At 35.7% G+C, this 72,089-nt stretch overlaps 1 protein-coding gene across 1 annotated transcript; it reads right to left on the minus strand.

The window, feature by feature from the left end:
• Positions 1–15,978: 15,978 nt before the first annotated feature.
• On the minus strand, positions 15,979–57,616 carry ZPLD1 (zona pellucida like domain containing 1). Its single transcript, XM_047755818.1, has 10 exons — positions 57,508–57,616; positions 41,809–42,029; positions 38,496–38,677; positions 36,074–36,146; positions 31,955–32,052; positions 29,218–29,298; positions 25,065–25,236; positions 23,753–23,861; positions 16,654–16,683; positions 15,979–16,232 (listed from the first exon to the last, which is right to left on the minus strand). Exons 1-10 carry the CDS (start codon positions 57,611–57,613, stop codon positions 16,057–16,059), a joined length of 1,248 nt encoding a protein of 415 aa, XP_047611774.1. The 5' UTR covers positions 57,614–57,616; the 3' UTR covers positions 15,979–16,056.
• Between the last annotated feature and the right edge of the window lie 14,473 nt (positions 57,617–72,089).

Genomic DNA, 72,089 nt, shown 5'->3' on the forward strand with positions numbered 1-72,089 from the left:
TAAAGAGACAATGATCCACTCTGGTATGTTGTCGTCCACCATGCCTAGGGGTCATGGAAATTATTTGAGGAAGGAAGTGATTTCAAAAGAAATGTTTCTGGAGTTCCCTTCATGGTGCAGTGGAAATGAATCTGACTAGGAACCATGAGGTTGTGGGTTCAATCCCTGGCCTTGCTCAGTGGGTTAAGGATCAGATGTTGCCGTGAGCTGTGGTGTAGGTCGCAGATGCAGCTAGGATCTGGGGTTGCTGTGGCTCTGGCATAGGCCAGCAGCAACAGCTCCAATTAGACCCCTAGCCTGGGAACCTCCATATGATACAGGTGTGGCCCTAAAAAGACAAAAGACAAACAAAATTAAAAAAAAAATAAAAAAATAAAAAGAAATGCTTCAAAAGTTAGCTATGGCAACACTGCTAAGAATAGATTAGAATGTGTAGTGACTAGTGGCAGAGATACTAGGTAACTAATTACTATAGTTCTAGTAAGTTTCAATAAAATGTTAAAAATAACCAATCATTCTTTAGTGTTAGAATTTGTACAAAGTTCTCATTCTCACATACTTTCCATTTAAATACAGCCTGATGAGGGCAGAAAGCCAGGACTAAAAAGAAGGCAGAGATGTGAGCTACTAAAGGACCTAACTACAGCTTGAATATGGACCATAAAAAAACCATCCAAGGACTTCAGTCTGAGTTGAGACCTATCTAGCATCATCACCAGCACCAACATATTGAGGACATTCTAACTGTAGGCCCTGTGCTGAAAATTTATATTAGATGATCTCCTTGATCCTCACAGCTATACATGGCCACCCCATTTCACAGATGAGAAAGCTGAGCCTTAGGAGATACTAAGAATTGAGACCAAGATCACATAGTTGGCAAGTGGCAGAGTCAAGACTTGTCTGAATCCAAAGTTGTCAACCACTTTCACTCATGGTATCTTCCATAATACTGGTTAGTGACAGGCATGGAAGCAAACTCTTTGTTTATATCTGCATGTCTCCCGTAAGATATACAGATCTTATAAAAATTTAATTTGACTTTTTTTAGGTTATTCATTATTTGATTCAAAGATAGAGTTCTTGGAGTTCCCGCTGTGGCGCAGTGGTTAACAAATCTGACTAGGAACCATGAGGTTGCAGGTTCGATCCCTGGCCTTGCTCAGTGTGTTAAGGATCCAGTGTTGCTGTAAGCTGTGGTATAGGTCACAGACGCAGCTCGGATCCTGCGTTGCTGTGGTTGTGGTGTAGGCCAGTGGCTATAGCTCTGATTAGACCCCTAGCCTGGGAAACTCCATATGCCTCAGGAGCGGACCTAGAAAAGGCAAAAAAAAAAAAAAAAAGATAAACAGTTCTTGCTTTTAAACATGAGCCAGGAGCTTGTCAGATTTGATTATAATGGCAACAGATCCCATTTAAAGAAATTGGCCATTTCTTGCCACAATGGATTTTGATTAAAATGGTGCACAAATAATAGGAATATTTTCTGCCAAGATGCTGTAGCATCATAATAGAGTCACCTTCATTTTTAGACATCAGTTACATGGAAAATCCTCAAGTGTCAAGGAAAGAAAATCATTTTCCTTCAAACACCTATTCACATATGGCAATATTTGTATTCCCGAAGTTATTATGTGGAGACATAAAGTCACTTCTAGTATGCCTGACTGTTAGCACTCCTGTATAAACTATTGTGGGCTTCTTCTGGAACCTAACGTAAATCTTTCTGGCCAGTGGGACCACTTAGAAGGGTACTGCTTCAATCCATTAAGCAGGTAGGCCCTTGGTGACACGAAGCAATTAGTGACTCACCCGGAAATGCCTGGTGATGGCTTAAATCAAAAATAAGAGTGACCTTTTCTATTGCTACATCTTCTACAGCGCATTTTATATAAATGTACATGTGTACACTTCAGATGGATTCTCTATGATTTTATGTTATACTGTGCTTGAAATCATAGGCTACCTAGTGAGGATTTCTTTTTCTCTATGTTCTTCATTTAATTACACAATTATATTCTCTATAGAGAGGTTGCTTTTGAAATGACCTATGTGGAAAAAGGTTAAAGGTGCAGAGTCATATTATCAAGTATGTATGCTTCCAAGTTAAAATGACAAATCCACTCAGTCACACATATTAAAGAAAGGATGGCCATCTTTTTTCACAAGTAAATATTCTTTTTTTTCTTTTTTTGGGGGCCGCACCCACAGCATATGGAGGCTCCCAGGCTAGGGGTCTAATCAGAGCTACAGCTGCCGACCTACACCACAGCCACAGCAACGTGGGATCCGAGCTGTGTCTGCAGCCTATACCACAGCTCATGGCAACACCAGATCCTTAACCCACTGAGCAAGGCCAGGGATCAAACCTGCAACCTCATGCTTCCTAGGCAGATTCGTTTCCACTGGGCCAAGACGGGAACTCCACAAAATATTCCAGAGAAAGAAAGCACTGCAGTGTTGTTAAAACTATTTCTTTCCAGAGAAAGAAAGCACTTGGGCGGGGCTGGCAGGCAGGGAGGAGCCTGTTTGAAGAGTATTATCTTTTTGGTTAATCAGGAAACGAATTTGTTACAAAGGGTTGGAACCCACTCTTATAGAATTGAAGGTAATTAAAATCTAATGGTAGAACTGAACCATTTAAATTGCAATTTAAATTGGTCGAATAGGATTGAAATCAGAATACTTGACAACCTTAAAATGGGACTATAAGAGATTCACTGTGTGCATGTGAAATGTTTGCTTACTCTGGATTAAAATGAACATTGCATGGATGAAATGAAATAGTTTCTAAATTTATATGACTTTTCATTAGTATAAAAAGATGGCTGGGAGGATTTGCATCTTATAATACATAATGACAACAACTGGCATAAAATTAAAAGCTTTAAATGACAAACAAAAGATGATTAGGTGTTTGCTGTTTATGAGATCTGATTATTCTAGCATGTATAGCTTATTATATAAAGTCTGAAGATGCAATTTTAAAATATCAAATTACATTTATTGCTAGCTTACTCTAAGTCTTCATGGTTAGGCTTAATAGTTATCCTCTCTCCAAGCACAGAAAACTTAAAGTTGCAATGCATATGTTTCTACATGTAATTATAGAATTTTTGCTAAAATGTTAATATATTAAAGTGGTTGGATACATGAAGTAGAAGAAATGCTGACTGCATTTCTTATAGGAAATTAATAAAGCACAATGATAAGGAATCTAATGGAAGTTGAGAGAGAGATTTGCTAAAGTTAGTAGGTCTCCTGACTTTTTGTTCAACATTTTTTCTAACATACCACTGGTTCCTACTGCCTTGCATGTTACCTAAGGCCCTGGTTACAACTTACTTAGTTCCCAACCACCAGATGTTCAGTGTTGTTGAAGATATGATGCACTGCAGCTGCCTCTGCCAGATATCATCTCATTCCAGATGACCAGGAGGAGGTCTTTAGGCTTCACTGGCCAAATAAAATCCAGATCTCTGAACAAGGCTGTGAATTAAAATACACCTAGATAAAGTACCAACAATAAAAGACAGATATGGATTGAATCTTTCATTTTCTATTTCAAAATCTTTCTTTTGAAACTGGAGTTGTTTTTTAATTCACAATTCTTTTTTGGTTGTAATGCATTTATACATTAAATGCACCTCCATCCTCACACACATACTTGCACTTTTTAAGAGATTTAATTACCTGTGAATTTTGTATCTCAACAAAGCAAGAGCTTCATTCATAGTAAAAGGCTCTACCACCACATTTCATAATCACATAACCTGAAGGGAAATCATCATTCCAAAAGGGAAGCACAAGGAGGAAAAAGTTCCAACCGAAAGAAGAAAACCTAGGTCTCCATCCATTAGCTTTATTGACACTATAGACAAGCAGATGTTCATGAAAGACAGTATCCTTACGTATTTTTCTCATAAAAACAGTACTGAAATGGAGAGCTGTGTTCTTGGCAAGAAACTTGGCATAAAAGGAAGGCTAGCTTAGGCCAACAATGTCGTAAAAACAAGCATAAATTTCTTCCAAGTATTTAATACTAAAATTATGTTCAGACTCCAATAAAATGAGCATAAATATCCTAAATGTACGACTATAGAAGAGGGCACTCTACCCTATAAAGGCTGCATGCTGCACATAAATAAAATTGCACTATACTATAAATTAAAACTACTTAATATGCTAGCTACAATAAAGATTAAACATTTAATATTTTTGCTTGCCTTCTTAGAAATTTTGATATGAATGGCCTGGGTCTCTTAGACTGCTGTCTAGGGAAGTTTGAAATGACTTTTTCTCTTCAAAATATTCCCTGTCTTGAACCAAATGATTCAAGCTGAAAATGTCTGAGACTACCCAGAAGATTATAGTATAAGAGAAACAAGATGAAAGTAAGCATGGTTAGGAACTTGCCTGCACTAGTTCCCCTGGAAGAGGCCAACCATCTAAAATTTGAAATCAAACCTTGGACAGACTTAGACATGATCCATCCTACTAAGAGCATAAGGCTGCTGAAGAAAATACAAATAGGAAACTGGGAGGTGTGTTTGGAAAGAAGGAACAGGAGCCCTAGGCCTCTACCTTGATGCTATGCTATCTGGGGAGGTATTTGTGGTTTGATTATATGTGTGAAGACGAAGCTTTTCATTTCAGTTTTTGGAATCACATTCACTACCTTATTTTATTTACAACAGTCTAATATGGATATATAAAGAATTATTATTAGCCCTATTTTACAGATTAGGAAACTAATTTGGAGAAGTGGTGAGTGTAAATCTGTCTTCAAAAAACTTAAGAGGAAGATCTATCTGTGCTCAATTCCTTTCACATTGTAGATCCTCAAAAAATATTTGCTGAATGAATGAGTGAATAGATGATTTTTTTCCACAAAGGTACTATTTTAGGGTACAAGCAGGATAAAAAAGAAAAGTGAAGTCACAGCAGGGCTAAGGAATGAAGATGATGGTAATAGCTCACATTAATGGCATGCTAACATTAATTAAGTTGTGTCAGTAATTTGAGAAGAACCTTCTACTCATTTATTCCACAGAACAACTAGTGATGGTGAGTATACATGAGGAAAACACAGGCTGGGTTCCAGAGCTAGGACTCAGACTCAGGTATGCTGACCTACAAACTATGCCCTTAATCTCCCACCATCCTATGTAGAAACAAATAAAGTCAGAAATCATAATCATGCCAAAGAGTAGGTGCAATAGTAAGGGGAAATAAGGAAAAGTGGGAGGTCTAATACATACCAAGTGCCAGGCCTTTATGTAGATTATAGCTAGACCTCAAATTAACCTGAAAAGTCAGTATAAGAATCTTCAGTTCTTAGATAAAGAAGCTGAAGTTCAAAGAAACTCAACGACTTCCTCAAAGGCTTACAGCTAACAAGTGACAGAACTTGACATAAATCAGGTCTGTCTGATTTCAAAGCACAGTTTTTCTATTATAGAATATTTCCAGAGACAAAATCTATACAATCTAGGCAATACAAATTCCCCATGTCCTGAAGCACTCTCTTGGTAATATCAAGTCCTTAAGGAATATGGTTCAGAGGAATTGAGGGACATGGATGTCTTTGACAGAATAACAGACTTCCTCAGTCTGGAATAGCCATCCCCTCTTACTAAGCATATAAAACATTAAGCATAGATTATACACAAAGAGAAATGAAGGAGAACATACACTCCTACACAGCCAGGTCAGCTGAATCAGCCCTGATGTTCATAAATGGCGATTAAGTGTAACCATTTAGGTGAAAACACTGTACAGAAGAGAATAGACTGATTCCATAATAGAGGTACATTTCCAGCTCTAGACACTAGGTAGGATGGTTACCTCTTTCCCTTTGAGGGCATGCAAATGATGCTACATGTCTAAGATGATCTCTTTTCAGCATTCTGGAATTGCCTCAATCTTATTGCAGAGCAGTGCTTCTCCAACCAGTATGAGGCAAAATCAACCAGAGGGCTTAATAATTAGAAAGTACGGGGCTCCACCCCTAGAGCTCCTGACTGAATAGATCTAGACTGGAGTCTGAGAAGTTGTATTTCCAACAAGTTACCAGGTAAAAATGACAGGGAGGGTCAGAGAACCATACATAAATATGAGGGTTCTAGAGTTATTGCAAGTTACCAATTTATTTCTCCTTACTCCAGACCAATAATGGCCATACTATGATGTCAACTCTGGGGAATGTGCTTTACAAGCAAAGAGCTCAATCCCCTGACTTCAAGCAAGGACCCCAGGAAGCTCTAAGGGCCAATTTTCAGAGTTTATGCATTTCATAGTCAGTTCCACATTTTCCCTGAGCATAGAAAGCACAGATAAAGATGGTATCTAATATAAAGGTTAAAAACAATAATGCCTACACCTTTGCAATTCATGCCTAGGTCCACAAAACTCAATTTTGTCCTACATGGTTTCAATTCCTCAGGCTAGCCCTGCATAATCAATATAATCTAGAAAGCTTCACCTAATCAATATTGTAGAACTTGTTCATTTTTCTGCCAATATCAGACAGAAATAAGGTTTTGCTCATGTTTTGCAAATGAGTTTTTTAAAAAATTATTTTCATAGCTTCAGTGTGAGCCTTAGACTTCTATAGTTGTCAGAGCTCAGCTAAGGAAAGCTATAACTGACTGTTTCATTTTGACAGTTCCTTTGGTACAATTATTTAATGTGAGCATTATTTAAATGTGAGAGTGGAATGAATATATCTTAGTGTGGTTTTAAAACTTAGCCTCAACATCTTATCTTCCATCTACATTTAAAACAGCACATTATTCTTTGCTTCTTGCCTTCCATTTAGTTAGCACAGTTTAGATACTGAGGGAAGTAATTTAAACTGAAGAGCAAAAGATACACATTGATGTGCTCTTCTTGGCTCTGTTACTCTCTTAATCCCATCTAAAGAAAGAAAAATGTTGATTTTAAACTGAGGCAAAATGTGATTCCTTTGAACTCCACAACTGACAATTTAGGAAAAACCACACAGTCTTCAAGGCATTATTTCCAACCCTCTGGGTGCATAAAAAGTTACATTCACCAGTTGCCATTTTGAGGAAATTAACACAAAGAGTTTGTGAGTTAACATAAGAAAGCTGCTGCAGCCTTGTTCCTCAGACCTGCAGGAATTTGTACCTTCAAATTGTATATACAATGGAGTCATGGCCACATATTCCAGGGGATATTTAGTGGGTCATGGAAGGAATGTGAACAGTAGGTTAAGCAGTTATCACTGTTCTGATGGCATAAGGTGCAAATGCACAGAAAATGACTATTTGTTTACTTCAAAATATGAGGGTGTTCAACTAAAGGGATAATCTGGAGAATTTCCGTATCTGCTTCATATGCCATTTCTCCTGAGAATTGACAGGCAGTGCCATTATACTTACTCTGGAAATTGACTTTATGTACAAATTGCATTCATTACTTGCAGCCTTTCTCGGCTCTAAAGGGCAAGGAGAAAACAGATTATTAGTAAAATAAAAAAAATAATGTTGGCATGCATTTTTTTTTCCCCTCAGGGTGAGAGGAAACATGTCTGGATGTTGTTTTCAAACATCCCAGCCATCAACTCCAGAGAGCTTGGGCAAATATAATTTTCATTGTTGACATAATGAAGATGATGATGCTTTTCAACTATTTCCCAGAGCATAAACTCAGCTTCAGTGTGAACCATAACGAATGCTAGAGATATGGGAAAAACAAATGCACAAGTGAAGAATATGGGTCAGACAGCCCATTCATTGCTGTCAGTAGAATCCAGGGTTCCCTCAGATCTGCTTAGTGTCTGTCATTGTATAATCTGAAGTGCACTGCAATCATTAGCATGTCAAATAATATGTTAGAATCATTTAGGAATAAATAGAGCAGTTGCATTTTCACTGTCTCTCAAAGGTTTGGATTTTTGTTTTCTTCCTCTTCATTAGATAAAGTACAGAAAAGTTTTTTTTTTTCCAGTAGATGAAATAAAGTTGAAAATTGATGCAACTATCTCAATAATATAGACAAAACACTTACCTCAATTTCCAAATTACCGGACCACTAAAATTCCTTTCTGGTTTAAATTTTCTGAAAATTTTCTCAACAAAAAAAAAAAAGAAGAAAAAGAAAGAATACATACCAGAAAGTGGCAGTATAAGAAGACTAATATTTGCTGTATCGAACAGGGAACTATAGAAAATTGACAGAACACTGTAAACCAACTATAATGGAAAGAATAAAAATTATTCTTAAAAAAAGACTATTATCAAGATGAATTACTTTTCCAAACTTACTATAATTAAACTTTCTATCAATTTCCTTCCTCTCTTTTTTTGTGTGATCTCATACTATATACACAGTTCTATATTTTGCTTTTTTTCTTTTCTTATTATAGCATAAGCATTTTCCATCTGGGTAAAAGTTTTTTAATAACTGATTTCAGTATTTACATATTATTATACCCAGAAAAGTACCATAATACAACTAAGAATTCCGTATTTAGGAACATTTAAATGGAATCTAATAAAAATATTATTTATATAAAGTTATACAGTGATAAACATCTTTGTACATGAATCAATGTATCTAATATGTTAAAGCTGTGAGTTAATGATGACATCATTTGAGTAACAGGTTTCTCAGGTCCCCTGGTGATGCTGAGCACATGGACCCACAGTACATTCTCTAAACATCCTTGCTGGTGTTTTGACTAATGTTACTGAGTTTTAGGCAGTGAAATATGAGAAAAAAAATTGCGGGTGATAAACTTTACATCTAAAGCAGCTCAAGAGAGAAGAACAGACAAGACTTAAAGGTAGTAAAAGGAAAGAAATCACAAAGATCAGAGCAGAAATCAATGAACTAGAAACAAAGAAAACCATAAAAAAGATCAATGAAACAAAAAGCTGGTTCTTTGAAAAGATCAACAAAATTGAGAAACCCCTAGCCAGACCTATCAAGCAAAAAAGAGGAAGGACTCAAATCAATAAAATTAGAAAAGAAAAAGGAGAAGTAACATCACAGAAATACAAAGGATCAAAAGAGATTACTATATGCAACTATATGCCAAAAAAATGGAAAACCTACAAGAAATGGACAAATTCTTAGAAAGGTACAATCTTCCAAGACTAAACCAAGATGGAATAGAAAAGATGAATGAAAGAACTGAAATTCAAAATGTGATTAAAAAACTTCCAACAAACAAAAGCCCAGGACCAGATGGCTTCACAGGTGAATTCTATTAAACATTTAGAGAAGAGCTAACACCTATCCTTCTGAAACTATTTCAAAAAATTGCAGAGGAAGAGACATTCCCAAACACATTCTATGAGGACGCAATCACCCTAATACCAAAACCAGACAAAGATACCACAAAAAAAGAAAACTACAGGAAAATTTCACTGATGAACATAGATGCAAAAATTCTAAACAAAATACTAGCAAACTGCAACCAACAATACATTAAAAGGATTGTCAATCATGGTCAAGTGGGATTTATCCCAGGGATGCAAGAGTTCTTCAATACCTGCAAACCCATCAGTGTGATATACCACATTAACAAACTGAAGAATAAAAACCATATGATCCTCTCAACAGACACAGAAAAAGCCTTTGACAAAATCCAACACCCATTTCTGATAAAAACCCTTCAGAAAGTGGGCAAAGCAGGAACCTACCTCAACATAACAAAGGCCATATATGACAAACCCACAGCAAACATCATTCTCAATGGTGAAAAGCTGAAAGAATTCCCACTGAGATCAGGAACAAGACAAGGCTGTCCACTCTCACCACTACTCTTCAACATAGTTCTGGAAGTCCTAGCCACAGCAATCAGAGAAGTAAAAGAGATAAAAGGAATCCAAATTGGAAAGCAGCTGACATGATACTGTACCTAAGAATCCTAAAGACTCTATCAGAAAACTGTTAGAGTTTATCAATGAATTTGGCAAAGTCACAGGATACAAAACATACTAACAATGAAAAATCAGAAAGAGAAAGTAGGGAAGCAATCCTGCTTAACATCACATCCAAAAGAATAAAATACCTAGGAATACAAAAGACCTATACCTACATAAAGAGACAAAAGACCTGTATTCTGAAAACTATAAGACACTGATGAAAGAAATCAAAGATGACACAAATAGATGGAAAGACATATCATGCCCTTGCATTGGAAGAGTCAGTATTATCAAAATGACTATACTACCCAAGGCAATCTACAGATTCAATGCAATCCCTATCAAACTACCAAGGACATTCTTCACAGAACTCGATCAAAATAGTCCAAAGTTTGTTTGGAAGCACAAAAGACCCAGAATAGCCAAAGACATCCTGAAAAAGAAAAATGGAGCTGGAGGAATCAGGCTCCTGGACGTCAGAAGATACAACAAAGCAACAATCATCAAAACCATATGGCACTGGTACAAAGACAGAAATATTGATCAGTGGAACAGCATAGAAAGCCCAGAATTAAACTCGTGCACCTACAGCCAACTCATCTATGACAAAGTATGTAAGAATATACAATGGGAGAAAAGACAGCCTATTCAATAAGTGGTGCTGGGAAAACGCAACAGCCACATGGAAAAGAATGAAATGAGAACACTCCCTAACACCATACACAAAAATCAACTCCAAATGGATTAAAGACCTAGATAGAAGACCAGACACTATCAAACTCTTAGAAGAAAACATAGGCCAAACACTCTCTGACACAAACCACAGCAACATCTTCTCAGATCCACCTCTCAGAGTATTGACAATAAAAACAAAAATAAACAAATGGGACCTAATCAAACTTAAAGGTTTCTGCACAGCAAAGGAAACCCTAAACAAAATGAAAAGACAACCCACAGAATGGGAGAAAATCTTTGCAAGTGAATCGACTGACAAGGGATTCATCTCCAAAATTTATAAACACCTTTTGCAGCTCCATACCAAAAAAACAAACGACCCCATCAAAAAATGGGCAGGAGATCTAAACAGACAGTTCTCCAAAGAAGACATACAAATGACCAAAGATGTTCAACATCACTCATTATTAGAGAAACGCACATCAAAGCCACTATGAGGTACCACCTTACACCAGCCAGAATGGCCAGCATCAAAAAGTCTACAAACAATAAGTGCTGGAGAGGGTGGAGGGTGGAGAAAAAGGAACCCTAGCACACTGTTGGTGGGAATGTAAGTTGGTGCAACCACTGTGGAAAACAGTATGGAGATCCCTCAGAAAACTAAACATAGAACTACTATTTGATCCAGCAATCCCACTCCTGGGCATCTATCTAGAGAAAACCACGACTCGCAAAGACACATGTACTCCAATGTTCATTGCAGCACTATTTTCAATAGCCAAGACATGGAAACAACCTAACTGTCCATTGACAGAGGAGTGGATCAAGAAGAGGTGGTACATATACGCAATGGAATATTACTCAGCCTCTAAAAGGAACGAAATATTGGCATTTTTAGCCACATGGATGGACCTAGAAATTACCATGCTAAGTGAAGTCAGCCATACAATGAGACACCAACATCAAATGCTATCACTTACATGTGGGGTCTGTAAAAAGGACAGACAGAACTTCTTTGCAGAACAGATTCTGACTCACAGACATTGAAAAACTTATGGCCTCTGGAGGAGACAGTTTGGAGGGTGGCGGGATGTGCTTTGGTTATAGGATGGAAATCCTGTGAAATTGGATTGTCATGCTCATTATACAACTACAGATGTGATAAATTCATTTGAGTAATAAAAAAATTGAAGTCATGATATACATACACAATGGAATACTACTCAGTCATAAAAAAGAACAAAATAATGCCATTTGCAGCAACATGTATGGACCTAGAGACGCTCATACTGGGTGAAGTAAGTCAGAAAGAAATGGACAAATACCATATGATATCAGTTATATCTGGAATCTAATATATGGAGCATTTGAACCTTTCCACAGAGGAGAAAATCATGGACATGGAGAACAGACTTGTGATTGACAAGGTGGTGGGGAGGGAGTGGGATGGACTGGGCATTTGGGGTTAATACATGCAAACTATTGCCGTTGGAGTGGATAAGCAATGGATCTTGCTGTACAGCACTAGGAACTATGTCTGGTCACTTCTGATGGAGCATGATTATGTGAGAAAAAATAATATATACATGTATGTGTGGCTGGGTCACCTTGCTGTGTAGTATAAAATTGACAGAACACTGTAAACCAGATATAACAGAAAAAATAAAAATGAAAAAAAAATTTAATAATAGAGGTGTGATACATATGGGTGGTGTGTTTGCAAGTTTCTCAGCTATGATGGGTCATTTCGTGTCAACCTGACTGGGCCACCATTTGTCTAAATATTTGGTCAAACATTATTCTAAGTATGTCTGTGGGGTGTTTCTGGAAGAAATCTAATGTTTTAATAAATAAGTAAAGCAGATTGTCCTCCCTAATGTGAGTGGACCCTATTCAATCCGTTGAAATCTGAATAGAGCAAAAAGCCAAACCCTTCCTAAATAAGAGGGAATTCCTCCTGCCTCACTACTTTTCTAACTGGGACACTGGTTTATTCCCTCCTTTGGACAAAAAATGAAACAGTGGTTATTCTGGGTTCCTGAGCCCTCTGGCTTTCAGACTGGAAATACCTCACCAGCTCTCCTGGGTGTCCAATTTGCCCACTGCAGATCTGGGGACTTGTCAGCCTCCCTAATCACGGAAGCCAATCCCATAAAACAAATCTCTTCTGCGTGTGTGTGTGTGTGTCTGTGTGTGTGTGTGTGTGTGTGTGTGTGTGTATACACATCCTATTAGTTCTTTTTCTCTGGAGAACCCTAATACACCAGCTAATGCTGGTATTTGTTTTGTTTACTACCCAAGCATATTTTTTTCTAAATTATAAATATGGATTGTTTTAGATTAAATATCTCTCTTCTTGTAAATAATTGAGGAAGTTCATTTCCAAAAGCAATTGATCTATGGTCAACTTGCTATTTTTCCTATAAATAGAAAATGAAGGCAAATGTGTGCTAGCTTAATAGCCCCCCCAGTCTTGACAGAAGGCTCTCCATCCTGTTACAGTTCTCTCTTTTTAAGTGTGCTGGGAATCTTCAAACTATGCCTCATTTTATTTGACTTTATTTATTTATTCATTTATTTGTTTATTGCCATATCCACAGCATTCAGAAGTTCCCTGGCCAGAAATAAAACCCAAGCCACAGCAGCAACCTGAGCCACTGCAATGACAATGCCAGATCCTTATCCCACTGAGCCACAAGAGAACTCCAAGGCAGCTTAAGTTCTAATCTTTCTTAATGTTTGTGAAAATAGGAATAGATGGTTGAGAGTAGGATGGAGATATATCTTAAAGCCAAAGCCCAAACAAAAACAAAAAAGTCTCTGTTTTAAAGATATTCATTTACAGTTATTTTATTAAACAATCATCTTTTACATGTCATCAGACCTTACCCCTGAAGTGCAAAAAAACAGTTTGAGGTATTAAAACTGAAGGAACATTTGCACATATTTTGTAAGGTTTTCATACTATCACAACTGGACATTTAGTATAACTGATTACTACATATAACTGCAGGTTTATAAGAACAAAGATATATAGGGCAACCTGGTTTGTCTCATTACAGCTTTGGATATCCAATTTATGATGTAAGAGTAATAAAAAAATAATTAGATTTAAGTTGCTTTCAAAATGATATGTCCATTATTCAGTTTTATAAAATGGTATACAGAATTTCACAAGTCAACAGCTGAAACAGTAGCTATCTCCAAAGCACAAAAATCAAACTGACAAACTGGTTTCAATGATATAATGTCCTATTCATAGGATTTAATTCTCAGATCAATAGCAATTCACTTAAAGTTTTTGAAATTCATTTACCAGAATATGTCAATACTATCCATGTACAGAGAGGATCATATAAATAGCAGGGTCTATATTTTTTTCTGTAGGATTTTTCCTTTAACACAGATATAGTTTGCCAATGCAAATAAAATTCAGAATGGTCACTTCAAAATGTGAAGTAACACAAGGAAGAGGAGGTTGGCTTTTTTTTTTTTTTTTTTTTCCTTAGGGCCACACCTGTAGCATATGGAAGTTCCCAGGCTAGGGGCTGAATTGGAGCTGCAGCTGCTGGCCTATATCACAGCAATGACAGATCTGAGCCACATCCGCTACCTACACCATAGCTCAAGGCAACGCCAGATCCTTAACCCACTGAGCAAGGCCAGGCATCAAATCCCCATCCTAATGAATACTACTCAGGTTTGTTTCCACTGAGCCATGACAGGAACTCCGAGACTGGCTTTCTGCGTGTTAGACCTTGTTACAGTAAAGGTGTTATCCAGAGATTTTTCAGATCTGATTTCCTTCTGATTGTGTGTATACCTTAAAAGAGAAAGCCGAAGCAATTATATAGCTAATTATTGTAATACAAATAGTTTCTTCTGAACTATTCAGCCAAATTGGAGAAAAGGTGTTTTTTGATTTGATGATTGATTTAATTATTAACATCAGAGCACAGGCACTTCATTTGAAACAAATCTAAAATCACAGAGTGATTTGCATGTAGTATAGTAAAATTAAGCCCAGAATACTAGGTCACAAATGTTGAATAGAAATTAGTCTGTATAGCAGTTTTTATAGTTAAAAATAGCACTTCTAGTAGCTACACATGCTAAGTTCTGGTGTTTGTCATTGAATTGCTTTATCTGTTCCATTGTGTGGATAGAGTGAAAAAGGGAAAGTTGATTTTTTGTAAGAATATAGGCTGCTTAAACATTAGCTTTTTAATTTTTTTTCAAAACTGATACAGAATAAATGTTTCTTGCAGTTTACTATTAGAGGAAAATACTGTTTGTCCCATGGCAATCATGAGACCTTCAAGAAAACACCTGAAAAATTAGACCTCCTCCAAACTATATACTTTGTCTGCATCAGAAATCTGAAATAAAAGCAATATTTTTTTATTTTTTTTTCATGGGGACTCCAGCAAAGTTCTGCAAAACACATTTAGCCTGTTCCACCTTTGTTCTGGGAGTGACGGGGGTGGGGTCAGGAACTTAGGTTGCTAAAAAAAAAAAAAAAAAAAAAAAAACTACATAGGAACATTATGCTTGTATGTAGGGATAATGTCTTCCCACAACCACTGTTTGTTTTCTCACATAATGGTTCTTGAATTAAGAATAATCTTTGCAGTTTTTACACTATTGGAAACACAGCTGCAACAGCAGCTGACTGGTTTACCTCAGAGCAGAGTGAACATGTGCTGATGTTCTCACTTGAGTCAGAAGGAGAAAACTAATCACAGCCACTTCTATCAAATGAATAATGATCTGGGGTCACTTAGTACCCTTTGGAGTTTACTGAGTATTTTTACAGTGTGCCACACAAACGGGTGCTCCTCCGGGTTAGGATACATTATACATTTCCCAAGAGTTTACTTGGTTTTTTGGTTTTGCTTTTTGTTGTTGTTGTTGTTAAATGAATGTCATCAGACATGGAAATCAGTCCAAAACACAGAAGGTCATAGAATCAGAAATTAAATCTCAGGTGTCCAAATTGGCCAGTCCAATTAAACCATATCTCCAAGCTACAATTATCTGGAATTAAACTAAAAGCAACTTTCATATCAGGACCACACATGCAAATCTAAGTGCCATCACAATGGGTTTTAATGCTTAGCAGGTAAAATGCAACAAATTAATTTTTTTCTATGGCTACCTTTTATCTCTAAAACCAATCATCAAAAGGAAAATGAAATAAAATGAAATCATAACTGATCCTGTAAGATCTAAGTCCTGAATATTGTTAGCTTATTGTTAGTGTACCCATAGGTGCCATCCAAATCGGGCTGACCACAGATATGTGACAAGAGCAATATTATCAGAATTCTTTCACTATTGTCATGCTGACAAGCTACACTGTGAAATCTATCAAACCTACAAATATAAAATGTTGACTGGCATTCAATGTAGACAGAGCACTGACCACAGTCACACAGCGGAGTCAGTGAAGCTTTCTCCAGAGAGCAGGGACCTGTTACAGTCAGTCAAAGACTGGGTTTTGTACCCCATTCAACACCAAGCTGGTGGGCACCTTCCTGTGCAGAAGGACCAGTGAGCACGTGAGAAGCGAAAAGCTCATGACTCCCAGAATGACCATTCCTGATATCAGTGCACTGGTGACAGCATTTAACTGGAAAGGAGGTTCATTTGGAGAACCTGCAAGTAATAAACACACATAGTAGACAGGTTCAATGTCAGAGTTTATCTCAGCTTGTCCCAGTTTATATCTGCAAAGCATGTTATCAGTATCTTGCAGAGAAGATGATGTACCACTTATTTGACTATAATTTCAACACCCAAAGGATTATATGATTTGGAGGCCTGGCATACTCTGGGCATCACCCCCCCCAAAAAAATCATCCACAAAATGCTATAAAAATTGACCAACAGTTTGCATAGGAGTTCAGAAATCCTCCACAAACTGTTATTTAAAATGTAAAAAAACGTGTAAAACCGGAGCTCATTGCATTTCAATGAATACAGTTTTGTGACTAATCCTGAAAAAATACTTAACATTTTCTAAACATTTAAACATTTAAAGTTTTCTTTCACTTTCAAGACATGTTAATTGTCTTACCAAGCTGTGAATTGTTGGTTGGAGTCTCATCTAGAGTGCGAGAAAGGAAAAGAAAATCAATATTGTAAATATTTACCTATATTTATTATAATTCTATAATACTTTTTACCTACATGTCCTTTCACCTTCATCCACAAGCTTCCTGGGGAGGGCAATAATGAAAGTCCCCCTAAACCATCCGCTTTCCTATTTCCTGTTCCATTCGTCTGAGATTTCATCATTTATCCATTCCCCCAAGCCCACACCCTGCCACTACCCTGGGCACACAAATATAATCACAAAGCATACTGTGCTGCATTCTTTCCTGCCAATTTTGCTTCATCATTCTCTCTCCAATCAGGTTAGTGGGGGCAGTAATTGTTAATAGCTATTACATTTTTCAGAGCCCTATAACCTGCCATTTGTTATTCTGTTATAGAGAAATATTCATTATTTAGTGCCAGTCTATTTTAAGTGATGCCAATTTGCCCATCATAATCTGCAAAAACAACATTTTAAGTTCCAAGAAGATAAATTCACACTTAATAACTAAATGAGAGGAAAACATGACTCTGGAGCTTGAGCTGTAGTTTATTTGCATCTGTTAAGTAAAAGACTGAAGCAGTTGATTTTTCACTTTTCCTTTGCATACATAATAAATTCAATTCACTTGGTTTCCCAATTTTTGTTAGCCATTTTGGCATCACATAGCAAATTCACCCTTGAGCTTATGCAATGAGTGGATTTTATATTTGTGTTTAAGTATGTGGGTGTTTATATGTGTGTGAGGGTTTATTTGAACCATAAAATGCATTTGACTGATTCTGGAGTATAAATATTATTACAATTAATGTGTGTGTACTGCCACACAGTTTACAAAGTGCTGTTTCATATGTTATCACATTTAATTCTCATAATTGCCATATACTTTGTATATTATCACTACCCCCATTTTACAGATGAAGAAACTTTGATAAAGTAGACCTATGCTTATATAAAAGCTCAGTTTCAGAGTCCTTTTTCTAAAATAATATAAACTAGCCATGTATGGGAAACATTTTTTTAATAAAAGAGATGAATATCTCAAGCTACAAAACTCCCAGGATTAGTATTTAAAACAATTGATGTGAGAACCTGGTGAGATATTTATAAGACATCTGATGACATTTCTTTTCAGACATATGAGTTTTGGCAGAAATGATGGTTCTGCTATTTGATCCTGAATTACAATGTCAAAAAAAAAAAGTGCCCATTCATAGAATTCTTTAGAATTCTTTACTATAATACAAAAGGAAAACCATAAATTTTCCTTATAGGACATCCTTGGGAAAATCCTAACCTCCAACCAACATCATTTTATATAGAATGGAAATAACTGAGATGCATCCATTGTGATGAATTCATCAAAAAATTCCCAAAACAAACTGCCCACTGGAACATGGAGGAGGATATATGATGCTCTCAAATGCCTTTCTAAAGTTATTCTTTGTTTAGAAATCACATTTATTCGCTTTTTAAAAAAAAAATCCTATTAAAGAATAGAAAGCTGCCTCCTTATCCCAAATTAAGTAAAAGTTCCATGACTGGGTATACAGACTATTTCCTGCAATATCACGTTAATAAACAAAATCAGAATATCCCCTTCTCTCTTATATTACCACCAACACCTCTGTAAGAACAATATCCTGGCCGTCACCCACAAGGACTTGGCTGTGGACAAAATCTGTATGTGGGGACAAAAATGCCAAAAGCCATACCAGCTGCAAGTGCAGGACTCTAAAAAACAGAGAGCATCCTAGAATTCCTATTGTGGCTCAGAGGTAATGAACCCAACTAGTAGCCTTGAGGATATGGGTTCGATCCCTGGCCTCACTCAGTGGGTTAATGATCCAGGGTTGAAGTGTAGGCTGGTAGCAGCAGCTCTGATTTGACCCCTAGCCTGGGAACCTCCTGCAAGTGAGGCCCTAAAACAAAAACAAACAAACTGAAAGCATCCTATCTTTGGCAGATAACTGAAAGCAGAGCATATAATGTTTGAATGCTCTTTGGTATTATATTTGATAGCGAATAATAGTAAGGAGAATAACTTTATCTGTTATCTGTTTTCTGCTGTTCCTGATATCCTGCAGTTTTAGGATCATCGACATTCAAAGGCAATCAAAGCACTGTCTAGAAAGGGGTAGATTTTCCCATGAGCATTTTGTCACCATTCACTTCTGTTTTTCTCTCACTGAGTTGGTCTTATATACATATATGCTAAAAGACACCTCCTGGAATTTGAACAGACTGGAATTCTAAACTTGGTGAACTCTAAGAAACATAAAGATAGCTGAGGACCCATAGGAGAAAAGTGATAGTAGCAATACTGTCTGAAAGTCAGAAGTGACAGATATATTGCCATTCTCTGCTTTTCTCTAAGTAGCTGAAATAAATGGAAAAAGAGAACATCAATGCAAAGATATTTGCAAAGTGAGTATTTTTCTTTTCTCAGCACAAGCAAACTATTTTTTAAGTCTTTTATTACCTACATAGTGAAATGAGACACATATTTCAAGTTGAGAACCTCAGAACTTTTTACTCTCCACTGTGTTATGGCCATTAATAGTCTATCTCTACTTTTGAACTCTAAGATCACCGAGGACAAACGTTGTGGCCCTTTCTCTATTACACTCCCAGTTCCTAGAAGAGCAGTTATCCCCTGTAAATAAATGTGCTAGAAAGAATAATTAGCTACCCATAGAATTCAGTTATACTAATTGGGAAAAGGTTTGGCTTGAACTTCTCCATAGGAATTTATAAAGAAAAAAAAAATTAGGTAGTACTATTTTCCAGTGATTATGCCTTCAAACTTACAGAATTGTACCCAATGATAAGCATTTACCTAACAAATGGTTTTAACACCTCAGAGCTTAAAATAAGAACACCTAATGAATTTTCAGGATTTTCAATTTTAAGGATATGATTATTTTCCTAAATCAATTAATATAAGTATTAACAATTTTGGCTAAAAATAACCAGAATGGATTTTATTTCACTAGAGTGAAACAAAACAAAACATAAGTTATGAGGTTTAACAGCTTATTAAACTTGACCCAAACCAGATGTCTAGGGGAAGGAGTGGTTCAATGAGTAAACAGGGCAAGAATTCCACGTGTTGGAGAGCTTTAAAGAGAGCAAATCAAGCCTAAAATTGGACTTGTCAATGAAAATCAGTCACAGGAACTGCAGAGATAAATTCAAGCTGAACTAAGGTAAAAATAAAGAGAAACCAAGGGTAGAAGGTAGCCCCAGTCTTCAAGATGGACATTAAATTTATACAGAATTTGCCTGTGTTGTATATTTTAGAGAATAAACCCTTGTCAGTTGCATCATTTGAAACTATTTTCTCCTGATCAGTAGGTCATCTTTTTGGTTTTTTTTTTTTTATGGTTTCCTTTGCTGTGCAAAAGCTTGTCAGTTTGATTAGGTCCCACTAGTTTTTATTTTTGTTTTTATTTCCGTTGCCTTGGGAGACCACCTAAGAAAACATTTGTATGGATGATATCAGAGAATGTTTTGCCTATATTCTCTTCTGAGTTTGATGGTGTCTGTTTTATGATTAAGTTTTTAATCCATTTTGAGATTATTTTTGTGCATGGTGTGAGGATGTGTTCTGGTTTCATTGATTTACATGCAGTTTTCCCAGCATCACTTGCTGAAGAAGCCACATTTTTCCCATTTTATATTCTTGTCTCCTTTGTTGAAGATTAATTGACCATATGTGTCTGGGTTAATTTCTGGGTTCTCTACTCTGTTCCATTGGTCTGTATGTCTATTTTGGTAGCAGTACCACACTATCTTGATTACTGTAGCTTTGTAATATTGTCTGAAACAACTTATATAACTGAGTAGCAAAAAACCTAAAAACCCAATTGAAAAAGGGGCAGAAGACCTGGATTGACATTTCTCTAAAGAAGATATACAAATGACCAATGGGCACATGAAAGAATATTCAACATCACTAATTACTAGAGAAATGCAAATCAAAACTATTATGAAACACAACCTCACACCAGTCAGAATGGTCATCATTAATAAGTCAACAAATAAATGCCAGAGAGGATGTGGAGAAAAGGGTACCTGCCTCCACTGTTGGTGGGAATGTAAACTGGTAAAACCACTATGGAAAACAGTATGGAAGTACCTCAGAAAACTAAATATAGAACTATTATATAACTCAGCAATCCCACTCCTGGCCATATATCTGGACAAAAATTTCATTGAAAAAGATACATGCATCATTATGTTTATTGCAGCACTATTTACAATAGCCAAGACATGGAAACAACCTAAATATCCATTGACATATGAATGGATTAAGAAGATGCCGTACATATACACAATGGAATAATACTCAGCCATAAAAAAAGAACAAAATAATGCCATTTGCAGCAACATGGATGGAACTAGAGACTCCATATTAAGTGAAGTAAGTCATAAAGAGAAAGACAAATACCATATGATATCACTTATATCTGGAATCTAATAAATGGCACAAATTAAGCTATCTACAGAAAATAAATTAACTCATAGACTTGGAGAACAGACTTTTGGTTGCCAAGAGGGAGAGGGAGGGAGTGGGATGGACTGGGATTTGGGGATTAGTAGATGTAAACTATTGCATATGGAGTAGATAAGCAATATCTTGCTCTATAGCACAGGGAACTACATCTAGTCACTTGTGATAGAACATGATGGAGGATAATGCTAGAAAAACAATGTATATACACATATATGTATATATATATATGTATATATATATATATACACACACACACACACACACACACACATATATGTGGAAAGAGACAAAGAGAGAGAGTGCACTGGGTCATTTTGCTGTATAGCAGAAATTGATAGAACATTGTAAATCAACCATTATAGAAAAAATAAAAATCTTAAAAAAATAGAATTTGCCTATGGATGGATTTAGCTTGATTTCTGAGTTGTGTTTATATGGAATTTAATATAAAAAATTTTGCTGGGTATTTCAATGTTATAATGTAAACATTGTTATACATGGTCCTCTAGGCACTGAAGCCACCATGAGACCCAGAAATCAGGACCATCCTGCTGCTATTTATCAAAATTGCAAGAAATCAATCCACAGAGAGTGAGAGAAGAATGATAGGAATCTGAAGATGTAAACATCCTTTGGAGGCTTTGCTAGCGGAAGACCAAGATGATAAAGATACAAAGCAACTGGGAAATAAATAAAGGAAGAAATTCAGGCATGATATCAGAGGCACTGTTATTAAAGACATTAACTCTTTGAGGTTTCAGCATAGATATTTTGGATGACAAGACATGGTGTGGGTTAAACCTCTGGATAGCTGGTTAGCTATGGTAAGATTAGAAGGGTATACGTAGTAATCTTTACTGGGATTTTGGGGGTCTCAGTAATTTGGGTCTGTCTTAAAATTATCTTACACTAGCAAATTACTTCAAATTTGTAATATTTAAATTTAATTTGGTCTAGGTAAGAAGAAAGTTAAGAAGGAGGAACATCATCTACCCAACATGTTTAGAGAGATGACACTTTCAAGGTTCCTTGCTTACAGCAAACTGACTCCAGATATGCTCCATAGAAATGAGAATGCTTTTTACGGTGCCTATCCAAAAACATTCCTAATTACTGGCAACAAAAGCTGAGTTTCCAGGCAGATTAATTCTTTGAGCTACTTCTGACAGCTAGGGATAGATAAAAATTGGCCTTTGACAAACCACAAACTAGTCATTCTCAAACCATTCAAAGCATACCAAACCCTCAGGGAGAATAGACTAATTTTGAAATTTTATGTTCAATAAATTCCTGCATTATTTAAGAAGCCTATTAGGTCTTTTTTTAAATAAATACTATTATGTCTAAACAAAGAATGAGTGAATCATTAATGCAATTGTCTGGATTTTTTAGGCCCCAAACTAGTTTTTGCTTAATTGCCTCTTTTAGGCAAAAGTTTCTTTTCATTATGGGACAGGAGATGTGGGAGAAAAGGTAAAGATAATCAACATAATGATAGCCTATGGCTAATATAAAATAGGGGAAAATTATTAGCATATAATCCAAATCAGAATTCTGCTTTTCTCCTTAGAAAAATTTAAAACTGTAGAGTTAGAATCTGAAAGGCCACTTTTTCAAACCCTTTATTTTAAAAATGAAGAAACATTTTCCCAGAGAAGTGAAATAAAATCCCAAGTCCACAGCTTATTAGAACAAAAGCTGGAACTAGAAGCAGTCTTTCAGACTTCAGTGTGTATTGTTTATAACACAGATGTCTGTTTTATCCAACTGATTCTGAATGTCTCTGGGTTCACCCTCCTAAAGCATCATCCCTTTGGAGAGTGTGTGTGTACAGGTATGACAATGCATGCACAAATATTAGCATACATGAGAATGTATGTGTATAAGCAGTTGTATTCTTTAGATTCATGACCATGAATGAGTGCACTGGTCTGGGTATTCACTTGCTATTCAGGATCCTGCGAGGAAGCAAATGGTATTCAAACTGGCAATTTAAGGAGATTTAATAGGACTATTTATAAAGATGGAGGGAATTCACAAGAGAAATTCAAGTTACCTGGACTCTGGGTTTAAGGGAGGGTTTCCAGAACTCTGAGAGAGTAGTTATAAAAGGAGAGAGCTGTCTGGCTGGAGCTGTGTGAATTTAAGGCCTGTCTTCTGACAGTGCCACCTATTGGCCAAGCCCAACCAGAAACTAACCAGCAAGGCAGCCAGTGCAAGGAGTTCACATAGACCACACTTCAAGCTCAGAGAGGGGCCAGGGAAGGACCGAGTGGACCCAGAAGGGCAAATGTAACATATCTAGCACCATATACTTGTGCGTGTGCGTGTGTGTGTGTGTGTGTGTGTGTTTAGAGGAATGAGGTAAAGACAGTATCGCCCTTTGTATAAAGTTGAATAAACAGGAAACCACCGTGAAATTAAAGTTGTCTAGCAGTTGATCTTGTCTCACAGTTAATTAGTACTCTTTAGGAACCACCTTAAGTTCCCCTTAGAAGCCCAGAAACAAGCCATTTTGGAACCATCTATTATTACACACAAAAGGAGGTGCTCTCTTACCACTCCGAGTAATGATGGGACCCGCCGAGAGGACGGCGTTTCCAGAAGTGCTCTGGGGGCTCCAAGTGGCCCTTCTCCTGGAATCCCGCCTTTCTCTGTGGCCACAAATCTAAGGCAATAATGGAAACAAATGAAATTCCACACCAGCACAAAATTATTTCTTTATGGCCATTTGGAAAGCAGATTCTTTTGGAAGAGATATTACATGTTTAATTTTATTCATTTACTTCTGTGCATTTATTTAATTACTTTGCTTATAACTGCTACAGTGTTTCTTATCCTGGCTTGGGCCGCATTTCTTATTTCCTCCTGTGGTAATTGTGCCTTGCCTCATTAATTTACATAGCTCAGTGGATCTCTTGAAAAAGAGCTGTGTTTATCAAACATTTCTACTTTTATTTTTCTCAAGCTTTTAATAAATCTTTTCCTGAAATGTTGGTCAGCACAGAGCCAAGGAAATGAGGACTCTCCATTTAATCCCATCTGATATAGCTAGTTAGGACTAAAGCAGTCGATTATTGTGAAGAAATGCATGAATTTGAGCATATGCCTAAACATATTAAAGCTATTACAAATCAAATAATGTGACTGCATTTTTCTCAGGTTAATACTGATATGACCCTAAGGGGGTCTGTCAGAAATAGATTTTTTTTTTCTTCAGGAATAAATGGGTTTATATTTTAGTGGCAGCTGTATAGAATTCAGATCCATACCTTTCACAGCTTTCCCAAGTCATCTGGCTCCATCTACATTTCTAGCACCAGTCTTCCCCTCCCCAGGTTTTCCTGTCATTCCGTCATCCTCTACTTTGCTCCATAGCCCTGCTGAAGGACTTGTTATTCCATTTCATGTGTCTGTGACTTTGACCATCCTTTGGTATGGAGTATCTGTCACACTCTTGATTTTCTCCCTTTGGGGTTCATCTGTCTTCAAAGTCACATCTCTTCCACTGAACCTCCTAACCCCTCCTGTTTCATTTCCCTCACAATGGTAAATAATGCCTCTTACTACAACCCATATGCATGTCTGCCTTTGCACCATAACATTTTTGTCTTATTTCTGAAACTTCCCTGACTATCTCCAGTACCTAAAGGATAAATTAAGTGAATTCAGACCTCATGCACGTTTCTCTGTATCCCCAGTATAATGCTTAGCTCAAAGTAGGCATTCAAAAAATCTTTACTAGATTAATGAAAAAATCCTTCCTCACCTGATGCATATCCACTTTCTATGTAGAAATTAGTCCCTAATAGTTGATAATCTTCAGTTTAGATCAAGTCAATAGTAAAAAATAAAATTGCTAAAAACATACTGGCATAAGGAAGGGGCAGTCATCAGCTCTGCAGAGCTTGGTAACACAGTGCAGGAAAACGGTGGACATTTTCTGATTCTTGTGTTTCACAAATCGGAACACTTCAAAGGAAAAGCGGCCCCGCTGGCTTCTGCCGTTTTCAATGATGGTGGTCTGAGGATCTTTATCACAGCTATATTTTAGACAATGCGAAAACGATATTACCGGAAATCACCAACCCACTGTGATTTGTAAATTAATTTCTGCAGTATTAAGAGTATCCTATTACATCAAGAGCTAACGAAATCATGTCATGTTGGATATTTAATAAGAGAACAAGCTAACTCAACAGATATATGAGTGACCTGTATCATGAAATTTAAACAGGTCAGTTTCTGATTATAATTTTACTGTGAATTTTTAAAGGAACTATATACTTCCATACAGTTCAAAAATCCAAACAGTACAAAATACATATAGCAAAAAGTTTCTCTACTTATCTTTCCATGCCCCATTCACATGCAAACCTGCCCAAGGTGATCTTGCATGTTAGTGCCTCCTCAAAGGGCATGTGCAAATAGAAGCAGGAGCAATACGTTCTCAATGCTCCTCCCTTCTTAAACAAATGATAGCACACCACATATGTTGACTTGTACCTTTCCTTTTGTAAATTTAGCTATGCAGCTTAGAGATCTTTCCATACCACTATTTAGAGAGCCCCCTCAGTCTTTGTTCACAGCTGTATACTATTCCATCATGCACATGTGCGAGATTTATTTAACCAGTGTCCCATTTATGTACACTTGCATTATTTCAAATCTTCTGCATTTTACAAAATAATAATGAATAGCTTTATAATACATCATTTTGAACATGTGCAAGGTTATCTAGAAAATATATTTGCAGGATCATTCAATAGATTTTGCCATACTGCCCTCTATAAACATTGTTGCATTTTGTACTGCCCCGGCAATGTATTAAAAAAAACTTATTCCCCTCAGAACCACATGAACAAACTGTATGCATAGAATTTGGGATAGTTCCCTATTTGATTGGAACAATAAACTATCACCATATAGATTTAATTTGTCTTTTAGTGGTGTGAATGAATATGTGCATTTTTTATATATATTAAGTCATTTGTGTTTCTTTTCTGAAAATTGCTTGTGTTCCTTACCCAAATTTTTTATTGTATTGTTAATCTTTTACTTTTGATTCCTATAAATTATTTATTCTTAAGAATAATGGTCTTTTGTTACATAAATCACAAATTGTTTTACTTTGTTGTTTGGCTTTGCACATCTTCACTCTGTGTGTGTGTGCACGCACATGTACAGAAATTTTATTTTATTGTAATTTAATTTTAAATATTTTATTTTATGGCTTCTAGTATATGGGCTAAAGACAATTTTCCTTACTCCAAAGTTCTGAATGTATTTTTATGTTTTCTTCCACCATTTTCAAAGATGTAGTCTTTAAATTTAAATTAATAATCTAAAGTTTATCATAGTATAGTGAGTAAAGTACAGATCCTGTGCTATGTTTTGACTGTCTACTATTCAGCACAATTTTTTTTTTGGCTTTTTGCCATTTTTTTGGGCCACTCCCGCGGCATATGGAGGTTCCCAGGCTAGGGGTCAAACTGGAGCCGTAGCTGCCAGCCTACACCAGAGCCACAGCAACGCGGGATCCAAGCCACATCTGCAACCTACACCACAGCTCATGGCAATGCCGGATCCTTAACGCACTGAGCAAGGTCAGGGATCAAAACCAAAACCTCATGGTTCCTAGTCAGTTTTGTTAACCACTGAGCCGTGACGGGAACTCCTATTCAGCACTATTTTTAAAATCTGTGTTAATTTCACTGATTTGCATGTTATCACAATCTATCATATAGTAAATTCCCATGCTTTGGATCTATTTTTCAACTCACTATTACAAAGTTTGCCTATGTGTCTAATCTCACATTATATTCCTTTAAAAAGTTTACAGCTTCTATTAACTGTAACATATGCTAGAGCCATACCCTTCTCATTTTCTTGATGATGTCCCTCTTTCTTTGGTATATTATGGATTTTTTTTTTCTCTATCCCCTTTTCCCAATTCAGTTAGCTTGTGATTCTCTGTTGTTGTAGGGATGAAATTATCCTGGCCATTTCTGGGATCTTTGAGGCTGAGACCCCTCAGCATTCACTTTTCTTCCCTGCTTCTCCTGCCACCTCTCTCCACATTGCTTCCTGCACCAACACATATTTAGGAATTTCTAGTTTTCTTTTCCTCCTAGCCTCACTGAAAATGGAATTTGGAGGAGTTTTTTTAGTTACTCATTTCAATCTTCCAAGAGGAAAACTGAAAGGAGAACTGAGCTGAATCCATAATCACGCTGCAAGTCTGAGATCATAGTCCAGGTTATTATTATGCAACCATTATAGACATTTTGGGAAATAAGAAAAATATCAAAACCAAATGATCTGCAATCTTACCACATACAAAATAACCACTGGGAAACTTCTTTTTAATAATTTTTATTTTTTTCCATTATAGCTGGTTTCCACTGTTCTTTCAATTTTCTTCTTTTTTGTTTGTTTGTTTGTTTGTTTTTGTCTTTTCTAGGGCTGCACCTGTGGCATGTGGCATTTCCCAGGCTAGGGTCTAATCAGAGCTGTAGCCACCTGCCTACACCAGAGCCACAGCAACTCGGGATCTGAGCCACATCTGCAATCTATCACAACTCACAGCAATGCTGGATCCTTAACCCACTGAGCAAGGTCAGGGATCGAACTCGCAACCTCATGGTTCCTAGTCAAATTCATTAACCACTGAGCCACGATGGGTACTCCTCAATTTTCTACTGTACAGCAAAGTGACCCAGTCACACATACATATATTCATTCTTTTTGATATATTTCCTTACAGTCTTTTCTGATATTATATAAATGAGGTCAACTGTACAAAAAATTGTGTATGCTGATTCTTTCATGTCATATTTTAATACATTTAAATTTTAAGGAAGTACATATTTATAAAGATAGAAATATCAAGAAGACAGAAGGGGAAGAGATAAAATGAACCAATGGTTTTTCTTCTATTTTATAAATAACTTTATAAGATTATAGTTTCTGTGTGAGCTCTCAACTTACTGGTTCTCTGAAATATTCACCTAACCATTTCCTTACTGCTGAAAATGCAGTTCATTCCCATGTTTTACTATTTTAAATAACAGCAGACATGAAAATCATAAATATTTTAGAATATTCTTCCTGATTCACAAACATAGAATCAAAGGCTACAAAGTCTTTTAAGGCTTTTTGATACATACTGACATTGTTTCCAAAAAATGTTGCCCTAATTAACACTTCCAGCAATGGGAGATAAAAGTGTCAGTTTGATCATACCCTCTGAGTATCATCTTAACCTTAATTAGCCAATAAAATTTATTTTGTTGGATTCCCATCATATTACTCCCATCAAGTGTCAATAAGTGGCAGTGATCAGTGCCAAAAGGATTTTATAACATGATGAGTAGCCTCTCATTATACTTGCTTGACTCTCAAGTATGTTATGTCAGATAAAAAGGCTGAAAGGGAACTGGGGTGATTGAATGTTTTTATGATCAATGTTCCTTTCCTTAAATGTAGATTACATTCATTCTATCACTGTCTATTGGGGAATGAAGTTGAAGTATTGACGCTAATAAAAAAGGAGGGGTAGACTGTATTATACTTCCATATTATATACTGATGAATGAAGTAAAGCATTTAGGGGTCTAAACTACCTAAAACATTACCTTAATTTTACTCTTCTTTTGACATACCATGAGAGTCTAGCTTCAGATAAATACTACCCTCTCACTGCCTTTCTCTTATTGCCAGTACCCTAACTATTGCTTTTCCCAAGACAGTGAAATATTCCCACATGTCCTAAAGATGAATAAAACATCTTTGATGGACCAAACTTGAAACTCTAATTCAACAACAGCCTTATCAGCATTTCATGTTGACAACTATTCTCCACTTTTGCACTCCCAACTTTATGAGGACTAAAAGTTCAAAACATAAAACTTGAAATTTAAAGCTATGCAAGTGGCCTATAATTTGTTTATCTGACTTAGATCTTTCTATTTCAATTATTTACAATTGGGTCATTGCTAAAAATACAAGACTCAGACACTTACCTAAGGAAGAGGTCATATCGAATATCATCATTTGGGTTTCCTGAAGGGGTGGTGTAGCAATAATCCATTAAGACATTCCATCTGCAGAAAGAGGTAAGAATAATCTAGTCGGAATCTCTTTTTGGATATTAGTTACTAATCCAAGGTAAGTAAATATTGACAAATATCCTACCCCATGAAATACATTTTTTATTAGTTATTTGTGGAGATTTATTTGTTACAAATGTTCTCCTAAACACAGAGTGTTTAAAAAGTCTGCAACGAACTGCCATCACACATCCAGAATCGCATATATCCAAGAATAGAAATGCCACAAAGAAATAACGAGAAGGCAAAGTAGAACCAAATTTCTAGAGTATACTAATCTCTTCAGGATGCAGAGTTTAAATAATAATAATAATATGAGAAACCTCAAATTAACCATTTACATGTAACAATTTTTTTATTAGGATAGAAATAGATCTTTACTTTTGATTTCTGATCTTTTATCATTCTGGATTTTCTAAGTATCAAATGAAATTTGATTAATTTTTTTCCCAGAAAGGTTTCTGGGGTTGTTTTATATAATTTTGGCCCAGATCCCTATGGTGAGGTTCTTGTTTTTTTAATAAACTTTTATTGAATAGTAACATACACATAGAAAAGTGCACAAATCACAGGTGTTCACAAAATGACTGAATCTGATTAACCCTCTTTCAGATGAAAAAAAAGAACATCAAAGAAATGGAAAGATATTCCATGTTCCTGGATTGGGAAAATCAATACTGTAAAAATGGCCATACTACCCAAAGCAATCTACAGATTCAATGCAATCCCTATCAAATGACCCAGGACATTTTTCACAGAACTACAACAAACAATCCAAACATTTCTATGGAACCACAAAAGACCCAGAATCGCCAAAGCAATCCTGAGAAACAAAAACCAAGCAGGAGGCATCACTCTCCCAGACTTCAAGAAATACTACAAAGCCACAGTCATCCAAACAGTGTGGGACTGGTATCCAAACAGACAGACAGACCAATGGAACAGAATAGAGAACCCAGAAATAAACCCTGACACCTATGGTCAATTCATCTTTGACAAGGGAGGCAAGAACATCAAATGGGAAAAAGAAAGTCTATTCAGCAAGCATTGCTGGAAAACCTGGACAGCTGCATGCAAAGCAATGAAACTAGAACACACCCTCACACCATGCACAAAAATAAACTCCAAATGGCTGAAAGACTTAAAGATAAGACAGGACACCATCAAACTCCTAGAAGAAAGCATAGGCAAAACACTCTCTGACATCAACAGCATGAATATTTTCTCAGGTCAGTCTCCCAAAGCAAATGAAATTAGAGCAAAAATAAACCCATGGGACCTCATCAAACTGAAAAGCTTTTGCACAGCAAAGGAAACCAAAAAGAAAACAAAAACACAACTTACAGAATGGGAGAAAACAGTTTCAAATGATGCAACCGACAATGGCTTAATCTCTAGAATATATAAACAACTTATACAGCCCAACAGCAAAAAAGCCAGTCAATCAATGGAAAAATGGGCAAAAGACCTGAATAGACATTTCTCCAAAGAAGAGACACAGATGGCCAACAAACACATGAAAAAATGCTCAACATCGCTGGTTATAAGAGAAATGCAAATCAAAACTACCATGAGATACCACCTCACACCAGTCAGAATGGCCATCATTCATAAATCCACAAATAACAAGTGCTGGAGGGGCTGTGGAGAAAAGGGAACCCTCCTGCACTGTTGGTGGGAATGTCAACTGGTACAGCCACTATGGAGAACAGTTTGGAGATACCTTAGAAATCTATACATAGAACTTCCATATGACCCCGCAATCCCACTCTTGGGCATCTATCCGGACAAAACTCTACTTAAAAGAGACACGTGCACCCGCATGTTCATTGCAGCGCTATTCACAATAGCCAGGACATGGAAACAACCCAAATGTCCATCGACAGATGATTGGATTCGGAAGAGGTGGTATATATACACAATGGAATACCACTCAGCCATAAAAAAGAATGACATCATGCCATTTGCAGCAACATGGATGGAACTGGAGACTCTCATACTGAGTGAAATGAGCCAGAAAGACAAAGGCAAGTACCATATGATATCACTTATAAATGGAATCTAATATCCAGCACAAATGAACATCTTCTCAGAAAAGAAAATCATGGACTTGGAGAAGAGACTTGTGGCTGCTTAATGGGAGGGGGAGGGAGTGTGAGGGATTGGGAGCTTGGACTTATCAGACACAATTTAGAATAGATATACAAGGAGATCCTGCTGAATAGCATTGAGAACTTTGTCTAGATACTCATGTTGCAACAGAAGAAAGGCTGGGGAAAAAATGTAATTGTAATGTATACATGTAAGGATAACCTGACCCCTTTGCTGTACAGTGGGAAAATAAAAAAATAAATAAATAAATAAGAAAATACAGAACATCCTGGTCTTCCAGATCTCCCCCATGCTCTCTTCCAGCCACAGTCATTACCCTTTCTCCTTTATGGGAGAATTATTATTGTCCAATTAATGACATAAAGTGAGTGTCACTCTTTAATCTTTGTACCTTGTTACTTCTATCTATTAGCATCCCTAAATGGTGTCACAATGACAATAGTTTTTAATTAAAAATGAAATGAACTAACTTTATGATTCCTGAGGCTTTAAATAGCCAAAATGTTTTAGCCAACAAAAGATAAGAGTGTGAAAATACCTGCCATCCAGATTAGTTGCTTGTACAGCTGCAAATACTTTGGTTTTCAAAGGTAATCCTATACTTGGGATAATTAGCTGCTGACTGTAGGTTGAATCCTAATGATGAAAAAAAAATAAGCAATTAATCCACCATTGCCTTCCTAAAAACAAAATATTTACTTAAAATAATAATGTCCTATAAAAAAGAATAGGGGACAAATCAACATAAATTTATAGAAGCAACTCCAAAAAGGACCTTGTTAATCCTCTAGTTGTTGTTAGAACTGTCCCTAAACCATAACCAATTCATTTTCATGCATAAATCTTTTTGTTTCCATAGTTTACCATATATTGTGCTTAATGCTCAGTGTATTTAAATTATATGCAATGGTTACTAGCCAGAACTTAGTATTTAGTTTGTCTAATATTTTATTTTCAATATTCAGTTTATTTAAATTAATATTCCATTTATTTAAATTATACTATTGGCTAATATTCAGCTTATTTAAATTATATCTGCTTCAGTTTAAGCCCTTTGCCCTTAGAGTTGTTAAGTCTTTATACTCTTGATAATCTTTCATTTACCCTAAGTCTCTTATCTGGCAGTTTGAAATTACTTGCATTTTATAGAAATCCAAAATAAAGGCCACTATATATTCTCTGAGTTGCCAAAATGGGTGCCATAGAATTCCTGCACTAACTTAGGTAGTAAGTACTTACAGAAGGGTGTCTTATGACTTCATTTCTACCTTTAACTCTTATTTTAGACCAATTCTGGAGAGCTTACTTATATCGCTTACTTATACCCATTCTATGTAGATTAAAGCAGCATATTAGAAATTGAGAGTGACAGCTTTAATTGGATAGTAAAGAAAGAAAAGATGCAGAATAAAAAAGAAACTTCTAAAACATAAGCTATCAAAACATTTAGCATTGAGACAATTTGTTTCCTCCAAATTTAATAACTCTGAAGATAATGCTATTGTGCAGAAAAAGGGTATTTTTAATGTTCATTATGAAATCTCATCATCATCAAGCAAAGTCAAAATACAGAGCATACTCTCTTTAAGAAGGCCGAGAAGAAAACAACAGATATTGAATTTTTTAAATTAAAATAATAATAGTATGAATGCTTCACTATTGAAAAAGTTATATTCACATGGAACATTTCATTCCTAAATAAAGCCTGATAAATGAGGGATTATATGCTGTACTTTTTTTCTGTATTTCTGTGATAAATGATATTACTTCTACTAACCATTTCTGATAGGTTGTATTTTTAGTTAAATCTTCCTGGCTCCCCTTTCCAACTTCTCCAAGTTATCCACACTTCATTAACTATACAGCTCTTTCATCTTGTACTCGCATCAATAATGTCCAGAAGAATGCTTACATTTTAATAAGCATTATACTACAAAGTCATTTGAAAATGATATGACTCAGCTGTGGTTTAATATTGAATCATCAAATTTTTCTCCTAAAATTCTTCTAAAAGATGAACTTTTGACTTTATTTTGTATAGTTGCCTTATTCCTACTGGTACAACATTGTCCCTAAAATCAATTATATTTATTTAAAATTTTTTCTTCAACTTTTTAAAAAGCATTCATAATTACCATAACTCAAATTCAGATTTACTGTTTCAGTATCTGCTCCAAAGAAACTATTTTTTTAGCTGCAATTCAAATTCACACAGTCATTCTCCCTTTTAATTCCACAAAGCAGGAAACTGATCTATTTATGTTGTGCAAAAATAAGGTCACAGTTCAAGTGGAAAAAACCTACATATATTGAAATCACATAATCAATACCAGGAATTGTTTTTAACAAGAAAAATTGTCCTTCTATATTTACCGAATCATAGAACACATAGAAATAAACAATTGCACTGAATCCAAATTGAGTATACATTTCCTTTCCAAAGAACTAACCATAGGATAAGAGTAGTAGGTATATAATGTTTTCATCATTTCTAGAGTTACAAATAAAGAACTCTGCATGTGAAATACGAACGTATGGCCCCTAACGGTTGTAAAATAATACTTAGTTTGAAATACTACAATAAAATCACATTTGGGCAGCTAAATGTTAGTGTTCCAAGTAGATAATAAATATGGTTTTGGATTAATTAAAACACACCATTTTTTTTTCATTGTAAATTACTAGTTTTTTAATGTACTGCAAGATGACAAAATACTGTAATGGTGCCATGTTAAAAAAAAAACAAAAAACTAGTAAAACCCTTCTGTATGACACAGTAATGATGGATTCATGTCATATGCATTTGTCAAAACCCATGGAATATACAACATGAAGTGTTAACCTAAATGTAAACTATGGACCTTAGTTATTAATATATAAATATTGGCCCATCAATTGTAAAAAGTATGCCGCATGTCCAATAAAACATAGTGAAGATAACAGAGGAAATCATAGGCAGGCACTGGACATCTTTAGGACTCTCCATACTTTTAAATCTAGTTTTCTATAATATTAAAACTGTTCTAAAAAAACCCAAAGTCTACTACTTTACAAAAAATAAAAATCTAGCTTGTCTTGAAGAGGTTAAATTTTATTAAATAACTTGTTAGTAGATAACCTTTAAATTTTAATTTATTAATTTAATCACTAGTAACAGTTTCATTGCAAATTGGTTAAAAATGAAAAGGATTTTAGGATGTTTCATTTACAGTCTGATTTCAAACAATTACCTTTTTACCATAGAATTAAACTCTTAAAGTTATCATTAAATTATAGGCTTTTACTTGGCATTAAGATTCTGGAAATCCTTTGAAGGATTAGGTCTAGTTAGTAACAGGACTATAATACTGTTTCTAATGATAAAGGAAAGGGCTTAACAGCAAAGCTCTCCTCAAATCCACACTTCTAAATTTTGATTCTCTGCTTTTCTAGTGAGAAAACAGTTTAATTTTACAGGAAAGAATGGTATTTCTAAATGTCATACGGGTATCTTTTTCACTTTTTTAAGATCAGGAAGTCTTATCTTTGTTTCACTCAGTTCTAACAAATAATATTAAACCAAACCAGTCACCACAATTCTACATCAGAGAGCTTACACATTTAAATTAACAGATAGAAACTTTCCACTTTAGAATTATTGCCCACAACAATAATAAATATCTGCCCATACTGGAAAGGAATATTGGCACAATTTGCTGAGTATTGTAAAACCAAGCGTCTTGGCAGCTTCTCCTTACACAAAAAAAGTTTAGAAATGACAGAAAGGCAATCTTCATTCCAACACATTTTAATTTGTTGTTTAGAACTCTGTGGTGTCAGACTACAAACTTATAAACATGATTTTTCTAAATGCCTTTGGAAAATGTCCTACTGCAATATTTATAGCTCATTATATTCAAAGTATAAAGCACTGACTTTTAAATCAGTTGCATGAATTATAACTCAGTGCCATGATGACTTGAATAATAATGTAAAAATCAGATTCATAATTTACAAAAATGTTGGTTGATAGATTGAAAAATTGATATTTAAATCAGGCATTTAAAATGTATGAATAAAAATTTTTAATCAACATGAAAATATAATTTAGAGGATTAATGTTAGAGTTATAAATAGAAATTCATGTATTTTTCACATTTTGCTGCCACTGTCGATATTTACATGACAAAAGTTTAGACAATACCATGTAGTCAACCCAAATTATTTCAGATGTGACAGAACTGACAATAGCAAAAACCCATATTAGAAATATTAGCACATTCATCACCAAACATCATTCCTTCATGCAAAATATCATTTGGACTTTTCCTATCTTTGTATCACAAATACATTATTCCCAAAACTTGACCCCTGACTATGGCTACACATACACACATATAAATACATATATACTTATGAATATAGATGAACACGTGGAATAACTCTGCAGATTCACATTTATAAAAAAATTAAATCATGTATCAACTTCTAGAAAATAATGTTTTTAATATACCTTTATTGCTAAGATATATTAAAATAGTAGTAAAGATGAATAAATGTTACCAAAGTATAACAGGGTTAATGTGGCTTTTGGTGGATTTGTATATAAAAGTTACTCACATAAATGGCTCCTAAGAACAGTGAGAAAGAAAATAACAACCTTCACCCATCAACTTACATTATAAAGGAGCAGATTCAAAGTGCTGACAAATGTACCATTGTTCTCCCTCACAGAAATAGCAGCTGAGGACCTAAAACAGATTGAGGAAAAGGAAAGCACAGGTAAGATTTTAAAGCTAAAATTTCAGTTACACCTTAGTGTTAGATTTAAGACATCAAAGCTCTTGAGCAATACTGACATACTTTTAACTAGGAGTGGAGTGTACATACTGTTTAAATCACTGAACAGGTAAATAATCAAAAAGCAAGAGGGACCAAGAAAAGCTGTTCTTTATGATCTTTTTATTTATAAAGGAATCTTTGTTTTCCACTTTTTATTACACATGTGAGACTTTTTGCAGAAAAACATCTGCAAAAAAATGTTGAATTTGATACAAATACATTTTCATCTATTCCATTACAATAGAAGTTTAATGAGATCAGGGATTTTGTTTTACATTGTTCACTGTTGGAACACATTGCATGATGCATAGTACATTTATAATAAATATGTATTTAATAAACAAATAAATGACCATGTGCCTTGAAATTTAGAAATGTGTTTAGTGGGAAGAGGAGGGAAGCAGAATGAAAGACTCTGACCTATTTCCCTCTGCACCTGTAGCCTCCTGACTCAAGGCTTTTCTATTCTTGTTTTTCTACATCAAAATCTGGCTTTTGACCAAGTTGTTTATCATCACTGTGCCATTAAATCATTTAAAAATATTGTTCAACTGAAGCAAAATGTTACCCCCACAGTCCCTCATGACTAGGAAAAAATAATAACTTTACCATAGTGATAGAAAACTCTAGAATTCAAGAGGGAAAGTTTTTACGCAATCACCACATTTAATTAAAAATATTTGACAAATCCATGTGACTCTGTTGTAATGTGGATGTAAACCTGTCTTGGAGTATGTGTTTTGGGAGTCATGAGTATAACATGACCATAAACAAAAGGCAATGGCCTCAGTCCATGTACGAAGTTCTTTGGCTCCATGTGATACCACATTTCCTGGGAATCATCAGCATTTGTTCAGGTAATACTTCAGCAGGAGGCAAGGACGCCTAAGATTCTGGGGCACCAGAGTCCAAGAGAGAAAGCATAAGGCAGGGACTGAAGGCAAATGGGACCCAACAATGTAGTGACCAAATGATCTACACACAGGAAACACGACAGGTTCTTCAGGACTGCATAAGCATCGAGATTTTTGGATTCCTTTTTTTTTTAATCAGTTGCATAAATTTTTTAATTTGATTTATTTTTTTATATTGATTTTTATTTTTGCCATTATAGCTGGTTTACAGTGTTATGTCAATTTTCTGCTGTACAGCAAGGTGACCCAGTCACACATACATGTATATATTCTTTTTTCTCATATTATCCTCCATCATGCTCCATCACAAGTGACTACATATAGTTTCCAGTGCTATACAGCAGGATTTCATTGCTTATCCATTCCAAAGGCAATAGTTTGCATCTATTAATCCCAAATTCCCAGTCCATCCTATTCCCTCCCTGTCCCCCTTGGCAACCACAAGTCTATTCTCCATGTCCATCAACAGATGATTGGATTAAGAAGATGAGGTATATATACACAGTGGAATACTACTCAGCCATAAAGAACAAAATAATGCCATTTGCAGCAGCATGGATGGAACTAGAGACTCTCATGTTAAGTGAAGTAAGTCAGAAAGAGAAAGACAAATACCATATGATATCACACATCTGGAATCTAATATATGGCACAAATGAACCTTTCCACAGAAAAGAATTCTTGGATTCTTAGACAGTTCTGAACTAGGAGAATCCAAGGCAGACACCTGACTAGTATGAGCCTGTTTTAATTTGGGGGGAGCGAAATTAAAACTGAGCTCTTGCTATAGGTAATAACAATAACAATTATAGATGTATTGATAGATAAATGATAGATAAACAACAGATAGATGGATAGATAGATGACAGAAAGACAGATGATAGATAGATAGATAGATAGATAGATAGATAGATAGATAGATAGATAGATAGATACCTAGTATGGTTTCCATTAGATTGAGTTTTGATATTCTCAACAAATTCTGCTACCTTTGTAAGTCCCTTAAGAATAAAAATGACTTATGGAGTTCCCGTCGTGGCGCAGTGGTTAACGAATCCGACTAGGAACCATGAGGTTGCAGGTTCGGTCCCTGCCCTTGCTCAGTGGGTTAAGGATCCGGCGTTGCTGTGAGCTGTGGTGTAGGTTGCAGACGCGGCTCGGATCCCACATTGCTGTGGCTCTGGCGTAGGCCAGTGGCTACAGCTCCGATTAGACCCCTAGCCTGGGAACCTCCATATGCCATGGGAGTGGCCCAAAGAAATAGCAAAATGACAAAAAAAAAAAGAATAAAAATGACTTAAACATAAAAACAACATGAGAAAGCAAGAATAAAATGAGACTTACGAAGCAAGCTGGGTGTTATTAACCAGGTATTCCAATGGATAACTACAACTAAATTTATAAAGAAGCCCAGGTAGATAGCTGATGATCGTTGGTGGGTCTGGAGTATCAATATATCCTGAAATATTTCCTATTTGTACTGAAGTTGCATTTCCATAAGCACTGACTCCAGGAATTGTGGATACCTGTTAGAATGGTTGATCAAGCATAATGATTAAATAGCTACATATAAATCTAGGCAATTCATGTGCAAAATAAAACACTAGACTAGATCATTTCTAGGGTCTATTTCAACTATAATGGCATGGTTTTGAAATTATATACATATAGTGCTACTTATAAGTGATCATATGTGTCTTTAAAACAAAACTTCATATTTATGAAAGATACTTACACATTATATATATTTCATAAATAAGAAAAGAGAGATTATATGTTCAGAGTGCTACAATAGGAATCTGAAAACAGTCCTGGGTAAAGTCCAAACCCCATGGCATGACCTAAAATACCCCTGTTAATCTTGTTTTCCATGTCAGTTTTGTATCTCCAGGCTCCCATTCCTAGTTAATAATGCCCCAGCCCCAAGGCCCTTGCTCTAGCCTTTGCGCATATGCCTCCTGCTTCCTCTCTCCCCCACCTCATCCTACTTCTCCCCTGGATCTCATCCTCCCTGAAAACTTCTCCCAACTCCCCCACAGCTTCTGTCTCCGTCACCAAAGTAATCACAGTGCCTGAGCAGTCTGACTCAGCATGTCCTCATCCATCACTAGAGCTCTCGGAGGGCAGAGGACCTTCTTGGTCTTGTTTGTGTCTGTGCCTTCCACATAGCTTAGTGACATGAGCATTTGGGGGCACCCGAGATAAATTTCAAACAAATGAGTTAAGGTTACAAATTTTCTGAAGGTTATTCTCAGGGTGCTCCTCTGTGGTACATGAAGATCCTCATCCCCAGGGCAATAGTTCATAGATAAGTTGCAGAGGAATCACAAACTCCTAGAATTGATATAATAATATTGTCTATGTGTATATTTTCCTAGGACTGATTAGCATTCAATGGATTCTCCAACCCTACTAAAATTTAAGAACCACCATTTCAGGATTAATCAGTAATGTTATTGACCTTAGTAATACCATACAGGAATACAACTTCTCCCACCACGTCAAATACAGTATTATTCTCAATAAACATTTTAGCAAATATTATGGAGACCTGTAACACTTAATTTTCAACAAGAGAAGCCCTTTATACATGAAACTAGGAGCACAAGGGCAAAGTTGAAGTAATTGTCTAGCTGATTCATGAAGAGACCCAGAGTCAACAAATGAAAACATTTTGATTCTAATCCAAAGGATTTAATAGTCTACTTAATATTTCTCATATCCAACTATTCTTGAAGCAGATCCTAAAGCTGGTGGCATCTAAGGCAAAATTAAAAATAAGTAAATCCCCTCAATTCATTGATTGCCTGCCTGACTGGGCAACTAAACATACACGTGTCTGTGAAAATATATATATATGTATGTGTGTATATATGTGTGTATATATATATATATATATATATATATATATATATATAGCAATTTTTATACCAGAGTTTTTGTATCAGCTCTTTAAAAAAAGAAAGAAAGAAAAGGAACATGCATACATACACACACACACACACACACACACACACAGATGCTTGCCTTGGCATTTCTCCTGAATTGCTTTCTCAGCAGCAGGGCAAAGTGAATCCAAAGTAGAAAGCTCCTTGAAGGAGAGGCCTTGGGCTACTTGGGAGGAGGTGACCTGCCCCTCTCTACCTGGGGCCCTCCCTCGATGAGGAAGCTCAGCCAGGTAATAATAATCCACTTCCATCGCTCTTCCTCATTCTCCCTCAGATCCCCTTCATAACCTCTCTGCACACAACTCAGAGAGATGAATAAACGTTTTTAATAAAAAAAGAGTCAACAATACTCAAGCTGTCGACTTAGAGAGAACTGCCCTTGGGGAAAAGATAAAAGACATTCAAAGAAATCTCTTTTTCCTGTCTCCCATCTCCCACCAAGTCTTAAAAGTCTTGCCCTTAGAATAATCAAGCCTTCTCCCTTAATCCCAAACAGTAATTTATCAAGAGGAAAAGCCAGACTCTCCTTCTCTGGGCTAAGTAGTCATTCTCATTGAATCTCCTTTTTGTTTTTGCTGGGATTTACCCATAAGACTATATTTAAACAAACAAAAGAAAAATAGTGCTCAATGAATTTCAGTGTAACACCACTTAAATCACAATATTTTTATTTCAATTAATTTTAATTCTCAGGAGAGTGAATGCTTCTTTCAATTCTATTTTTGGTATTCCATGTATGAAGAAATAAATGAACAGTATAGACTACTAGTTCTGATTCAAGGTGGAAATACTTGAAGTGGTCTTTTGATTTATGCAATGACTGATGAGAGCATGCTACTGGGATTTTGTGGGTAAGACTGGGTCTGATAAATATTTTGAAATTCAAAGAACAGTCCCACACAATGAAGAATTTTACACTGGAAATGCTGATAGCTCTCTTCTACAAAACAGTGTGTGGGTCATTCAATGGTAAATATGATTCCTAGAAATTTCTAAGTTTCCCATTCTATATTCATCTTTCTTTTTTTTTCTCTCTCTTTTTCTTTTTTTCCTCTCTTTTTTCTTTTTTAGGGCAGCTCCTATGGCATATGGAAGTTCCCAGGCTAGGGGTTGAATCAGAGCTGCTGGCCTACATCACAGCTACAGCAAGGTGGGATCTGAGCCACATCTGTGACCTAAGCTGCAGCTTCTGGTAACACCAGATCTTTAACACACTGAGCAAGGCCAGGGATTGAACATCCTCACAAATTCTATGTTGGGTTCTTAACTCAATGAGCCACAGCAGGAACTCCTATATTTAATCTTTCTTTCTGAATGAGATCAGAAAGAAGCAATAAGCCAAATGATTCACTGCCAAACTCATTGGAGCAAACTATTTTTGTATGAGAAGATACCTCCATAAAAACCTGAGGAACGTAGCTAATGATAAACTGTAGAGAAATATTCCTCAATGTCGGTTACACAAAATAATACTCTAGGCAGTCTTCGTTCCCTCAACAGCCAGCTACAATAAATAGGACCACTACTGGAAAATAAAATTGTGTGTTTGGGAGCAGAAGCCTCATATAGGCAATGGGAAGTGATTCATTCACTTTTATTAGAACTTTTTTCTCAAAAGATAATTTGGACTTCTGATTATTTCATGAAATGGGGAGATTTTTTTAGTTATGATCCCCAAACCTAGCACACAATTTCACACTTAATCTTACCACTAAATTGTTTCCACAGCCTTCCAAGGTGCTGAGATTGATGATGAAAATGACCACTGCAGGAAAGGTGTTATTATTGATGAACCCCCTGCAGTGGGAATCCCCATGCCTTCCGTTCAGTGCCAAGTCTGTTTCAGAATAACCGGAGAAAAGTACTGTGCAAAAATTAATCTTCATTGTAATGGCCTGCACCCCACAGTAGACATTGATGTCTCTTTCTGCTGAAATAAAAAATATTAAAAAAAGTCACAAAAACACAGCACAGGGTCCAAGAATAAACTTTTGTATTTGCATCCCCTTGATCTGTTTAACTCATTCCTGTACTTGAATACACCCTAATATAATGTGAAAGTATTAAGAAAAATAACCGTGAAAAAGAGTCTTTGATTTGGTTATTTAGGAAAAGATCTTTGAGCATAGAGATGATAGTTCATCTCTGTTTCTTTGTGCCTGGTATACAGTGGATACACCTTAAATGTTGGTTAAGTAGTGTCAAATGATTGGAGAATTGAGTGAAAAAATAGGTCATGGAGGAAATTCACAAGAGGGTGATTGAATTATTTAAATCAGTTGTCTAGTGTGGTAAGACTCACTTCAAATGATGCATTTTCCCAAGTTTAAGGAAGGAGTAGCTAAAAATCCATCCTAAGCCAAACTGGTGAGCACTTTGGTATTTTGTAACCTGTCTTACCCAGGATGTAGAAACAAAAGCCATCCATACAGATACCATTTTATCTTATTGTACCAGAGAGGAAGAGGATGAAAACTAATCTACTGACATTACAGTCAGAAATGCATGGCCTACCATAAGAAAATTTTGCCAATGACTATGTCTCAATAAAAACAATGAACTGGGCATGGAGACATAAAACATAATCAGCAGTTTTCCATGATTCCTGAGTTATCAGCGATGGGATCCATTCCAGGCCTATCAAGTTAACAGTCACACACATACATGCACACACACACACACATTTTCATATCTCTATTTAGTTATTTTTCTACATGTACCAAAGAAAATATACGTAGAAGGGAGTTCCCGTCTTGGGGCAGTGGTTAACGAATCCAACTAGGAACTACAAGGTTGCAGGTTCGATCCCTGGCCTTGCTCAGTGGGTTAAGGATCCGGCATTGCTGTGAGCTATGGTGTAGGTCGCAGACATGGCTAGGATCCCGTGTTGCTGTGGCTCTGGCGTAGGCTGGCAGCTACAGCTCCAATGAGACCCCTAGCCTGGGAAATCTCCATATGCCGCAGGAGTGGCCCTAGAAAAGGCAAAAAGACCAATAAAAAAGAAAAAAAAAAGAAGAAGAAAGAAAAAGAAAATATACATAGAAAATGGAGAGTTTGGCTGACACTGAATAATTCCCTAGTGATAGAAGTTTTTACTGCTTTTGGTCACTATTACAGTTTGAATTGTATCCCTCCCTTTAGTTTAGAGGCGGTCATACTGGAGTAGGGTGGGGCTCGAATCCAATTTGACTGGTGTTCTTACAAAAGGAATGTCATATGAAGGGACAGAGACACAGGAAGAATGCCATGTGAAGACAAAATTGAAGTGATATACCTACAAGCCAAGGAACAACAAAGCCTGCCAGCAAACCGCCATAAGCTGGGCAGAGCCTCAGAGGGAACTCAGCTCTACGGACACCTTGATTTTGATCTGGCCTCAGCAATTATGAGGAAATAAATTTCTGTTGTTTTAAGTCACTCTATTTGTGGAATTTTGTTACAGCAAACTTAAGAAATTAAGACAGTAACCTTACCACTCTTTAACACTCTTGCATTTATCACTGAGATAAGGAATCTAAAACATACATTTGGTTCTCAAAAATTGAAAAACAAAGTAAAACTGATTAGGCTGTTTGGAGACATTGTCTTTATTGTTCAAAAAAGGAAAAACAAGCCAAAAAAAATTTTTGGTAAATGATAGGATAGTCATCTAAGTAATACATAAATGTTATTCATGATTTTTTGGCATAAAGTTGATTTGCTTAAATACATCAATTCTAATCTAAGTGTAAAAGTGTTCAATAGCATATTTCTTTGAAGTATTTACTTTCTACACTGGCTTTCTGTTGGCAAAGTGAGTCATAGTTTGAGGATATGAATAAATCAAAATATAACTTCCTATGTATTATTATGGTTTTACACTCAATGTTGTACAAAGAAAAAAGTCTGTTCATAGGCAAAGATAGAAAGATGGAAAATCTTTGTCATTGCCAAAAGGCAAATATGAGGCTAGTTATTATGGAAAACTCCAAGCAATATTCCCTTTGTAGGTGGAAAATAAAATGAATTCATTATAAAATATACTGTGTCAACACAGAAAATAACAAATACCTCTTCAAATTGGGAAAATATCTCTATTAGCTTTCAACATTAGCTGTTTAAATGCAACTATCATTTTCAAATGATGCTTTTCCTAAAAGAATGAGTTCATTTTGACAAATGTTTGTCTGCAAACTTCAAATTTCATCTTAAATTTATTGCCTTTTCTCCATCTACATGCTATTCCTTGGGCTTTGCCATCATTATCTTTTCCCCTAGAATTTTACATTAACTTCCTAATTGGTTTCTTATTTCTACCCTCAATGTCCTCTGGTTAGTACAGCTGTTAAAATGTGAATCCAGTCAGATCACCTCTTTGCTCAGATCTTCAACAGTTGTTTGTTTCATTTGGACCAAAAGTCCATGTCTTGGATCAGGTCCTCAAGACTATCTGTGACCCATGACCTGCCTACCTCTGCTCTCATCTTCTCTCTGCTATCTCCCTTGCTCCCTACATCTGCCTCACTGAGCTTTTTTTTTTCCCAGTTATTTAAAAGTATCACACTGATAGAAGCTAGAACAGCAGTTACGTCTGTGGGAGAACTGCCGCGTATATGGGAAAAAAGGAAAGCTTGGAATGTGTTAAAATTGTTTTCTATCTCAATCTTGTTGTATATTACATGAGTGTATACATATGTTAAAATTTCAAGCTGCACTCTAAAAACTGGTACATCTTATTTTATATAAATTTGCTCCTCAATAAAATGCTACGAGCATTTTAAAAAGCCTAATACAGGTTTATACAAGGCCTCAAATGGGTGTTTTTTCCTCTGCTGAGGATGCTTTTCTATCCCCAATCTTTGTCTGAGTAACTCCTACTCAACCTTCAGGTCTCGAATTTCACTGTCTTTTCCCCAAAGACTTTCCTGATCCCAAATCTAAATTGTGCTACTGTTCTACACTATGTGTTGACTTAGAATTCATGTATGCATTTGTGTAATTGTCTTCTTAATATATTAAAGGTCCTAGACAGCAGAAAGTTTTGATATTCACTGATGTACTCCAGTGAGTAATTAACTAATAAATCACATAAAGTATGGAGTAGTAGATTGCACTGAGGACATACAAAGGAGTAGTCCTTTTTCTCAGGTAGATTACAGTCCACAGGAAGAGATAGATGTGGCCCACATTTACAGGAAGATTGGGCATCGAAAGAGATCAGATAATTAGAACAGCTTCCTGGAGAAGATAGCATTGATCTGGGTTTTGAAGTATCAGCAGGAGTTTGCTACATAAAAGAGTGGGAAATTCATAACACAAAGGAGACATCATGAATCATGACAAGTGTGAAACAAACATGCTCAGGCTGTTTAGGAGCTGGACAGTTTCGTTTCCATTTCAATTTAAAAAGCAAAGGAGGAAATGGAGGGAAATGAGGCCAAGTGGTGAGTGCACAGGCAAGACCAGCACAAACCTTCACATACAAAGTGGTCTCCTTAATGTAACAAAATGTCTACTTGAAAGTGAAATCAAATTCTCAAATACTAGACCTTTCACTAAGAACAGCTATGCCTAGTGAAAAAGGAAACAAATATCATTGTATAACTTGGCATACCATAAATGTATCAAAGTGAATACTTATTGCTAAATGTTACGAAAAGAGGTATCATTCCCTTAATTTAAACCAGCTAAAGATTTTATCTTCACTGTTTTTTTGAAAGGAATTAATTGATGCCTATACTAGATTTACAATGGCACTGATTGCTTTGTCCAAACGTAGAGCTCTCTAGTGTTTTCTACTTTATAACTGGAGATTTGTAACCCCTGCCATATAATTTGCTACAAGCTCACCCCACTTGGGGAAATGCTAACACATGAAAGTCTTTCTAAGAAAAGAGATCTGTTAAAATCCATTCTCAACCAGTTTTCTAAACACTTTTCACTATCCCTTCCCAGGAACATTTTTCCCTGGTTGTAGATACTAAAGACACCTATTCAGCCCAACTTTTCCATTTGTGAGGCTTTAAGGGGAAAAAAATGCTACATCAAGTTACCAAAGGGCAATTTTTGCCAAAAGTAGAGAATTTTTTTCAGAGTTACTAAACAACAGTTGCTCTCAACAACTAATTTTTTTTTAGCTTTTTATTTTCCAATCCCTAGCCTGAATTGCAACATCCCTTTGAATAATACTTAACTATTAAACGATCCAAGGAATACAAGCTAATGGCAGAAATAATCAGGAATAAATACCTTCAGATGTTTGGTTTTCAATTTCTATGTTTAAAGAGATTAAATATGTTTAAAATGGCAGGCCTACACATAGATTTTATGTGCAGTTATGCTGCCAAAAAAGGGTTTTTTTTAACCAAGATATTTAACCAAGATAAGCTTTTCATGGTAATAAAAAATGAAGTATTCAACTGAATTCAGATAAAATAAATGTTCTACACTCCTATCACCTATCAATCAAGCAATGAATTTGGCTCAGATTTTCTAAAACTATGCAAATTAAAGTATCCTGTCACACTAAACATCCTGTTACCATCTATCTCACCATATATAAAGATGTACCCTGATTTGGAGTTCATAGGATATGGTTATTATCTAAAAGGGAGTAAAGAGGGGATGGATACAATTCTATATCAGTGAATAAAAATATCACTCTACTTCTTTATCTCCAATAAAGTTCCATTCCTATAACACCTAATTACACTTTTCCTAATTACCCTACATGACAGTATATTTTCAGCATATCATTCACATATCTAACAAGTCTATATAACTCTATTCTTTTTCTCAGCAATTCCATATTCAACTGGCTTATATCCAATGGCATCCAGATGGGGCTAAATATTTCCTGGCATAATAAGGGCACGGATCAATGCAAGTATTCAAATAATTTGCATGGCAACACCTCAAAACTGAACTGTACTCAGCACTTCAGTGCAGTGGTTCAAAATGTTCCTTCACCAATTGATCTGAAAAAGTAAAAACCTGTATGAAAAGCAATTCTGTGGGTCAGTGTATAAAGTTTAAAAGGGGGCTGAAGACAAAATCAATGCCATTAATTTTATACAAGCTAGAAGCTATTTGGTCTTATTTATTTTCAAGATCTAAACTGCATGGCATTGCATGTCAACAAAACATCCCCCCAAAACATTTATTGTATACATACTATGTGTTAGTTTCTGTGCTGGATTCTGAATATAGAGACATTAATAAGACTCCTTTACTTCAAGGAACTCATGGTTGGATAAAGGAGAAAGAGAAAAAGCAGACAAAAAGCAAACGATAACAATGCAGCCTGAAAATGATATGATAGAAGTTTTAATTCCATGTTATATACAATCACGTCTTGGGCAGAGTTGTTTGGAAGGGACTGTTGGAAAGAAATGAAATAATTCCAACAATTATTGGAAATTGGCCAGTGATGGCATGAGGAGAAGGGGATGTCAAAATGATGCTCAGGTTTCACTAATGCTTAGAAACCTGAGCATCATTTTTACTGAGGTAAGAGAGGAAGGAAAAAAATGACGGGCTCAGTTTTTGAGAGGCTGAAGTACATACGTGACATTCAAGCAGAAATATACAAAAGGTAACTGGAAGTAAGAGTCTAATATTTGGAGGAGAGAAAAGAGTAAGAACTATAAATTTGATAATCACCAGTACTCAGTATATCCATTATAAATAGCAGCAATAGATGAAATATATATTGAGAAATGGAGAGAGAAATGGGCTGAGAATAAAAAATAATTTCTAAGGTGTCCTTTAATAAGATTTTTCCTCATTTTTTCAATGAAATATAATCATCTTCTTTTGCTCTATGCCACATCACCTTAACTGTGAGTCTACTATCTCACTTACTTCATACCTGGGAGTAGCTATTTGTTTTCCCAGTAAATTATGAAATCATTGAAAGCTCTGTGTTTTCCCAGAGTGCTTAACAATCAGCAAATGTTTATTAAAATATATTTAATTAAACTCTTTCACAAACAGCATGCATGGCTCCTAACTTTTTAAAATAAATTGTCAAGATTCACGAGGAAAATACAGGCACAATGATAGCAGTTCATCTCAACTGCTTATCCAGAACTCATATTTCCTCTCAGTATGCTGCCAACTGCCTGAGACAATTCCTGTTTTCAGAGTTTTAGACGAACATTAAAATGATAACTGTCAGATAATTTCTTGTTCAACACATTAAATAATATCAAATTAATGGATTTTTGCTATTTGTTTAGGTATTTAGCCTTAGCCTTGGCAATTAATTACTTTGATTTATTATTAATAATGAATTTTTAAAGTCATTTCCCCTTAATGTCAATAGATTTGTTGATACTATTGTCATTAATACCAAGCAAGTACATGACAACCAGCTGGGGATGGCATAAACACTGTGGTTATATAACAACATATTACTCTCCAATCAGCACTTCTTATGAATATGTATTACAGAGCATCTTGTTAAAATTCAGATTCTGATTCAGTAGATCTGTGATGGGACGTGTTTTTTGCATTTTTTCATAAGTTTCCAGGTGATGTGATGTTGCAAGTAAAGTAGAGCAAAATTTGCCACTCCAAAATATGTCTCTTTGGCATAAGGATTAACTTAACGATTATTTTTAAGAAATAGTAGATATAGGCGAATTTCTGAAAACAGGTGGAAGTTACCCTTCTGAAAGAGAATTTACATTTATAAGGGAAATCTCCATTACTAAGTGTGCCTCCCTCTCCGTACCAGAAACTCTTACAAATAAGAGGCTACTGACTTAAATCTGCATAACAACAATATACTTGTTTACCGTGCTTTGCCTGATAATCTCCCATAACTGGCTTCCCCTCCACCACCCCACCAACATCTCTTGTCTGCAGCTGGAGGTGGTATTTAAGGTGGTGACTTGGGCCATTTCAGGGGGTCACTCAGTTTTTCTGGGTATCATCCATAAATATAGGAGGTTTACATGTTATCAAACTTCTATTCATTTTTCTACTGTATCTATTGTTTATTAGAGGAGGTCTCAGCCAAGAACCTAGAAGTATACAGGGAAATTGTTTCCTCCCCTAAACAAGTCTCTTAACCAGTCGGGTTGCTTAGTCACAATTATATACATTTTCACCGGGCAGAAGCTAATCCTTAATCCATCTGGCAGGATTAAGAACACCCATCAAATTGTATGGTTTATATGCTTACAAGAGGAAGAGGTTTGAATGAAAAATGGACAGGAGAGAGAGTAATCATGAAGGGGATGAGTGTGTGTCTGATTCCCTTCTTTTTTGAGGAACTAAGTGGTTTTGAATTACAATGAATGAGGGCTCATGAAAGGCTTTGTAAGACTGAGTCCACATAAATCTATGATAAATAGTGCTCAAGTGGCAGTATGTGAAATAAAATTGGGAGGAGGTTCAGTCTTCTCCTACCTCACCACTACCCATTCCACAAACCACAGCAGTTTTAAAGAGGAGCAGGACAGTCACCTCTAATGGCAACTATGCTTTGGGCACCCTCTGAATCAATTGAAAGAGACATGGGATGGGTGTGGGTGAGTCTGTTGTGAGCAGAGGAGGGCTCAGTGCAGTTCAGACACAGGTATTCCTGTGAATACGATCACACCTGTATCTATGGGCTGGCTTATATACACTTAAAGGTAGCATATTGGTTTAAAACTGATCCTATGAACCCAAACCTACTAAATATAACAGGAGGAGCCTTTTCTGTCTGCTGAAGGGTGCATTACTTTGTGGTACTATAGAAATCTCACCTGGAAATATAGGATAGTCATTCCTCAGTATTCATGGGAGATTGATTCTAGGACTACCTCTGAATACCAAAATTAAAAAGCAATCTGTGGATGCTCAGATTCCTTACATAAAATGGCATAGACAGTATTTGCAATAACCTACTCACACCCTCCTGCATACATTAAATCATCTTTAGATTACTTATAACACCTAATATAATGTAATATAAATAGTTGTAAATATAAAATATATGCTATGTAAATGTTTGCCATGCAGTAAATTCAAGTTTTGTCTTTTGGAACTTTCTGGAATTTTTTTCCAAATATTTTCAACCTGAGGTTGGTTGAATTTGTGGAACCTGTGGGTATGAAGGGTCAACTCTAATTTATTTCCTAGACTCCAATAGATATTCCAAAATGATATAATTTTAGCAGATTATAAAAGTAATTTATATATCATTTCCATTTCTATCTATATAAAATGAGAGTAGCAATATTTGGGCATACATAAACTTAAAATTGCTTAGAAAACAGATGCTATATTTGTTGTTTTAACTCATTTTAAAAAATTACTTTTCCTCTTGAGTTTTTATATAATATTGAGGTTTTGTTGCAAAAAAGCAAGATGTTTAAAACAAGTATTAGTGTTTCATCTACACAAAATACACATAGTTGATGAAGAATTTAAAGTGGATTAATAATTCAGAAGTTCCCGTCATGGCGCAGTGGTTAACAAATCCGACTAGGAACCATGAGGTTGCAGGTTCGATCCCTGCCCTTGCTCAGTGGGTTAACGATCCGGCGTTGCCGTGAGCTGTGGTGTAGGTTGCAGAAGTGGCTCGGGTCCTGCGTTGCTGTGGCTCTGGCATAGGCTGGCAGCTACAGCTCTGATTAGACCCCTATCCTGGGAACCTCCATATGCCGCTGGAGTGGCCCAAGAAATGGCAAAAAGACAACAACAAAAAAAAAAAAAAAAAGAATTCAGGTTTCCTCTCTGATTAAAGAGTTTCCTGGCCACCTCAGTTTTCCACATGTGTTTCTCATTAGTAAACTCAAGCTCTTATTTCCAGGGCTATAGGAAATGCACACTCAGTCCCAGGCGAACTTTGCAGACTTCTGTTCATACTTGGTGCTCCACATTCTTTTGGACCAGAAGAGTTTGTCCATCTTTTCAAGCAGAAAAAAAAACATATGTTTTACTTATACAAGCAGAGGAAGTGAACACTCCATTCAATAAAGAACTTTGTTATTAAAATAAAGAGTCAGGCCTGAACTTGACAACAAATTCCTCTTCTCTCCACTACATTTTATGACTGAGCATTGAAGATTAATCAGGATGTTATCAGCAATGCTGCCTGGATCAGTTCTTCTGCCTCATCTGGTGTAATAATTGCAGTTACAGGTGCAAAGTGAAGCGGGCATCCTCCTCATAACTTGGAGACCAAAGCGCTACAACTGTGTAGGAAGACAGGGGAATTGGCCTTTCTTATCTACACAGAGTGCCAGAATATATCCCCTGGGATAACTATTCCATTATCCACTCTTAATTTGACTGTGGGCACAGAACAATGCAATGGTTAAGCAAAGCCTAACATAAAATTAGACAGCTCGTTTTTCTTGACCCATCCATGAATTCCATCAAGGAAATAGGTGATTATTTTATTTCCTGTGGAACATTGATATTTGCTGAAATATTAATAAATATTACTAGAAAAAAAAAGATTTCCTTAGTCAAGCTAGTCCTGAAAAATTTAAACAATTTCCCTAACATATAATTCTTCAAATTCTTTACTGTGGCAGTTTCTATTGTGGTTCTCCATTTATATATCATTTTTAAATTTCAGTTTTTTGATATACAATTGACATACAGCACTATATAAGCTTAAAGCGTACAGCATAATGACTTAACATTTATTACAAAATGATTCCACAATAAGTTTAATTAATATCCACCATTTCCTACAGACACAAAAAAAAGGGGGGGAAAAGAAACAAAGTGCTTTTTTCCTTGTGATGAGAACATTTAGATTTACACTCTTAGTAAATTTTAATATATTTTAAATATACCGTAACAGTAGTGTTAACTACGATTATCGTTTTACATTATATCCCCAGTATTTATTTATCTTATAACAGGAAGTGTGTACCTTTTGATCACTTTTATCCATTCTCCTATGTCACCACCCCTAAATCTGGTAACCACAAATCTATTCTCATTTTCTACCAGTTTTTGTTTTTGTATTGTTTTCTTCTATGTTTCACATATAAATGACATCATACAATATTTGTCTTTCTCTGTATGACATTTCATTTAACATAAGGTCCATCCATGTTGTCACAAATGGCAGGATTTCCTTCTTTTCTATAACTGAATCATATTGCATTGTGAATGTGTGTGTCTGTGTGTGAGTGTGTGAGTGAGTGTGTGTATCTCACGCCTTTTTTTCCATTCATCTGTTGATAAACACTTTGGTTGTTTCAATGTCTTGGCTGTTGCAAATCATGCTGTGATGAACACAAGGGTGCAGATGTCTCTTTGACATGATGATTTTGTTCCCTTCATATAAATACCCAGAAATAGAATTGCTGGATTTATGGTAGTTCTCTTTTTATTTTTTGAGGAATCTTTGTACTGTTCTCCATAGTGGCTACACCAATTTACATCCCTAGCAGTAGTGCACAGGGGTTCTCTTTGCCCACATTCTTACCAGCATTTGTTTCCTCTTGCCTTGATGATAGCCATTCTAATAGGTCTAAGGTGATATCTCATTGTGGTTTTGATTTGCATTTCTCTGAGGATTAGTGATGTTGGCCATCTTTTCAAGTACCCATTGGCCATCCTTGTGTCTTCTTTGAAAAAATGTCTATTCAGGATTTTTTGACCATTTTTAATTGGATTATTTGATTTTCTGGATACATCATTTTTTTTAAATAGTATTTGAAATTCACTTTAAGCATCCTGGTTTGATGGAAAGAGTTCTAGTTTTATATTTCTGTCAATTGCTGGGTTTGTGGTATTAGACAAATTCTAATCCTCAATTTCTGTATCATAAATGAAAATTAATAAGTTTTGTAAGATATAGGTATGAAATAAAAGAGAGAATTACATAATGTGCCTAGCATTTTGAATATGGAATTTATTCCTTATTAGTGTTATTTCAAATAGAATACAAAATGACAAGTTATATAACACTGACTTACATTCAGTTTCTCATGACTAGTTAGTTCACCATAAAACAATCAGGCCACAAAGTTTCTGGTGTCATAAACCTTATCTCTCCTTGATTATACCTTTACCATTAAAGATTTCTTTGGAGGCTTGAAAGTTTAAGCAGACCCTCATATACTTCCATCCTCCAAAAAGGGGGCTAGTTCCAGAAGGTATCCATTAGTTGCAGAGGCCCAATTCATTTATCTGTATGTTTCACTTTGGCCAAATAATTCTTTTGTACTCTAAAAGCCAACAGCTTCTGTTATATTCTGAGAAAAGCATAATTACAATGTAAGTGGGGCATGAGTCTATTCCCTCTATTAGCTTGGATAGCCAAGAGTTAACTACCTTCAAAATTAAATGGTATCCCTTTAAATTTAAAATGAATTAGACCATGTTGGTTCCCTTGGCTCAAGGATAAATGCCATGGAAATTAAAGAAAATAATTCTAATGTCATGAAAGAGCAAAGGTCAGATAGGGTGAGATGATTACTCTCATCCCATTATTAACATTACTTTGCATTTAGATAGCTCCTCTCCTTTGCCAGACACATTCTCATTCTAGTCCATTGCTTAGTATCTGAGCAGCTTGTAGAGCTTCTGATGACATCAAGGGTGATCTTGATGTGGAAAAGAAGCCACAAGTCAAGAGGGAAGTGAGCAATTAACCTTTAGGCTTTATTTACTCACTCTAGTCTGCTTTTGCAAACAACCTGCAAGAAACAACCTTACTTGAAAAGTATACCATATAAACTTAAAGCCTCTCCTGGAAATTTTGATTTATCTGAATTTTAGGTATTTTTTAAATATAAATTTTAAATTGCAATAATGTGTATGTGCATTTATGTGTATTTATGTGTAGGTTTGGAAAGTCTGGATATTTGTTGTCTAAGCCCAAGACTACTGAAAGTGCTAACACATGTAGGGACGAATACAAATTAAAATAATAGGCTAATTCTCCCTGTTGTAATAAAGGAAGAGACTGTATAGCAGAAAACTTGTAAGTGCTTTCTCTTCTCCTTGAAATGAAAATAAATCCTTTTGAAAATTAGGTAGAACTTTTGTCTGCTTTACGACTCAGGGATGTCTTTCTGAAGGACCTGGGAACCCTCTCTTAGAGATGTAAACATCAAGAAAAATAGAACCCTTATCTCATAGTCTGGGGAATGTGGGAGCCTAACTTCTGTAGGAGCCTTTCTCCAAATTACAAAATTACCTCCTTTAATAAAGATAGGAGAATTTTAGTTTTCCTCTGGATAAAGTTAATACACTAACACAAATGGTCACCCCAATCACCAGGTAAATTTAGGATGAATTATATGTGGCAAATGATGCTGTCAGTTCTTCTTACTTAGGGACTAGTTATTATTTTGAAAACATGTATGTAATGGGTTCCCTCTGATTGACTTTATAAAAGAGTGAGGTTCACTTCTGTCTTTGCAGTGTCTTAGTGGATTGCCCAGGCTGAGTATCGCACTTTGGTTTAATGTTTATTCAATGATAAACTCTACTGTCTTTGTGGAAAAGATTTCTAGGTTGGGAGAAGATTTTGTTTCTATAGTTATGGTTCCCCAACATATGACTATACTGTTAACTGGAATAATGGACTCAAGAAAATAATAGAATATGCTGTCAGTTTTTCTCAACCATAAAGAGACTCATCTGTAGGGTTTAAAATACAGATATTCAGCATGTGTTCAGAAATTCTCACACTATACATCTGAGGTGAAGCAGTAGAGTCCACTTAACAACTACCTCAGGTGATTTTGACACTGGTGGTCAGTGGGCACCATTGTAAATGGAAGTCTTAACATAATTTTTTAAAATTTACCATATGAAAAATACTTCCTCTTGTTGTCCTCGTCACTCCTTGGCTCATTTACATGTTTTATTTACCTGTACGAGTATAATAACTACAGCATCAGCCAGATCCTTTCTGCAAAGCAAGCCTCTTACAATTTGTCTTTCTTTTCCATCCACCAATCCCAGACACCAGCTGGGCCTTGGGCCCCTCACTCTCTGAGGGCCTCTGCCTACCCTTTACTGAGGAAATGAACACAATTCGCATCTCTCAACTTCTCTGTTTGTGTCTTTTACTTTTCCTCTCTCCTGAATCAAAGAAACAGCATCTACTTTTCCAAGGTTAACTCCTCCACCTGTACCTTTGATGTCTTCCATATTTTCTTTCCTGTTTCCATCAATTATTTCCTTGTTAGTATTTCCAGTCTCTGAATACTTTGCCTCATGTATATTAGGAGTCTCTAATCCTTTAATCCAAAAATCCCTCTTTCTCACTTAAATTGCTGCCTTTCTCTTTCCTTCACCACCAGAGTTGACATAGTAGTCTATTTCCACACCTTTTCTTTTCCTGTGCCTCATTCATTGCTCACTCACTGTACAGGGATTAACTCTCACACAGCTATTTTTAGTTTCAACCTTTCTTCTCAGGCCCAAGTGCACATTTCCTCCTTCTGGGCAAAGGCCACCCCTCTACATTCTACAAGCAGCTCAGAGTGATTATTTTCAAATGCAAATTTTCTTTCTAATACATGCAAATGTTCTATAGTTTTGGTGGCAGTTAAAAGTACCAACATCCAGTTATCCAAGTTCAAAACATCCTATGGTCTTCTCTTTCTCTTACCTCCCAAATCAAATCAGTTCTCAAGTTCTGGTGAACCCACCACAAAATACTGTATCTTATAACAGCCATCTCCTTCCCCTGCTCCCTCTGCTGCTGCCATGGTGCATTTCTCCCTGCCTCTAGTCTAACCTGATTCTGTCTTGCATACTTTCCCCAATCTCTGTTTTCTAAAACAGATGGGAACACAACAAATCCTTTAGGAGGTGCATTTAAAAAGATAACAATGGCTCGTCATTGCGTTCAAAATAAAGACAAAACACTTTCATTACACAAATAATACACAAAGTATCCTTGCCAAAACAACTGAACCTGAATTTATTCAAACCTCTAGGTCTAATTAGTTGGCAGATAATACAGGAAAAGAGAAGTGTGTTAAATGTCACATAAGAGTTACAGTCAACCAATCCAGAGTGTCAGGATTCTACAAAACAAATCACCAAATTATTTAAAGATAGAAATGTCATTTTAGAAAAGCAAGGGATGGCTATAAATTAAAACAGACTTAGGACACATCAACAAATGTGCCATGTGTGTATTTTAGAGGCAACTTGGTAGGGTATTAAGTGATATTAAGGAGTTATTGTTAAGTTTATTAGATAAACAAGTGTAATGATTTTTTTAAGTTCTTTTCAGTTGGATATATAGGTATATAGACAAAATGAAACATGAATAATGAATTTATTTTAAAATATTTCATAGATGGGGCAGTAAGAAGGAGAGATGAAACACAATTTATCGACATTAACAGTTAACAAATCTGAATGATTACTACTAGGACTTTTTACTCATCTGTACTTTCACATATATTTGAAAATTTCCACAATAAAAAAGCAAAAAAAAAAAAAGAAAAGAAAAAAAACCACTAACGTTTGTGGTATTCAAAATCATTTAGAGCCCTACCTTAACATGACATTCTAGACTTACTCTTAGACACTGCCCATCCTGGCCTCCTTATTTTACTTACTGTGAGCAATACTTGCATGATAGGTCTGAGCTCATGAAGACACTCCTACATACTCTTGTCTTTATTATGGAACAAGCCAAAATACCTCTCTTCAAATAAACTAGAAACCTCACATCAGCTGTATAACTACTTTTCTGTGCAAGCGTGTCCTTGCCCTGGCATGTTCCAAACACATGAGTACTGGCAAGTCGGGAGAATGTTAAACACGGCAGAAGGTATTTCAGTTTGCAATGCATACACAGAGAAGTAGGTTTCAAAGAGTCTAATCTTTTGTAAATATTCAACACTGGTTCTATTAACTTTAGGTGATGTAAAAGATGAATACTTAAACGAATCCTTAAATTACCTCTAAAATGTGCAGATTTTAGGAACCAGTAAGGACACATCTATCAATATGGTCAAATATCAGATCTGTCACAATACTGATGCATTCTAAAGCTGGCTAACATTTCAGTGAAATAGTATTTTTTTGGGTATTGCATAATATTTCACAGTCCATTTCTTAAGTATTATTCTCAAACAAATTTATTAACATATAAGGGCAGTTTTTAAAGTTCAAATTAACTTATGAGGAAAAAAAAATCATCAGGCAAAGTCTGAATGAAATTAGCCTCTCCCAGTTTGATCAACCATTAGCCAACATTTTTTCAGATCTGTGAGCAGCCACTATACTAATATAAACTACAATGAACACTTTGTATGTTAATGTAGTTACAAATTACAACTTCAGAAAAATGTCTGTCATTTGCCATTTGTTAATATCCACTTAATATAGATGAATATTCCCCTCATTTTCCATATGTATTTAAATGATTTACTATTCAAATACAATCACTCTTTCCAAATACAATTAGAGAAAGACTGTGTCAGACTTACCAGGAAATCTACTGTGGAGGTTGGAGTCACAGTTGTAGCCATTGAACTGAGCAGATCCTGGAAGCACTCTAATTGTTAGAAACAACAGCAACCATATCCGTTCCATTGCAAAACCTAAAAAAGAATTACTTTTCATGTGGATATCACCTTCACTCTTACTTTCTCTGAAAATTGAGGCTGATCTCAACTCACTGGTAGATAGGCAGGCAGTCCACATCCATGCAGGCAAAACTCATTAAAAGCATAATGATTATCAGAAATCATTATCAACAAGGAGGCAGAGGCTTTAGTTAAAATACTTCAAAAATTTCATTCTTTCACTCCAGTTTGTTTAGGGTGAGAAAGCTAGGATTTTGTAGTAGAAGAAATAAGACAGAAATCATAAAATTTGCCAAAGAAATATTCTTTATTATAAATAGGAAGAACTCAAACCAAGTATTTCACAGATTAGAATAGCATAGTCAGGCAGACTGACCAATCTGGAGACAACATAACACTCTAAAGTACCAATATCCATAGTCAAGAGATTTAACAGTCAATAGTTGATTTTCAGAGAATTCTCAATATTCTTAATGACCAAATAAAATCAAGAAAAATTTCCTCTCAACAAAGGAATTCCAGGATAGTCCTACATCTCAAAAATCAAAAGTTTGTATATCTTTTTTTTTAAGGAAACACAGGAATAAAGCAAAAGGGAGATCAGAAAAATACTATGTGTGAAATGATATTATGCTTCTTCCAATGACTGCTCTTTATTGGATGATAACAACCAATACATAGATATGAAAAACTTGTATTTCTAGAGAATGTAATGGAAGGTGATTTTTTAGGTTGTCAGTGTGTGTTGAACAAATAAATATAAATTGAATTTAATACTTAAACACTAATCAGTGTAGTGTTTATTTTTTTTCCCTAGATGGCCTTTTACTGGCCTGATAAAGCTAAAATATCTTCCAGAAGTGCCCAACTTATTCTCAAAGCATAGTTTGTACACTGGAAAAAAAATCTTTGGGGTTGGCGGTTTTGGTCTGTGCATAAAAAACAAAAAAAAAAGATTGTAAATAGTTTTCTCAAATAATTTACTGCGTTCTTAAAGCTTTGGTTTGGGGGGAAAATGATGTTTTAGCTGTCCTTAAAGATCTGCCCTTAGATAATCAATCAAGTCTTTAGCAAAAGGAAGGAAACACATCTTGCTTTTGAATCATCATTTTAGTACAACATGTTTATGGTGAACAGAGTCATTTTGGTAAGGATGTGGGAAAGGAAAGCATGAGTTTCCTCTCCAAAATAGACAGAAAAAAATATTAATTCAACAGGAGCTTCCTTCCTTTGTCAGAATAGCATACCAGTCAGGCACAAACCTAATAACTTTTGGAAGTACAACCACATGTCTGGTTAGTTCTGATTCCCTTGGACACTCCATAAACAAAAGATTCACCCAGACCCTGTGCTCTCTTGGCCACGCCTATGTCTAGCTCCTCAGCACACTTCAAATAGACTAAGACAGCCTTGCTCTTTCGGGGTCTTTGAAAGACTGATAGGTTAAGACAGCAGCGTGTGTCTGCAGGGCACACCCGACCCCATGCTGTGATGCTCTGCCCCGCCACTCCCTTCTCATGATGGGTGCCATTAATTCCTGGATGGCACTGGAGACTCTAGTACCATACTGTTGTCTTTCAGTCTAGAGAGGTCTCCCACCCCCAGGGATTTAGTCAGGAATTTCCACTGGTGAGCTATTTTTATTATTCAGAAACATTTTCTAGCTTTTACATTCTCTCAAAGGAGAAAAATAACACTTACTGAGTGAACACTGCACCAAGAAGGCATTGTGTGCCAGGTCATTTACCTCTAGTCTCTCATTCATATCCTTACAAACACTGGATGATATTGAAACTACTACTCCACGTATTAAAAAAGAAAAATAAGTCTCAGGATGTTTAAGTGACATGGAAAACAAGTGGAGGAACTAGAAGTCAACTCCAGTTCTTTCTGATGATAGTGTGCTGCACAAGCTTCCAAAATATCATAATTTGTTATTAAACAAATTTAGTGTTATTTTGGGTGCCATTTATCGTCAGTTTGTCTTAGCTTTTAAAATTGTGTCCCCTTTAATAGATCTTTTCAAATAAAAATGGAAAAACAAATTCTTACATAGTGAATGCAGTTTGCTTAAGGGATGTATTGGATAATATGGATAATGTGAGGGAGAAATTATTTTTTAAAAAGGGAGAGGCGGTCCTCATTGTGAAAACAGTGAGAATTATCATTACAAAAGGAACTGGACACATCTATGTTTAACAAAAATAGTTAAGAAACATGTGCTACTTGAAACAGCACGTAATTGCAATGGTAAAGCCTCTACTTTACATCTTTAGATCTAAGGTTTTCCAAAAGACACATCTCCACACTTTGGATTTTTTGTTTGTTTATTTGTTTTTTGTCTTTTTAGGGCTGCACCCGTGGCATATGGAGGTTCCCAGGCTAGGGGTCCAATTAGAGCTGTAGCCGCTGGCCTACGCCACAGCCACAGCAACACCAGATCCAAGCCGCATCTGTGACCTACACCACAGCTCATGGCAACACCGGATCATTAACCCACTGAATGAGGCCAGGGATCAAACCCACATCCTCATGGATGCTAGTCGGCTTCGTTCACTGATGAGCCACAACAGGAACTCCAGATCTCTACGCTTTGAACAAAATCTACAGCTCCACCATAGAGATTAAAACCTTAACAAAAACTTTTTTTTTTTTTGTCAAGAAGAAGGTAGAGGTAGAAGGCAGCTTGCTTTAATAGAAAATCAATTGATTCTGATATCATCAGATAGAAATTCAAATCCCCCCTCAGTCATTCTCTAGATTTGACATTTGAAAACCAAGATGCTGATCATAAGACTATATAAACTACAAGTACATAAAGAACATAGCATAGTGTGGACATGCATAAGGCACTCTCAATCCAATGGAGAGGGATGATGACAAGGCCTCTGCTCCTTCAGCTAAGCCAGGTGCTCTGGAACTAGACTGCATGACACAAAGGTGTCCCATAGGCTAGTAACAGTCTCTATGAGTTGAATCACATTAGTATATTACAATGTTACATTACTGGTGTTTTAATATTAAGGTACATTAAGCAAGGGAATTCTAGAGTACCCCCACATCACTTAAATAGGCTATATCCACATGTAACATTTGCAGTACTCATGGCATTTTAAAGACTTTGGAAGGCTCTTTATATTATATCTGGAAGTTAAGACAAAATGATGAACTATTAACTTGTACACTCCCTGTCCTCAATCTTATCTCCAGCATTTTAAGATAGAAAACCTGAGCATCAACTCACAGTAGCAGGCTTAGAGATGTTTCTCGTCATAGTTCTCAAAATTCTCTTCTGAAATGGGACTGCTTGGAATTTGGAGACTATGTAGATACTCTCTACACTCTTTGAAGAATAATGTCCTGTTTGTTCAGCCTCCCAAGCTCCTGAGCAGGTGTAAACATAGACGTGTATACTCCAGCCTTGATATGTCTGTGGTCCACCCTGGGGTGCCCTGAAGTGCTTGCTGTCCCGTTATGGCTCCAGCAAACTCTGATTAGAGAAACTGAGCAGAAGAATTTCCCATCTTCTCCACCATAACGAAGTATATTAATCAATGCCTCTATTTTAGTGCTAACAATGATATACAAGACGGCCTAACATGGCCAATGTTACAAAACATTAGTAACACATTCTTATATATCAATAACCTTGAAGATGTGTATCATAAGGTTTTTGTACAAATTTCTTAACTCAGTAACTTCATAAATTTAAATTGACTGGGATAAGGAAGGGAGAGGATTGTTATGTATAACTTTGAATCTTAAGGAATTCAGAAATGGTGTTTTTAAGAGGCTTACATGTCTTAAACTGATACTACAAAGCTCTGTGTTTTATACTGAGTGATACAAAGGAAGCCATATGCTAAGGCATTTGCTGTCAAAAGTCACTATTTCTCATACTAAATTCTCTTTTTTAAAATGACAACTTCTTCCAAAATATGGATCTCTAGTTTATTTGCTTAAGGTTGGAGTTCAAAAAATGTAATTTATTTATTTTTTAATGATATTTTATTTTTTCCATTATGGATGGTTTACAGTATTCTGTCAATTTTATACTGCATGGCAAAGTGACACAATCACACATACATATATACATTCTTTTTCTCACATTATCCTCCATCATGATCCATAATAAGTGACTAGATATCATTCCTAGTGCTATACAACAGGATACCATTGCTTATCCATTCCAATTACTTCTCACTCAATTTTAAATAAATTGATATAGTTCTGTCACTTATACTGTTGCCTAGATTTTATATATTTAATAATTTTTGACCCTCCTTTTATTGAGATCCGTTATGTGTCAGATACTATGCTATATTTAATATTCGACTACTAACATGGTTTTAATTTTTACCCATGTTACAAATGTGGAAACTGAAGCCTGAGATTTTTAATTGACTTGCCTAGGGTCACGGACCTAGTAAATGGCAGAGCAGAATTCAAAACCAAGCTTGATCTTTGGAATTATTGTAATACTTTGACTTAATTAGAGTTTGTCAAATAAATAAAATTAATGTCTTGCCAATTTTCAGAAAGTAAATTATATTAGTAATGTATTTTTAAAATATGCTTTGAACTAAATGATTCAGATGATTGAAGCAAAATATTTTTAATATCTACATAATTGTCATGACTCTATTTCACTTAGGCAATGAGTGTATAAAGAATATTTTTCTTCTCACATATTTAATTAACTAGTGAGTTTTAAGGGCTATGTACCAGAATTTTTTTTGAGCACTTTCCAACCATTTTTTCTAAGCTTATTTTCTAAGCATGAAACAGGTAAATTATTCTCCTTATTCTGAGGATGAAAAAACCAAGGCACAGAAATATGAAGTAATTTGCTCAAGGTTAAACAGACAACCAGTGCGAGAACCAAGATTCAATGCACAATGACTCCAGAAACCACCTTCAACTATTATGCGGCACCGCCATCCAGAAAATGATCCTCATAAGAGTATGTCAAATGGAAATGTGGCAATTACTTAGTCAATTTGATCAATATCGATGTATTCCTGCATTCATTTATCAAATACTATTGAATGCTTACATGTGCCTGGTACAGTACAGGGGAGCTGAGGTAATGAAATTAGAAAGTTTTTTATTTGCATAGAACTTATATTCTAGTGAGGGAAGTCAGAAGAAAACAAAATCTGTAAGTGAACTGTAAAGTATATTTACAATAAGCATTATGGAGAAAAATTAAATAAAAGGAATGGTAGGAAGTTCTGGGGTAGAAGAGAAGGAGTTTTGAAATTTTAATTGATCAGGGATATGAACCAATCCTGATAAATGAAGCTCAGGGGAAAAAACAACTTCAGTTATGAACTACCAAATCTATCTGTGTAATTTGTCTGCACTTTTTTTTTTCTCTTTAAGCATTTCCCAAATAAAACAGACTTTTAGTGGGTAAATTATTCTCTGGGAATACCTTGGACACTTTGAACAGCTGCATTAACATTTTCAGATGAATAAAGGTAGCTCTTAGCACCCAAGAAAAGTAATTTATTAATGCACTTCTGTGACCAGAGAAAAAGTGAACATGTTTGAAAGTGCTTTTATCTACTCTTGAGAAATAACTTTTGCAGAAACAATTTATCAAAGTTTCATACTTCCTTAATTTTATTGCCTTCGTATGGGCCACTCTGTATAATACTTTTCTAGTTGGAAAAGAAAATAGAAAATTCAAACCAAAAATCATTTCTACAAATGTTTAATCACTAATCTAAGACATACATTTTTTGTAGTAAACCAAAGTGAATTGCTTTATCATACAGAGTCATAGAAATATGAAATGGGCTCTTAGGCATTGGTAATTACCCCAAACCTCTCATTCTCAGCCTTCCTCTGCATTTATTGACCAGCTGCTCTGGTAGACATTGTCCCCGAAGGGAGGCTTTAGCTCTTTCCTTGTGCTTCTGTATGACCCACCCAAGCCTACTCCTCAGAAAAGATCAGAAACAATACATTAAGCTTTAAATGACTAGAAATATTTGAAGAGTTCTCAAGAAAGGGGAGAAGTAAGTAATGCATGAGAAAGATCATTTTAAGAGATCAAAGCTTAAGTTAAAGAAATAAAACCCTACTTCAGCCTTCAAAGCAACTTACAGGACTCAGATAAGATCTGAGGCAAAGAGCCACTGAAGTTGTACTGTCCTGCTCAGTCAGGTCTCATGGTGTTATATGTTCTTGCCTCTAAGAAAAAGACATATTTGTTCACCCTCTAAAATCACCAGTTTTAATGTGCTGGAGACCATGACTATTTAATGAAGAAACATGTTTTCTGATCAGGTGTCTAGACGGAAGCTCTATGTTCTATTTATTTCTATGTTGCACTGGAACACTAGAGGCAACATATATATTTAAAGGAAAATGAAAATATAAATCTTTCATCAGAAACATCTATTATTATGTACATATACATTCTTTAACATAGAATATCCTTGTCTTTCTAAACAAAGAATAAAACACAGTGTGTAATTTCAGAACAGTGCCTCAAACAAAGAAGGAAACAGGAAAATGTCATCGAGAAAACATTCAGAAGTTTTATGACCCTGAAGATGCTAATGTATACCATGAGGAAATATGAATGCTAAAGGCTGTTCCTAGAAGTAAAACCTACTTCAATTTTCTCTGATACACCGTGAACATTCATTTATTTCCCTTTTCCCACCTTTCTCATTTGTCTTTCTGCTGAGGGTTTTCTTGAGTAATCTATTGCATTAAAATGATCTACAATGTTTAGTTTAGAACATTTATTCTAGCACCTTAGTTTTTGGGGTACTAACAGATTGAACTAAGTCACTATAAAAGCTTTTTTAAATAATTCACCACATTCATTTTCAAGATATGTGTACATTTTATTCTTCTGAAATAGCTTTGGTGATATGTTAGTATGTTGACTTCCTTCATCCTTTCATCAAATAGAATAACAAGAGATTAATAAAGTGATAACTTAATCATTTATCCTAAATGCTGATTTCTATCAAATTAATTAAACAACTATTAGTGTGATCATTGCAGAATGAAAATATTTCTCAAAAGAGATGACGTATAAAATATATATGAGCATGAATAACACAGGAATCAGGCAATCAGAAGGGACACTATGATGCTATATTCTGGTTGAATATCATTCCACTTCCAAAAAAATCAAAGATATTTTCATGGGTACCAACAACAATAAAGGTAACTTCATACTTTAGTCAATTCTTGCCTAAGAACAAAAGGCCCCCTTTCTATTAGTACTCTATTACTTCATACTCCTCAGTTAATTCATTCATTTATTTATTCATTCCACAAATTTTTATGAGCAGTTACTAAGTGTCAGACTCAGGGCTCTGGAAACCAGTCCAGTGGTGAGCAAAACAAACATAGTCCTTACCCTCATGGACTTTACAAACAAGAGAGGAGAAAAAGGTCAATAATTACATACATAAAACATTTTAAAAAATATATTTGGTAAGTGCTATGAAAGAAAAGGGTGCCTCAAGAAAGTATAATATGTACTGATAGGAGACTATTTCTAACACATACAGAGGGATAGCTTTTCATTGGGCAGTTAGGATCTACAGTTACCTCACATAGTTAAAATTACCCCTGAAATTCCTAAAATTCCTCAACTTTATGCAGGATTCTTGAGTCATATAGCAATATTTTGAATGAGTTTCTTCCTGAGCTCTTCCATTGTCCCCCTACTCTTGATTCTTTTAGGAAAATGAGAACAGAACCTACACTAAAAGAAAAATATTACTCAATTCTGACTCCCAAACAGCATTATTTTAACTCAAAGTAAAGGAAATGGCCATGAAAATCCATGGTTTTTGACTGGTAGAAACAAAGAATATTTTGGTTCTCAAACATCTGGGCTTTAAGAACCAGAGTTGGAAAACTGGGCCTAAAGTTTGTACTAAAATCCACAAAGAAATTGGGAGCTATGCCAGCCGCAGTTGGCATAGCAAGGGCAGTGATGCTATCTAAACAGGTGAGAATTCTCGTGAATGCCAATTAGGACCTTATAATGATAATGGACTAAATACCCTTGCCAATGCCGAGAGAAGAAGAATTTTTTAAGTAGCTAACATATAAAATAATAACTATTTTTATTAACAATTTTTTTTTCTTTAGTTACTCCAACATAGACTGCTTTACCTATTTGGCCTTGGTCATGTGGAAAAGTACAATGCATGCTCTTCCTTGAGGCCTGGATAGAGGTTACAGCCTCGTACCAAGGGGATTGTGCTCAAGGGTCCTAGGTGGTCATAATAGCTTAAAGTGATAATTGGAGAAATGGAAGCCAAGGTAACAAACTAGAATAGCTGAGGAACTTTCTCTTTAAAAATCTCTACAAAGAGCTCATCAAAGGCTTGGTGGTTAGAACTGACACTTACACACTTCAAGTTTTCCTTTCTCTTGGCTACCTTCCCTCACCTATAATCTTCTTAGTCTACAAAGGTATTACCATGTTTCTCTTGTCTTTACTTTGAAACGTGTTTTAAAGATGAATACATTCTAAATCTCTAGTTCATTAAATTTCGTCCACTCTCCCCAAGGGATTTTGCTTTTGCCTATCTTTGTCCTGAAATTTCTCTTCTGTTTGTACTAGTAATCTTCTAATGACCAAATCCAACAACCTTCTTAGTTTCTCTCACTGCTGGAATTCTTTGTGTTGTTTTCAATCTTGTTTACGCACTCTGGGAAATGCTTTCCTGTCCTAGTATTCATGCCCTGCACACTCTCCTTCATTTATTAATTGTTCATTTCCTACCACACTGATCACTTGCCTCATCTTTCTCTCCTTGGAACCTCCCAACTCTGTTTAAACTATACAAATTTAAAGTTCCAGTCCCTGTACCCCTCTTGTCATCAGATTTTCAGTTCTCTTCTCTCTCCTCACATCCGATCTTTATTTCCAGCCTAAATATTCCATATCCAAGTCCTACAGGTTTACCTAGCACAATATACACAAAACTTAACTTTTCATCAAATCATGTTTTTTTCCTATATTTTAACCCTATGTTTCACTCAATAAGTCCAGCTAGAGTTTTTACAGTTATTTGTAGCTCAAGCTCTACCGATCCTACCCCTCACGTAGATATCAAATGCTTCATACCTGTCATTTGTATCCACATTGGCATCTTTATTTTCAATATGACTCTAAAACAATCCCTGCTAGTTTATTTCACCTCCTCCTCATCCACCCCCACCTCATGCAATACATGTTCTAGCATGTTCTTATCACAACTTCCAGAATGCAACACACTTTTGTTTGCTTTTTCTCATATGGACTCTCCTCTACTCAAATGCTCTTCTTCTCCAGGTCAAATGCCTCCTTTGTGAAGTCTTTTCTGATTCTGGCTCCCTCTTGAATTGCCCCCACTTCCAGTTTGCTTCAAATATATTTGGCAACCTACTAATTATTTACAACGTGTTGCTATCTGCATTTTGACACTGGCATTCGGTTTAAAGTCAAGCATGTCTTTTGTTTTGCCCCAGAGATTCTGATAATCCATGGCATATAAACTTCTTGATTTTTCCAGTAGGAGAAATTGTGATTCTCCTTGCCTTTTTTTCTGCCTTACTCTAACACTGATCCCTTACCATCAGAGTAGAAAGGGTATATTATTTGTTTGTTTTAATTTTGTGGTTGGAAACCAAGGGTACTTGAAATGTGATAACTGTGCCCATAAGATCAGGAGAATGGCAAACCTGGATAAGCCAGTGGAGCCACATGAGGCCCCGTAGGGTAGGCTGGAGACACCTGGATTTATTTATACTCATTCAAACATCTGCTTGCATTATGATAACTGGTTTTTAAGAGATCAAAGGAACCAGTATGGAAATGTTGTTTCTCTGACTGTACGGGACACAAATATCATTTAAATATCTTCTCAACACATACATCGAAATCCCATTGGAGCATCAGACAGCAATAGGAGCTGGTTCCATTCCCACATTGCTAGGCTTGCTCCATTATGATGGAAATAACAGGCAAATCAGAGATAGCAAGGAACAAGGTGGGGTGTGTAGTGACCTGGAGACACAGTGCCTGTGACATAATATTTCAATTTCCAGTTTTGTCTTGAAAAAGCAAATCAATCTCAGGATGGCTCTGCAATCTCCACTGTTGCAGGTGATTTGTCAAAAACCTCCTCTTCTGTCTCTATGGTGACAGAGCCCTATGGCCACTTGAGACCTTAGCATTGAGATTAATCTCCCATGTTTGGAAAGGATAAGGGGGCAAGATAAGCAATGAGTATGGCTGAGCAGGTTGAATGCTAAAGGCCAAAGGGAAAATGATGCCAGCAAGCAGCAACATTTCTGGTCTTTTTCCTCCCAGGATCCTGTTCCTTTCAGCATATTGTGAGTGTATGTCATGGGATGATTTTTGTAACATTAATTTATCATATCCATTATACTATTCAAAGGGCTTTTGTATTTGTCCATTCATTTGGAACTTACATCTCTCCTGTAACATCATAAAACATTAGGGCTGGAAAATTCCTTAGAGATCATTTCTCTAACATCTGCATTTATGATCTTAATTCGCCTAAAATTCTTTAAGTAGTTAGCAATGCTGGATCACACATTTGCTAATTTTTCACTCTGGCAGCTTTCCCCATAACCCTAAGAGGCTACCCAGGCAAGAACTTGTTCATCAGATCCTTTATACATTTTCATCATTTATTTATTTATGCAATTACTATTGATAACTATTGTTTAATAGTTATTCAATATTATTTATCAAAATTACCTTTTACTTCTCAATGCAAACTTATGCGATAAGTACTATAATTGTCCCCATTTTCCAGGTGAGGAAAGTGGAGTGCAGAGTCACTTACCTAGGAGGTTGTAAGGATGGAATCTGAACCCAGGTTATCCAGCTCCAGCACCAGTGCTCTTAAACCTGCACTATACTGTCTCCCTACCCACCCTTTCCATGGGAAAAACATGAGGAGGTTAAGAAGGGGATGAGGAGAATGTTGACTATAAATGGTTAACCCTAAAGAAACTAAATTTTTAACCAAAGTTATCTTGAAATGGTAAGGTTAAGTGTTTCCTGTCGTGGACAAAAATCAGTCTCTTGCATAATTTGAGTTCACTTAAAGAGAAATAATAAACCTTCACTTTTTTGTTACAGTACAGTTGATCTACAATGTTGTGTCAGTTTCTGCTGCACAGCATAGTGACCCAGCCACAAATACATATACATTACTTCGTTTGAATGTATTCAAGATACAAACGAATTTTATACACAAAACACTGCACAGAGGTATACATTATCCATGAGCTCTTCATAGCTACTTTTCCCTCTCCAACTGAGTAGATTACTATCTTTGGAGATGAAATCTATATTATCAGGGTCACATTCTCAGAAGCTCAGGCCACATGAAATATAACACACCCTCGAGATGTGAAGCTTCCAAATAGATACTATCTTCCCCTAGCTTTGTTCTACTTTCTCTTTCCAACCTTCTGTCCATCTATCTGTTGTTGTGGTGATGTGGTGATGGTGATTGTTGAATCATTTGCTATTAAGTTTCAGACATTTTGATCCTCAGTATTTTAGCACACATCTCTTAGAAAAAAGGACCCTCTCCAAATAACCACAATACCATTACCAAACTTAAAAAGATTATAATTAATTCATAATAGTATCCAATACCAATTCCATATTCAATTTACCCAATTCACCAAAAAGCGTATTTTATACCTATTTTTTCCCTAATTCAGGATCCAAAAATAGAGACCAAAGAGCTAATACAACTAAATGCAAAGTTGCATGCACTGCATTAAGTTGCTAAATCCCTTTAGTTTCTTGTGATATAGAAAATCTGCCTGCTCTGATAGCATTTTACATTCTTAAAAATTCTATGGTCCCACCAGCACAGAAGAATGTGAGAAAATGGAAGATTCTGTCAAAACCAGAAATATTTAAAGCTGGATGAAATTCATTTAAATATTTTAAATCAATAAATGCAAAATTTAATCAAATAATAAGAGCTACATGGTTGAGATTAGAGAGAGAAACACTGAGTAATATGAACATGAATCTAAAGAACATTAGAAATGTGGATTACATGGGCTGGATGAGTCATGGAGGATATAACAACAGTAAGACTAACATCTCTAGTTTATCAAGTTTTTGTATAGGTTATAAAAAAGGTTATGTTGATGATGGTTACTAATAAGAATATATCCATTGCCCCAGTCAAAACCTCTCACTAATAAACAATTGCAGATAGCTTAGAAGAGAATTCCTTTCCAAGTGGATAAGCATCTCTTCACCCTAGGAAAATGTAGGCACAAAGAATTTAACATAATCAAAAATTAGAGAATCATTTTCTTATGTCATAGAATCTATGCATGATGGTATTTTCAGTAATTCAAATGTATTTGAGAATTTGACATATTTAATTAAGAGGTTAGTCCTTTTATGTTGATTTGAGATGTATAACTGAGGAAACAATCTAGATTTTTTATACAAAATTGACACTCTACAAAGATTAAATATATGTTGAGATATTTAAGAAAACGTAGGGTTGAAAAAATTGTAAAATCTATTTTTCAGCACTAGGTAAATACTTTAGATGGTTTATTATAGCACACTATTAAACTCCTTTCAACATATTAAACTGCCTTTTAAAATTTAGTACATCTAATTTCCTATTCTGTACATCAATTAACTACTTTTATATATAAAATCAAATATTGTTCAAAGACCTGTTAAAAATGATTGTTAAAGGCTACTTATACTTACATACACATAAATAGTCAGAACTTGAGCTTACTGTCTTCAATAATTGCTAGGTCTCAATTATAGTTTTAATTGAATACTAACCACTATAAATCCCAGAATATATTTCTCAATTACTCAATACAGAGCATCAAAAAACGCCCTTCACACTAAACAGAGAATAAATGATTGGTTTTATTTTTTGGAAGCCTTAATAAAAGCCAAGATAGAATCACATCTTTAAATGCTGAAATCAATTACCGCATGTTGAGATCTAAACACTCAGAGTTACAGAGGAACTAAGACCAGCTGAAGATATCAGTGAGGGTGTCTAGCTCATATTTACATGGAGTCATAAACAAATTTATTTACTGGAATAAAGGTAGACTGCATATGCTATTTAAATTAATTGCATTGCTCTTTTCTCCCCCAAGATTTTATAGTTGAATTTTTTGATGATACATGCCCGCTTGAGGCACCTTCACTAAAAGCACAGGGTATGCATTTATGAATATGTGCTTCTGCCCTCCAAAAGTTTTTAATTAAAAGGGCAACACTTCAGATCTATATTAATTATATTACCAACATTAAAACTTCTAGAGATTAATTTAGGGGAATATCTTTATGACTTTGGGGTAATGAAAGATTTCTTAGGGGAAAAATTTTGGGGGGATCATAAATTATAGGCTGGGCCTCTGAACAATTTTGTCCCAGAGGCTTACTGAAATATTTTTGTCTTCGTGTTGCCCATTAATTCATATATTGTGACATTTATGAAACATACACTAACATACCTTTGAATAAATATTACCATAGGCTTAGGCTCTGGTCCTCATTTCATCAGAGTCTGTGTCTTGCAGAAGTCACATAAAGTGTCTTACTCTTAGTTATCTCAGGTGTGAAATGAAGTATCTGACCAGAAGATGACTGAGAGGAGTCCCAGTTATAAAAAGCTAATGAATCCGTGACATTTTAACAACCACAGGGGACAATAGTGATAAATTCCCCAGTGCCTTCTTTCTAAAGTCATCTCCCTTATCAGATAGACTTCACTATATGGAGGACTTAGAGATCTTCTACTGTCTTCTCACTCTATGACAATCAATGAGGTAGCAAATGCTGCATCTAGAATGCCCTCATATCTACCTCTTGTCATTCTATAAGAAATAAAATGAGTAAGAGTTCTTACAGCCTAATCTCGACAGTGTTGAGAAAAGGTAATAGCCCTTTCACTTTTGAACAGCTCTGTCCTTCCACAGACAAAAATGGTAAAATGAAAATTAAATGAAAAAATATAAATACTTTGCTATTGGTTGCATACTTTTATTTATTTCTCCTTGCATCCACATATTTGTTTGCTTCTCAAAGATTTCAAAAGCCTTGAGGAAGCAATAATCACAAAAATAAAACAGGCTGCTGGTGATTTATAACAGTACTTTGTTCTGCCTCAAATACATTTTTAACCCTGTTCTCGTTAACATTCATAATTTTTTTGTCATGTTGCACTGTTTAGGGGGATGTAATATTAACCTACATGACATCACTCTGAGGAATATATTGAAGCAAACAGAGCTGCCTTTATTTTTTAGATGTGGGAATTGATGCCAGGTGGCTAAATATTTTTTCCAGGTAGTGTATGCTTGTAATAGGTAATATGAAAGGATGTAAATAAAAGCAGCTCCCAAAATAAAAAAAAAAATCTAGTATCTCTAACTCAGCTGTTTGCTAACAGAATTGCATC

Source organism: Phacochoerus africanus, chromosome 1 (genome assembly GCF_016906955.1).
Source record: "Phacochoerus africanus isolate WHEZ1 chromosome 1, ROS_Pafr_v1, whole genome shotgun sequence".
NCBI lineage: Eukaryota > Metazoa > Chordata > Mammalia > Artiodactyla > Suidae > Phacochoerus > Phacochoerus africanus.

Bases quoted from the DNA above. Each gene is read 5' to 3' on its own strand.
- ZPLD1 (XM_047755818.1), bottom strand. From the start codon at position 57,613: ATGGAACGGATATGGTTGCTGTTGTTTCTAACAATTAGAGTGCTTCCA. The intron at 36,147-38,495 runs GTAAGTCTCATT...AATCTGTTTTAG, and splicing joins AATAACACCCAGCTTGCTTC to GTCCTCAGCTGCTATTTCTG. The intron at 16,684-23,752 runs GTAAGAGAGCAC...CTCGCACTCTAG, and splicing joins TCCCATCATTACTCGGAGTG to ATGAGACTCCAACCAACAAT.